At 37.2% G+C, this 72089-nt stretch overlaps 1 protein-coding gene across 10 annotated transcripts; it reads left to right on the top strand.

Moving 5' to 3' along the window:
* The first annotated feature begins 15451 nt into the window (after positions 1 to 15451).
* Positions 15452 to 61988, top strand: DNAJC10 (DnaJ heat shock protein family (Hsp40) member C10). Of its 10 annotated transcripts, none has more exons than XM_042243648.2 (24): positions 15452 to 15562; positions 16242 to 16296; positions 17465 to 17814; positions 19357 to 19519; positions 21009 to 21059; positions 26355 to 26437; positions 26674 to 26805; positions 27316 to 27409; positions 28477 to 28554; positions 33603 to 33646; positions 34295 to 34432; positions 38587 to 38676; positions 39458 to 39571; positions 41010 to 41124; positions 46777 to 46904; positions 47209 to 47325; positions 51164 to 51265; positions 52737 to 52892; positions 53845 to 53978; positions 54955 to 55008; positions 55290 to 55437; positions 58760 to 58879; positions 60561 to 60665; positions 61761 to 61988. In XM_042243648.2, the coding sequence occupies exons 3-24, from the start codon at positions 17611 to 17613 to the stop codon at positions 61770 to 61772; spliced, it is 2382 nt and encodes a 793-aa protein (XP_042099582.1). In that variant the 5' UTR covers positions 15452 to 15562; positions 16242 to 16296; positions 17465 to 17610; the 3' UTR covers positions 61773 to 61988. The 10 variants fall into 10 exon arrangements, with proteins under 10 accessions (XP_042099582.1, XP_042099584.1, XP_004004576.3 ...); XM_042243650.2 differs by having other exon boundaries at positions 15452 to 15589; XM_004004527.6 differs by having other exon boundaries at positions 15452 to 15670.
* The last annotated feature ends 10101 nt before the right edge of the window (positions 61989 to 72089 follow it).

The raw sequence follows: 72089 nt of genomic DNA, 5'->3' as shown, positions 1-72089 counted from the left end.
AGAAACTCTGCAGGCCAGAAGGGAATAGCAGGATATAAAGACCTGAAAGGGAAAAATCTACAACCAAGATCTCTCTACCTAGCAAGGGTTTCATTCAGAATTGATGGAGAAATCAAAAGCTTTTCAGACAAGCAAAAGTTAAGAGAATTCAGTACCACCAAACCAGCTTTACAACAAAAGTTAAAGGGAATTACATAGGCAAGAAATACAAGAGAAGAAAAAGATCTACAAAATCAACCCCAAACAATTAAGAAAATGGCAATAGAGACATAAATATCAATAATTACTCTAAATGTAAGCACATTAAATGTTCCAACCAAAAGACACAGATTGGCTTAATGGATACGAAAAACAAGACCCATATATAAGCTGTCTACAGGAAACCCACTTCAGACCTAAAGACACATATAGGCTGAAAGCAAGAGAATGGAAAAATATATTTCATGCAAATGGAAAGCAAAAGAAAGCTGGAGTAGCAATCCTCATATCAGACAAAATAGACCTTAAAGAATGTTACAAGAGATGAGGAAGGACACTACATAATGATCAAGGGATCAATCCAAGAGGAAGACATAACAATAACAATCTTTGCACCCAACGTAGGAGCACCTCAATACATAAGACAAACACTAACAAACATAAAAGGAGAAATTGACAGTAACACAATAATAGCAGGAGACTTTAACACCCTGCTCACACCAATGGACAGATCATCACAACAGAAAATTAATAAGGAAACACAAGTGTTAAATGATACATTAGATGAAATGGATCTCATTGTTGTCTTCAGGACATGCCATCCAAATGCAGAAGAATACACCTTCTCAAGTGCGCATGGAACATTCTCCAGGATAGACCCCATCTTGGATCACAAATCAAACTGCAGTAAAGTTAAAATCTAAATCATATCAAGTATCTTTTCTGACCATAATGCTATGAGACTAGATATCAACTACAAGAAAAAACCTGTAAAAAACCCAAACACATGGAGATTAAACAGTACATTTCTAAATAACCAACAGGTTACTGAAGAAATCAAAAGGGAAATAAAAAAATTTCTAGAAACAAGTGACAATGAAAAAAATGACAACTCAAAACCTATGGGATGTAGCAAAAGCAGTTCTAAGAAGGACGTTTATAGCAATACAGTCCTACCTCTAGAAATAAGAAAAATATTGAATGGACAACCTAACTTTACACCTAAAACAACTGGAAAAAGAAGAACAAAAATTTGGCAGAATAAAAGAAATCATAAAGATCTGAGCAGAAATAAATGAAAAAGAAATGAAAGAAGATTAGTAAAACTAAAATCTGGTTCTTTGAGAGGATAAACAAAATGGACAAGCCTTTAGCCAGACTCATCAAGAAAAAAAGAGAAAAGAATCAAATAAACAAAATTAGAAATGAAAAAGGAGAGGTTACAACAGACAATGCAGAAATGCAAAGGATTATAAGACACTATCATGAACAACTATACAGCAATAAAATGGATAGCCTGGAAGAAATGGACAGATTATTAGAAAGTTCAATCTTCCAAGACTGAACCAAGAAGAATTAGAAATTATGAACAACACAATTACAAGCACTGAAATCAAAGCTGTGATCCAAAATCATCAAAAAACAAAAGCCTAAGACCAGATGCTTCACAGAAGAATTCTATCAAACATTTAGAGAAGAGCTAATGCCTATCCTTCTAAAACTCTTTAAAAAATTTGCTGAGGAAGGAACACTTCCAAACTCATTCTATGAGGCCACCATCACCCTGATACCAAAACTGGACAAAGACAACACACAAAAAAGAAAACTACAGGCAAATATCATTGATGAACATGGATGCAAAAATCTTCAACAAAATTTTAACAAACAGAATTGAACAACACATTAAAAAGCTCATACACCATCATCAAGTTGGCCTTATTCCAGGGATGCAAGGATTCTTTAATATATGCAAATAAATCAATGTGATATACCATATTAACAAATTGAAAGATAAAAACCATGTGATAATCTCAATAAATGCAGAAAAAGTCTTTGACAAAATTCAGCACCCATATATGATTAAAACTCTTCAAAAAATGGGCATAGAAGGAACCTATCTCAACTTAGTAAAGGCCATATATGATAAGCCTACAGCAAACATTATTCTTGATGGTGAAAAACTGAAAGCATTCCCTCTAAGATCAGGAACAAGACAAGGGTGCCCACTTTCACCACTATTACTCAACATAGTTCTGGAAGTCCTAGCTACAGCAGTTGCAGAAGGAAAAGAAATAAAAGGAATCCAGATTGGAAAGGAAGTAAAGCTCTCACTGTTTGCAGATGACATGATCCTGTACATAGAAATCCCTCAAGATACTATCAGAAAATTACTAGCGCTAATCCATGAATTTAGCAAAGTTGCAGGATCCAAAATCAACAAACAGAAATCATTTGCATTTCTATATACTAACAATGAAAAATCAGAAAAAGAAACTAAAGAAGTAGTCACTTCCAGCATTGCAACAAAAAGAATAAAGTATCTATGAATAAACTTTCCAAAGGAGAAAAAAGAATTGTACACAGAAAATTATAATACACTGATGAAAGAAATCAAAGATGACATAAACAGATGGAGAGATATTCCATGTTCTTGGGTAGGAAAAGTCAATATTGTGAAAATGACTATACTACCAAATGCAATCTACAGATTCAATGAGATCCCTATCAAATTACCAATGGCATTTTTCACAGAGCTAGAATAAAACATTTCACAATTCATATGGAAACACAAAGAACTCGAATAGCCAAAACAATCTTGAAAAAGAAGATGGAGATTGAGAAATCAACCTTCCTGACTTCAGATTACACTACAAAGCTACAGTCATCAAGACAGTATGGTACAGGCACAAAAACAGAAATATAGAACAATGGAACAAGACAGAAAACCCAGAAATAAACCCATGCACCTATGGGTACCTTATTTTGACAAAAGAGGCAAGAATATACAATGGGGCAAAGACAGCCTCTTCAGTAAGTAGTGCTGGGAAAACTGACAGCTATATGTAAAAGAATGAAATTAGAACACTTCCTAACACCGTACACAAAGATAAACTCAAAATGGATTAAAGACCTAAATGTAAGACCAGAAACTATCAAACTCTTAGAGGAAAACATAGGCAGAACACTCGATGACAGAAATTAAAGCAAGATCCTCTATAACCCACCTCCTAGAGTAACGGAAATAAAAACAAAAGTAAACAAGTGGGACCTGATTAAACTTAAATGCTTTTGCACAGCAAAGGAAACTATAAGCAAGGTGAAAAGACAACCCTTAGAATGGGAGAAAATAATAGCAAATGAAACAACTGACAAAGAATTAATTCCAAAATATACAAGCAGCTCATACAGCTCAATACCAGAAAAACAAACAACCCAATCAAAAAGTGGGAGAAAGACCTAAACAGATATTTCTCCAAAGAAGACATACAGATGGCTAACAAACACATGAAAAGATGCTCAACATTTCTCATTATCAGAGAAATGCAAATCAAAACTACAGTGAGATATTACCTCACACTGGTCAGAATGGCCATCATCAAAAAGTCTACAAACAATAAATGCTGGAGAGGATGTGGAGAAAAGAGAACGCTCTTGCACTGTTGGTAGGAATGTAAATTGATACAGCCACTATGGAAGATGGTATGGAGATTCCTTTAAAATCTAGGAATATAATCACCATATGACCCAGCAGTCCCACTCCTAGTCGTGTACCCCAAGGAAACCAAAATTGAAAAAGACACATGTATCCCACTGTTCATAACAGCACTATTTACAACAGATAGAATATGGAAGCAACCTAGATGTCCACTGGCAGATGAATGGATAAAGAAGTTGTGGTGCATATACACCATGGAATATTACTCAGCCATAAAAAGGAATGCATTCAAGTCAGCTCTTATGAGGTGGATGAAACTAGATCCTATTATACAGAGTGAAGTAAGTCAGAAAGAGAAAGATAAGTATTGAATTCTAATGCATATATTCAGAATCTAGAAAACTGGTACTAAAGAATTTATCTACAGGGTATCAGTGGAGAAACAGACTTATGGACATGGGGAGAGGGGAGGAGAGGGTGAGATGTATGGAGAGAGTAACATGGAAACTTACATTGCCATATGTAGAATTGATAGCCAACTGGAATTTGCTGCACGGCTCAGGAAACTCAAACACGGGCTCCATATTAATCTAGAGGGTGAGAAGGGGCAGGAGATGGGAAGGAGTTTCAAAAGGGGGGATATATGTGTACCTATGGCTGATTCATGATGAGGTTTGACAGAAAACAACAAAATTCTCTAAAGCAAGTATCCTTCAATTAAAACATAAATAAATTTTAAAATAAAGAAACAGGAAAAAAGTCAAGTCTCAAAAAAAAAATTAAGAAAAATATAAAAAATTTCTAAGTTTAAAACAAAAAAAAAAAAAAAGGAAAAACTTTCTGGTCCAGTGAGAGCACTTGTTGTTTTGCAACATGATTTGGGTTTAAAAAAAAAACTTCTCTATCATCTCTAAATATTTGGGATGTGCTTTCAATTCAACTTAGCAATTATTGTGCTGAGCAATTAGTGCCAAGAAATATTAATACAAAAAATATATATATACAGTAATGTGTATATACACACGTGTATATTTATGTATTATACATTTCATGTATGCTTTTTTGTAACTTTTTTATTTCATTACCACATAACTTTTTTAACACTAGTGTTAGTCACTCAGTCATGTTTGACTCTTTCTGACCCCATAGCCCATAGACTGTAGCCCACCAGGCTTCCCTGTCCATAGAATTCTCCAGAAGAGAATACTGGAGTGAGTAACTACTTCCTTCTCCAGGGGATCTTCCCAAACCAGGGATCAAACCTGCATCTCCTGCATTATAGGTAGAATCTTTACCACTAAAAAGTGTAAAAAAAAAAAAAAAAAAAAAAAGGTGGGTATAGGAAAATAAGTATAAAAGAAAGATCAGTTACAGCTAAAAGTACACCTGTTTATTGGAGATTAAAATGTGAAATTATAATTACCATAGAAATATAAGCACGTGCAAGTTCAACTGAATTCAACACATATAATGAACTGCTTCTTAAGAAACCTGTATGCAGGTCAGGAAGCAACAGTTAGAACTGGACATGGAACAACAGACTGGTTCCAAAATAGGAAAAGGAGTACGTCAAGGCTGTATATTGTCACTCTGCTTATTTAACTTCTATGCAGAGTACATCATGAGAAGCGCTGGGCTGGAAGAAGCACAAGCTGGAATCAAGATTGCCGGGAGAAATATCAATCACCTCAGATATGCATATGACACCACCCTTATGGCAGAAAGTGAAGAGGAACTAAAAAGCCTCTTGATGAAAGTGAAAGAGGAGAGTAAAAAAGTTGGCTTAAAGCTCAACATTCAGAAAACGAAGATCATGGCATCCGGTCCCATCACTTCATGGGAAATAGATGGGGAAACAGTGGAAACAGTGTCAGACTTTATTTTTGGGGGCTCCAAAATCACTGCAGATGGTGACTGCAGCCATGAAATTAAAAGACACTCCTTGGAAGGAAAGTTATGACCAACCTAGATAGCATGTCAAGAGCAGAGACATTACTTTGCTGACTAAGGTCCGTCTAGTAAAGGCTATGGTTTTTCCTGTGGTCATGTATGGATGTGAGAGTTGGACTATAAAGAAAGTTGAGCGCCTAAGAACTGATGCTTTTGAACTGTGGTGTTGGAGAAGACTCTTGAGAGTCCCTTGGCCTGCAAGGAGATCCAACCAGTCTGTTCTAAAGGAGATCAGTCCTGGGTGTTCATTGGAAGGACTGATGTTGAAGCTGAAACTCCAATACTTTGGCCACCTGATGCGAAGAACTGACTCATTTGAAAAGGCCCTGATGCTGGGAAAGATTGAGGGCAAGAGGAGAAGGGGGACGACAGAGGATGAGATGGTTGGATGGCATCACCAACTCGATGGACATAGGTTTGCGTGGACTCCAGGAGTTGGTGATGGACAGGGAGGCCTGGCGTGCTGTGGTTCATGGGGTTGCAAAGAGTCAGACACGACTGAATGACTGAACTGAACTGAACTGAATGAATGTCAATTCTATCAGCAGGTTCTATAAATGATTTTAAGATGTCAACCAATTGGTCTTTACAAATTAAGTCTGATCTAATAGAGTATTACAATACCCCCAAAATCAACCACTTAGATAGGTTATTATGAAAGAAAAAAACACCTTATTAAATAAATGCTGTCAAAAATATTTCAATTAATTAACAGATTATGGACTCCAAATCAAGTCTGCCCAAGTTGGAATCCAACTTCTATCACTCACTGGACAACACTGGGCAGGGTTGCACCACTCTGTGCAACACTGGGCAAGTAGCTTAACCTCTTTTAGCCTCAGTGTGCTTATCTATAAAACTGACATAATGATTGCACTTACCTCAGAGAGTTATTAGGACAATTAAATGTGTTACTGTAAATAAAGTGCTTGATATAGTGCCTGGGACATAAGATGTATATTAAGTTTCAGTTATTATGATTATGTTTATCATTTCATACTGGCTAGGAAATCAGGAAACACAGATTATAGTCCTATTTCATTCATTCATGCTTGAATAATGGGTCTTTTGACTCATTTGAGTCTTTATGCAAGTCACTCATCAACCTTCCTGGGCCTCTGTTTCCTCCCCTATGAATCTGAGGAATAAACTTCACAACTTCAAAGATTCAACCTGGTTCTAAAATTCCAAATTTATTAAAGAATTTTTCTTTTTAATTTGGAAACACCCATACTGTCCTCTCATTCTACTCTGTACATGTATGTGTGTTCTAAGTCACTTCAGTCGTGTTGGATTCTTTGTGACCCTATGGACTGTATCCCTCCAGGCTCCTCTGTCCATGGGATTCTCCAGGCAAGAATACTGGAGTGGGTTGCATGTCCTCCTCCAGGTAATCTTCCCGACCGAGGGATTGAACTTGAGTCTCTTACGTCTCCTGCATTGGCAGGCAGGTTCTTACCACTAGCGCCACCTGGGAAGCCTGGGAATGTCCTCTCATTCTACTCTGTTCACTTGAGCCCCAAACTGAGTCCCTATGGAATACATTGTTTATATCATTCGTCCAGCCTTCACTGTATTTCTACAAGTAAGTGTGCGTTCTTCATACTGTCCTCCCAGCACAGACAATAATGACTGGAGACAAAGGGCCATTCTTTCCTCTTTGCACATGATAAATATTGATTCTGCATTCCATCGTAATGCATGAATTGAGTAAGTGCCAAGAACTGTTTCAGCTAGACATTGAGGGAAAAAGTAAATATTATCTGATTCTTCATCTCAAAGAATTCATTATGATAGACCAACCAATGAAATGTAATTACAATATGGTGTGACAAATGGAATAAAGGATGGAATAATCAAATATGCTTGAATGGCTCACAAAAAATTAATGTCTAAAAGACACGTGAACTGGATCTTAAAAGATGAATAGCAGTTCCTTAGATGGAACTTAAAATTAAATAAAACAATCCCCTCATTATAATACATTTCATGTATATATGATAGAGTTATTGTATCAAATTTTGATGTAGTAATATACTGAAGCTGGCAAAGCTTTGGTTTCCCTGAAGCAAGTGGGCATCAATTGTCTGAAGTAGAGATCTGTCTTCAGATATCTTTTTCTTTCCCACCATGACCAATTCATCAAAAGCATGTATCATGGTTAGCACCAAGATCTTGCTATCTAATTACCGCTCTCCTAAAGAATCGGGACTTTGTAGAAATGTCTGGTATCGGGGCTGAGGCAGGAAAAGTACTGGATAAGTCTAGAATGTCTTACTGTGCACTAAAATAAGCAAACTCAAAAAATAATGGAGATTAACAAAGAAACATGAAAGTCAGCTTGAAAGAATTCCAAATAGTCAAATCCAGAACAACTTAGGCATCTAAATAATTTATCAGGCATTAAAATCCATAGTAATATATTTTAACCCTTTAAATAAAATATGAATCCATAACATAAATTAATGAATAAACTGAAAGTTTGATGAGGAATAGGGGCATAGAACCATAAAGAAAGCTGAATGCCAAAGAATTGATGCTTTCAAATTTTGGTGCTGGAGAAGACTTTTGAGAGTCCCTTGGACTGCTGGGAGATCAAACCAGTCAATCCTAAAGGAAATCAACCCTGAATATTCACTGGAAGGACTGATGCTGAAGCTGAAGCTCCAATACTTTGGCTACCTGATGCAAAGAACTGACTCATGGGAGAAGACCCTGATGCTGGGAAAGATTGAGAGCAGGAGGAGAAGGATGAGACGGATGGCATCACCAACTCAATGGACATGAGTTTGAGCAAACTGGGAGATAGTGAAGGACAGGGAAGCCTGGCATGCTGCAGTCCATGGGGGTCACAGAGTCAGACATGACTTAGTGACTGAAAAAAAAAAAAAGATATTCAGAGAGTGGCACAACTTAATTACAAAAAGGAAAAATGTAACTTTACAGTGGAAAGGAAAGTCTTCACAGACACCTCTTTTACCAAATGGTCCAGTTTAACCTACCAGCAATGAAACAAATTAAGATTTCAGACCAAATGATAGCATGAAATAAAAACAACGTAATGTTACTTCTATTGTATTCCGATAAAGATGTATAACCTAAAGCTAGTCATGAGGAAACATCAGACAAGCCAAAAAAGAGAGACATCTATAAGATAACTGACTTGTATTCGTCACACGTATCAAAGTATTGAAAGGCAAGAACTATTCCAAACTGAAGGAGTCTAAGGAGTTACGACAACTCAGTTAAACAAGCGGTTCTGTGCTGGATCCTGCAAAGTCACTATTGGAACAACTGGCAAAGCCTACAAGGATATGAGGATTAGGCAGCAGATTAGATGGGGCTAACCAGTGCTGGTGTTAGTTCTCTGACTTTGATGACTGTATTGTGGGTATATAGAACATTGCCCTTGTGTGTAAAAAATACATACCACAGTTTTGGGAAATAACGGGAAAACATCAGCAACTTAATCTCAAATGGTTGAAGAAAACAAAGCTATTTGCATTACATTTTTATTTCCTGGGTGGCTCAGATGGTAAAGCGTCTGCTTACAATGCAGGAGACTGGGGTTCAATCACTGGGTTGGGAAGATCTCCTGGAGAAGGAAATGGCAACCCGCTCCAGTATTCTTGCCTGGAAAATCCCATAGACAGAGGAGCCTGGTAGGCTGCTGTCCATGGGGTGGCAAATAGTTGGACGTGATTGAGCAATTTCACTTTCACTTTGAATTGTTTTGGAAACTTGAGCTTGTTCTGAAATTTTTTTAAGTAAAATAATAACAATAACAATGATGATTATGATGGTATTCTATAGTCTAAAACTTATCTGACTTTTTATTGCTGTTAGGAAAAAAGATAAGAATCCTTAAAGTGAACTACCTATAAGACTTTGCATAATCATCCTGTCACCTGTTGACTCTTCATTAGGCTCACTGCATTCTCTTCTTTTTGTTCCTCAAACAACCCATGGACTTTTGATGTACAAGTTCATGTTCTTGTCTTTCCTCTACCTAAAACATTCTCTAATTCATTGCCCATATACATTAAATTTCATTTTTATCTTATTTATTTTGGTAATACCCTTACAAAACTTTTGCTTCTCCAAGGTCAGTTTTCCGTTATTTATTCTCACAGTGCTGTGTATTTTCCCTTCATAATTACAGATTTCCTTGAATAAAAGATTAATGTGTCCTCCATTATCCTACCTCTCTGGAGCAGAGTTATACCTTTGCTCACCATGTTATCCCAGGGACCTAGCCCAGAAGACAATAAACAATACTAGTGGATAAATGAACTGTTTAAGATAGATCCATTCATTTGGGTCCTTGAATCTCTCCTATGTCTCAGCCTTCCTCTCTTTTTTGGCTCCTAATCAGATTTAAACATGTTCAAGTCTTTTCAGACCTACAGCATTTCCTCTCTTGAATCCACATCCTCCTTGAACTGCAGTAAGTTAACCTGTTTCTCTCTTCACTCAAACTTTCAGTAGATTCCTGCAGACTTAAATTTCCATTTCTTCAGCTCCCATCCAATCTCCAGCCCACTGCAACCTGAATTCCACCCTCTCACCCACTAACATTGTGCTTTCTGTGGTGGCTATAACATCCAAACTACTAGACCCAACTAACAGATTTTAGTCACTATCTTACCTTAATTTTTCTCACTAACTTCCTTGATGTTTAGTTCATTTTGAATATCTCTAATTATCTCATTTTTGACTCTTTGATGAGCTCTTCTTTTTCAGATTACTCCGCAAATTAATTTGTTTATTCAAAAATATATTTATTTAATAACTACCATAGGCCAGGAACAACTGGGGATACCATAGTAATTAAACAAAAATCCGTTTCTTTGTGGAACTACATTCTTCTGTTTTTTTAACTAAGGTAGAATTCACTTGCAATATTATATTAGCTTCAGGTGTACAACATAGGGACTTCCCAGATGGCACAGTGGTAAAAAAAAAAAAAAAGAAAGAAAACCACCTGCTCATGCAGGAGACACAGGAGATGTGGGTTCGTACACTGGTTCAAGGATATCCCCTGAAGGAGAAAATGGCAACCCACTCCACTATTCTTGCCAGAAAAATCCCATGGACAGAGGAGCCTAGCGAGCTGTAGACCATGGGGTTGCAAAGCATCAGGTGCAGCTGAGCACACACACCTGTGCCACATAACATTTGATATTTGTATATACTGTGAAATTATCACCATAATAAGAATTTTATAGAATTTGATCCTTGTGATAAGAACTTTTAAGATCTACTCTTTTAGCAACTTTCAAATATGCAAAACAGTGTTATTCACTATAGTCACCCTGCTGTGTTTAACATCCCTAGAACTTATTTCATAACTGGAGGTTTGTAACCTTTTGTCCCTTTCCCCATTTCACCCTCCTCCCCTCAGCCTCAGGCAACCACACATTTATTCTCTATATCTATGAGCTTGGTCTTTTGCTTTGGGGTTTTTTTTAGAATGCACATATAAGTGAAATGACAGTCTGCAAGCTCATTACTCTTAGCGTTCTGCTGCTGCTGCTGCTAAGTCGCTTCAGTCGTGTCTGACTCTGTGCAACCCCATAGATGGCAGCCCACCAGGCTCCCATGTCCTGAGATTCTCCAGGCAAGAACACTGGAGTGGGTTGCCATTTCCTTCTCCAATGCAGGAAAGTGAAAAGTGAAAGTGAAGTTGCTCAGTCGTGTCCGACTCTTTGCAACCCCATGGACTGCAGCCCACCAGGCTCCTCCATCCATGGGATTTTCCAGGCAAGAGTACTGGAGTGGGGTGCCATTGCCTTCTCCACTCTTAGCATAATTCCCTCAAAGATCATTCATTTGTCTCAAGTGGCAATATCTCATTCTTTTTATGGCTGAATAATATTCCACTACATATATAAATTTTTGTTTCTTATCTATTCACCCTTCAGTGAACATTTAGGCTGTCTCCATATCTTTGCTATGGTAAACAATGTTGTAGTGAACATATTGATGCATATTTTATTTATAATTAGTGTTTTCATCTTCTCCTGATAAATACTCAGAGGCAGACTTGCTAGATTTGTGATAGTTCTATTTCTAGCTTTTTGAGGCACCTCCATACTGATTTCCACAGTGGCTATGCCAATCCAGATTCTCACCAACAGTGCGCGAGGGCTCCCTTTTCTCCATGTCCACTCCAGCATTTATCTCTATAACAACAGCCATTCTAACAGGTGTGAAGTGGTATCTCATTGTGGTTTTGATTTGCATTTCCCTGATGATTATGTAATAGGGAAGAAACTTTGTATTCTATTACAAGTTAATCACTAAAGGGATGGTGCCTATAAGCTTAAATTATTCATAATATCCATCTCTGGGAACCCTGCCTCCCGAGTAATGAGCATTAAGCTACAATTCCTTTGTATAGCTCACAGGTAACATCCTGACCAGGCCCACCTGTGAAAGTCTACAGGCAGGACAAAATTAACACAACCCCTCTGGAGGTTGACCTGAACCAGGAAACATTTGACTTTACTCCTTCCGCTTTTAGTATACAAGAAGCCTAAATTCTAACTCAGGCAAAATGGCTTTTTAGTACACAAATCTGCCATCTTCTTAGTCTGATGGTTTTCTGAATAAAGTTGCTAAAAGCTGGTGTCTCAATTTATTGGCATGCTGTGCAGGAAGCAGTAAGTATGACCCCGGACTCAATAACAATTAGTGAGTCTGAGCAATCTTTTCATGTACCTATTGGACATCTGTACTTAGGAAAAAATGTCTATTCAGATCCTCTGCCCATCTTTTAATTGGATATTTTTAAAATTTGTTTTGTGAGATTTTTGCTATTCAGTGGTATGAGCTTTTCATATATTTTGAATATAAATATTTTATCAAATACATGATTTTCAAACATTTTCTCTCATTCCATGGATTGCCTTATCATTTTGTTGATGTTTCATTGACTGCAAGACATTCTTGATGTTAGAGTTTCCCAAGATTTTATCCTTGGTCCACAACTTTTCTTATTCTGCATACTTTTTCTGAGTAATCTTATTCATGCTCATGTGTCCAACTACCACAGATTAGTTGATAATCTCCTGTTTTTTTCTCTAGTCCAGACACTTTACATGAATTTTATACTCTCTGTTTTTATTTGGACATGATCTACAAAACATGAAATAGATATGTCCACATCAGAAACCTTTATCTTTTCCCTAAATAGATCTTCATTCAGTGAGTGGTACTCATCCACCGAAACCAGAAGTTAACCTTAGATCCTGTCTTTATCTCCCACGTCCAACTATTACCATTTCTCGCCAAATTTACTTTTCTGTTTTCCATTTCTCCAGTCACGGCCCCTTTGTATTCACTCTCCAGTAGCTACCAGAATGATCTAAAATACAACCTCACTCCCTTACTTAAAAGGTTTAAGTAGCTTTCTTATTACCTGAAAGGTAGTCTATGTCTTCATCATGGCATAAAACCCACTGTAATGTGGTCCCTGCTTGATTCTCGTTTTCCTTTTTGCTTTTCAATTTACTCTAAAGATTTTGGTGGCTCACAGTGTGGCATAATGATTAACATTACAGTCTCTGGAGCAAGACTGCTCAGGTATGAACCCCAGCCCTATCATATATTTACCTTGTTTTCCTCAACCGTGAAATGGATATAATAATAGTCCCTATCATATCAGAGAACTTGGAGGACTGAATTACATGTGTTATTAGACCAGTTCATGGCACTCATTAGCTACTATTACACGCTGCTGCTGCTGCTGCTAAGTCGCTTCAGTCGGGTCCAACTCTGTGCGACCCCATGGACCGCAGCCCACCAGGCTCTGCCGTCCCTGGGATTCTCCAGGCAAGAACCCTGGAGTGGGTTACATGAGGCTACTTCTAATATTTCCGCCTTTGCTACTTTCTCTTCTTTCTGGTCAGGTATTAGTTTAGCTATGGATCCTACATGCTCATCATTTTTTAACAAGCTGACATTTGATTTACTACACATGAAATTATTACCACTTACATTAAGGTTACTTATATTAAGTAATCTTATATTGATTACTTATATTAAGTAACTAATATACTTAATATACTTTATTAATTTATTAAGTAATTAATATAAGATTATTTATATTAATTTCTTAAGTAATATAAGTACTTAATCTTATATTAAGTTACTTATATTAAGATTACTTATATTAAGTAATCACTTTCAAAGAGCTTCCCTGGTAGCTCAGATAGTAAAGAAACTGCCTGCAATTCAGGAGACCCAGGTTCAATCCCTGGGTCAGGAAGATCCCCTGGAGAAGGAAATGGCAACCCACTCCAGTATTCTTGCCTGGAGAATCCCATGGACAGAGGAGCCTGGCAGGCTACTGTCCATGGGGTCGCAAAGAGTCGGACACAACTGAGCGACTAACACACACACACACACACACACACACACACACACACATATAAAGGTTGCTGTCATAAGTAAGGCATTCTTTTCATTAGGATGTTTTTTCTTTTGATGGTTGCAAATGCATCTACTTCAACTGTTCTAGTTATATCCTGTGCACGCTCAGTGTTCTCTGTTCAGTTCAGTTCAGTTGCTCAGTCGAGTCCGACTCTTTGCGACCCCATGAATCGCAGCACATCAGGCCTCCCTGTCCATCACCAACTCCCGGAGTTCACTCAGATTCATGTCCATCAAGTCAGCGATGCCATCCAGCCATCTCATCCTCTGTCGTCCCCTTCTCCTCCTGCCCCCAACCCCTCCCAGCATCAAAGTCTTTTCCAATGAGTCAACTCTTCGCATGAGGGGACCAAAGTACTGGAGTTGCAGCTTCACCATCAGTCCTTCCAAAGAAATCTCAGGGCTGATCTCCTTTAGAATGGACTGGTTGGATGTCCTTGCAGTCCAAGGGACTCTCAAGAGTCTTCTCCAACACCACAGTTCAAAAGCATTAATTCTTCGGCGCTCAGCCTTCTTCACAGTCCAACTCTCACATCCATACGTGACTACTGGAAAAACCAGTGTTCTCAGTCATGTCCAATTCTTTGTGACCCCATGAACTAGCTCGCCAGGCTCCCCTGTCCATGGGATTCACCACTCAAGAATACTGGAGTGGGTCGCCATTTTTTACTCCATGGGATCTTCCCCACCCAGGGATTGAACCTGTGTCTGTTACCTCTCCTGCACTGGCAGGCTGATTTACCACTCCGGGAAGCCTAGTTATAATGCTGTAGATCAAAATGCAGTTTCTATATCATATCCTTTAGATGTAACTGTGGGAGAGGAGTATGCACAACTCCCCAGTTTCCAGCTTGAATGACCAGGAAGTCGGGCAAAACAGTCGAACACTCAGGTTTGTCGCCTACACACACATTCATAAATATTTTTATTTCTTCCAAATTTCCTACTATCTCTTCACTCTAGACTGACACTGCTTGCTATCAATGTCACTTCAGTTAAGTTTCCTTTTTCCTTCAAAATTTCACCCTTCTGCCCCACTCACCCACCAAACAGAAAAGTACTGTAATGGGTCTGCCTTTCCCTTTAAGAACAGGGTCAGCGAGAAACTGCACGCCTCAACCAGCCCTCCGAATAGTTGCCGTAACCACAGCAACGGGAGCAGGAAGGGGCGGGCTACGTCGTCCTGCGTCCGGCCCGCGGCGCGCGGCAGCCGCTATGGTGCGGGTGCGGGGGCTTCGTGGTTACAGCGTGTTCTTCAGCTCCGGGTTGATACCGGAGCCGGAGCCGGAGCCGGATTCCGCGCCGAGGGCCACGTCAACCTAAACCTACACCGCCCTCCCCACCCTGTTCGGCCCGCAGGTCCCTAGGCGAATCCTCCCAGGCAGCGGCCTCCACGCCTTTCCCACAATGCCCCGCGCCAGGCCCCGCCCCGCCTCGCCTAGGAGACCGCCGCGCGAGGAGCAGACCGGAGCCGGCCGCGCTGGTAGCTGCCGGTGTGCTGGTCCAACCCCATCACAGGCGCGGCGGCCCAGCGGCCAGAGAGTACGTGCTTCCTTCCGGAACGCATAGGTTGTGATTGGCGGTGTGGGGTCTAACCCCGGGGATTGAGGATGGAGAAGTAGTTGCAGGAGACGACCCCGCAGCACCGAGGTGGGCTTGGATCCGGGGCCGGGGCTTTGCTGGAGCTGGTGGCGGCCTGGGCTCTCCGGAAAGGGAGAGGTGAAATGGCCTGTGCGCTGGAATCCTTCGCCACGCTCCTCGCTCTTGTGGCTGCATTTTTGTGTTCTCTCTCCCAGTCGTCTTTCCCCTTGCTAGCTACACCATCCTTTCTTCAGCGGTTCCTGCTCAGCTGTTGCCGGTTTTTTGCTCCAGTTTCTCCCTTTAGCTTCAGTTATCCAGATTCCTGTCTCACTAACCCGGTCTGAGGTCTCACACACCAGCAACCCTTGACTCCCAATGTCTCCATCTTTTCTCACTCGCCGCAACCCATTCTGGAGTGGTGGCAGCAAGGAGTTCGTGTTGCGTTTACCTGCAGCCTCCACCTGTCCCCGCACCTCGGCGCGGAGCAAGCCAGGCACGCCCACGCCGACTTTGAGAACCACCGCTGGGCAGGGAACAAATAGCACTTGCCAAGTGGTCTTTGCTAATATGATCTGTTTTATTTTAAATGTAGTTTTCTAGTCTGGATGTTTATTAATCTGCATCGCTCTATTTTACAAAGGTTTTTAGGTGACATGAGAAGGAAGGATTAGAAATGAATCGAAAACCGTTCACAGGTGAGAAAAAAGTTAAAATAGGCATTTAGAATTAAATGACGAAAGGAGGAACTGAGAATGTTTAGGAAAGTTAGGTTTTTCGAAACATTATGAGATCTTTGGAACTAAAATATATACAAATTTGCATGTGATTTGATTTTATTTTTATCTTGCCCAGGTTAGCGTGTCTGAATGACTGATGGCTCTGCTTCTTTTCTTGTTTTCTTTTTTTATTTATGCCAAATGTAAACTTTGTAATGAAATTACACTTAACTTGCCATTATTATTCTGCTCGTTATATAAAATAGTAACTGCTTAGATAGAACAAACAGAGAAGGCGATGGCAACCCACTCCAGTGCTCTTGCCTGGAAAATCCCATGGACGGAGGAGCCTGGTGGGCTGCAGTTCATGGGGTCGCAAAGAGTCGGACACGACTGAGCAACTTCACTTTCACTTTTCACTTTCCTGCATTGGAGAAGGAAATGGCAACCCACTCCAGTGTTCTTGCCTGGAGTATCCCAGGGACAGGGGACCTGGTGGGCTGCTGTCTGTGGGGTCGCACAGAGTCGGACACGACTGAAGCGACTTAGCAGCAGCAGCAAGTAGAACAAAAGTACCTTCAGAGAAAATTCAGAAGAAAAAACGGGCGACTTTGTACGTTGTCTGTTACAGTGATAGACATTCACTGCCGTTCTTGCATCGTTTTATGAAAAATATAGACTGTTTGGAAGGATCTGGTGCTTCTTTCTTGTACCCCCCAAAGGATGTTTCCTACAAGTGAAATTTGATTGAAATGAAAACTGGATAGGCGTAAATGGGTGGAGAAATAACCCAAAAGGAAGCAGATCAAAAGGGCCAGTCTTAAGCTGGGTAGAAGAAGGAAGGAAGTAGCTCCTCACCTCCTGTTCACCACCACCCCTCCCCTGTTGTGATGCTGAGAGAGCAGACTGCTGCATTTGTTTGTTTGTAAAACGTTCTGCAGCCACACTAGCTCTCTTTTTTTTTAACCTTTATCTGCTCTCGACACGAATGATCGCATGAATCTGGCTACCTAGAAATGGAAGGAAGGTAGCAGGGCCCCCAAAGAATAGAGCCTGAGGCACTCACCCTGATTTGCTATTTACTGGAGATTATATTACTGGTTTTTTGTTTGTTTTTAATGTATTTTACCTGATTTTTTCTCTTTAGATTAACATTTGGGGAGACAATTTATGATGGCTGTTTCGCTTTTGGAGTAATGTGGACAGAAGTTCTCAAATTTGCATATTACATCAACTGGAACCAGTGGCATTATCTTAATGTTTATTTAAATCAGAACTTGTACAAGAAAAGCAATGGGAGTCTGGTTAAATAAAGATGACTATGTCAGAGACTTGAAAAGGTTCATGCTCTTTTTTCTAATAATGTATATGGCCATTTTAGTGGGTACAGATCAGGACTTTTACAGTTTACTTGGAGTATCCAAAACTGCAAGCAGTAGAGAAATAAGACAAGCTTTCAAGAAATTGGCATTGAAGCTACATCCTGATAAAAACCCGGTAGGTAAAAATTTCTTTTTAAACATATCTGATTAATGTTTTAAATTAGTGCTCAGAATTCTTAAGAGCAACCACTACTAGTCAAGAATCATAATTCAGCATCTGTACTAAAAACAGAGGAAGCTAAATATTCCAAGTTTAGAGGAGTTAAAGGAATGTCAGTATCAAAATGCAGTTCTCTCAATTTGAAAACTAATTTCCAGCGGTTCTATTACAGATGTTAATCACAAAGCAGAAGTAGTTTTCTTTGCAAAGCAGGTTAAAATCAAGTATTTTAGAACAGTAAGAAAAATTATTTGCTTAGAACATATAGAGGGTATGTCTTGCTAAAAACAGCAGCAATAGCTATTAATAGCATGCTTCCACTTTTTTCTCCTATGTACAAATCTAAAACCAGAGTCGGAAAGTATTACAAATTAAAACTTGGCAGCCAAATCCAGTTAATGCCAATCATAAATATTTGGTTATGTATTCCATAATGTAATCTTTCAAAACTTTTAATTCTTAAGATATTTTTATAATTTATCTCATTTCATTTTTTCTTAATGAGATTTGATATTCATCAAGAAGAAAGATTTCATTATAATTTTCTAGATCGTTTTTATTGTTAACTTCAGTAACTATTTTTAAAATTATTTATTTTTATTTTTGGCCACACCACTCTGCTTGCAGGATCTTCCCTGACCAGGGATTGAACCCAGACCACCACAATGAAAGGAATCCTAACAAAGGAATCCTAACCGCTAGGCCGTCAGGGAAGTCCCTAGATAGAATTTTAAGTAGCATTATTTTATTTCCATCACATAAAGCCAAGCAATAGAATTGGTATTTCTCTAAAACTCTTGTTAATTGGTAATCTTTTCCTGAGATCAACATTCTGTCGTGTTTAGGATTTTCATTTTTTCAAAATTTTTTTAAAATTTTCAAATGTCATTTCTTTTAAGTTTCCGTGTGAAAGATGGTAGACCCACCTAAGTGTTTAATTCAGCAGTTCCCAGTCTCCCAGTTCCCAATGCCTGAAAAAGTGGAGCTGATGTAATAATAATAGAAATAAATACACAATAAATGTAATGTGCATAAGTCATTGTGAAACCACACCCCATGCCCCACCCATCCGTGGAAAAATTGTCTTCCTTGAGAAGGGTCCCTGGTGCCAAAATGGTTGGGGCTTGCTGATTTAAATGAAAGCATTCTTCAAAAAGCAATTCTGTGAAACACTGACAAATGAAACATATCAATCCAGTTTAGAGTTATTACTCTGGTATTAGTTCTTATGTCATTATATGATAGATTGGGTTACATACTCTTTTTTAGATTTTGCCTCAATAGGTAACCTAAAATTTTCTTTGTGATTGTTTTAAAGGTCACACATCATATTTACAATTTTGTTTCCAATACTTTTTTACTTTTTTATTTCAATGTGTGATGCCCATTTCATATTGTACTACTCCTCCTTATCTTGATATCTACTCTCAAAGAATTCTCAGAATTAAATCAGTTGATTGTGTATCTGAAACAAATATTATCTAATATTTTTAATAGAATAACCCAAATGCACATAGTGATTTTTTGAAAATAAATAGAGCATATGAAGTACTCAAAGATGAAGATCTGCGGAAAAAATATGACAAATACGGAGAAAAGGGACTTGCAGAGAATCAAGGAGGCCAGTATGAAAGCTGGAATTACTACCGTTATGATTTTGGTAAGATGATAGCTATTCCTTATGAAGTTATTGTTTATTCAAGTAAATTTAGAAAATTAATTTTGTTTCACCAGTTAGCTTATTTATGGAATTAATATGCATCCCCTAGACCCTCTTTAATGCAGCATGGGAGTGGAATTCAAGAGGAAAGTCAAGGAGTGTGTAGATACCTGAGTAAATATGGAGGTGTTTTGGTCATAATATTGTTAAATACTTACAACGATTGTATTTAATTTTTTAAAGTATTTGTATTAGAAGTTAAATATTGAAGCCTTCTAGTATTTTTAGAGCATCATATTTTCCAGGAAAGATTGAAATTTCCTTTAATAGAGGTCACGTCAGTAGAAATACCATCCTTCTTAATTGGTAATGAATAATGTCTTGAGGTGTGACAGGAATGAGAAGGCAAGAGCAGAGAGAGTAAACAAGTAAGAGAGGGAGGGCGGGGAAAGTAAACACAGGGGTCAAGCGAAGAGGGAGTGTTCTGATACGCAGTGGTCGTTTATTGGCTTCAAATGCAGGCTGAGAGCTGAAGTATGCTTTTATTTTAGACTCAATAAAATATTTCCAGTTTACATCCGGAGTATTTATTTCTCGAGACTGACTTTTCAACATAGTATTTTCAGGTATATTCACTACCGTTTGATAGTCTATAACAAGTGTTGGTAGTCAGTGTTTCACAGGCTAAGTCTGGCCTGCCAGCTGGTTTTGTAAAGTTTTATTGGAATGCAGTTTTGCTCATCTATGCACCTATTATTATTCACACTTCAGGGCAGGGTTGCAGGGTTGTGACAGAAATCATATGTCTCAGAAAATCAAATATTAACCTCTGTATATATCCATCACTTAATATTTATTCATTGATATTTTATATAGTAATGATAAACTTGGTGTTATTATAATAAATTTATATTTGTTTGCTTCTATCTCTGCAAATAGTCTTAAGTATATAAGACATTTAGTGATATAAAACATTTTTAAATGATAGCACATTAAAAGAAAAAAATGGAATCTGAAGGCGAATGAGGTCTGAAAGTAATGTACTGCTGCCAGCTTCCTGGTTTGGATATTGTACTAAAATTATATGGTATGTCACCATTAGGGGAAGCTGGGTACATGGGAGTCTGAACTGTTTTTACAACTTAATAAAAGTCTATTTTCAAATAAAAGCTTTTTCAAAAAAAACATTATAAAAATTTTCTGTGGAGATGAAATTGTGTGACTGTTAGGAGCCACACCCCCCAACACACACAATTGTGACAGTACATATCAGGAAGTGTCTTTTGATCACTCTAATGAGTGTATCACCACTGTTACTATATATTCTTTCCTTTACTCCTAGAAAAATAGAATAGATTCTTAGTGTTCCATATTCTTCAACTTGAGATTTAGAATAATTGATTTTTGATGATTGAAAGAAAATGACATTTTTAATGTGCTTATTTTTATGATGTTTTAATTTTATAATTTTATTTACTTCTAAAATTAGGTATTTATGATGATGATCCTGAAATCATAACATTGGATAGAAGAGAATTTGGTAAGTTTGTGCATTTATGATTTTCCAAAAGTAGTTTAAGACCAATCTCTTTAACTAAAATTCCCTCAAAGACAAATGTATTTAGAATTTAGAAATTTTTCTAATTTTAGCAAGGTAAATGGTATATATTATATTTTAAATAATTTTTATAATCATCGTCAAGATTTTAACATAGTTTCTTTTATTGTAGATTTTAGCATATCATCAACTTTCCTTCTATTATGTTAATGAACGTTTCGAACATTCCTATCTATTAGCTACAGTTATTCCTCTTATTTGGCAGTTGAGGAAACCATAGAAGTGCTAGCAACATCCTCAACAGTCTATACTTGTGTTTGTATATAATTGACATATTTGAGATAATGAACCAATATCTATTCTATTTTTCTATATTTTTTCACATTATTAAAAATTGTAGAAATACTTCTGGTTTTGTGTTTCAGAGTTTTAACTAAGTATGTGGTCACTTTTGCAAGTAGATTTACTTTGATCTGTGATTTGTGTGAAAATGGATATAAAAATATACTTCTGTACTTTGCAGTGTACTTTAGAAAACGTTCAGTATTCTTATACTTTCAAACTAGTACACTTTAAAATATTCTACTTTAAAACTATATTTTACCTTATATCATATTTCAGTTTTATTTTGCTTTGTTACAGTTTCATTAATTAAAATAACTTACTAGGTGCAAAATGTATATATAATGTCTCATTTTAATAAACAATATGTTAAAACCAGTGAGTTTTGTACAGTTCCTTCTAAGCAAAAGTTGCATCATATTCGTATTTTCTACAATATAGTGAGTTCAGGTCTACAAGGTAGCTATAACATTATTTTGTTTAAAGTCTAGTAGTGAATACCTGAATAAGTTCTAAGAAACATTAATTAATATATTCTCTATAAAAAAAGGAAGAAAATTTTATTTGTTTGTATTATTGGTAGACAGAATTGATACTCATGTCACAGGCTGGCAGAATCATAACTTACTGGCAGGTAGTTGTATGAACCTATTGCGTTCTATGTCGTTATTATCTCATCTGGTAGTCTATCAGTATCTTGTGGTCCTATGGAACAGAAAATTTTGGAATTAGAGAGAGAGGAACTGAACAAAACCTGCAAGCTGATTAATCCATGAATCTACCCAGAATGAAAGACTTTCCTGATGGCTGTATTGCACGGGGGTTCAGACTTTTTAGATTAGTCATTACAGAGAAAAGGTTAAATTAAGAATTGCTAATAGTTCATGTAGAACTCCAAATAGTAGTTAAAAATAGATTACAGTCACAAAATCTTAGAGACGGTTATTCAGAAAAAATTAAATGACGTCGACAGGTTCAGTGCGCGGTGGCCAGTGTTCCATTTGAACTCTAATGCTACCCTGTGTGTGACTAGCCTAAGACAGGGTGATCCCAGCGTTTCAGTTGAAGAAGCCAAGGGAGGAGGATAAGGAGGGATAGTCCTTATCAGTCTGTGCTTATGTAGATAGCACAGTAGCCTACTTGGTGTGGGTCTCTTCCTATTACCAGTAGTTTCTATCGGTTTGGATTACTTAATTTGTCTTTTGTGTAACTAATAAGTAATTATGAAGTTATTTTTAAGGTATTTTATGTTCTTTTGCTCTAGAGAGAAATTATGTTTTCTTTTGACTAGAGTCACTAACAACCTTAGATCAGTTTTTTCCAGGGATTGAAATGATTGAAAAGCTGAGCTTTAGACTTATGCAAGACCAGTCTCTTTTCAGTTCACCTTTATATATAGAACCCTCTCTACGTGTGTCCTGAACTTCATTTTTCTGTCTCTTGTCTCATGAATCTATTGAAAGCTCCGCTTAGTTTCTTGCCTATCAAGAGGTGGCAAGCATTGGCCCCCTGATTTCTACCTCCTCCCGTTCCTAGGGGTCCTGTAATTCTTCAGCCGCATTGGTAACTCTGATGCTTTCAACAGAACTCTTCTGTATTTTGTCCAATTCTGCAATTGTGGGAGAGTTAATCCAGATTACGTCAGTTCAGTTCAGTTGCTCAATCGTGTCTGACTCTTTGCGACCCCATGGACTGCAGCACACCAGGCCTCCCTGTCCATCACTAACTCCTGGAGTTTACTCAAACTCATGTCCATTGAGTTGGTAATGCCATCCAACCATCTCATCCTCTGTTGTCCCCTTCTCCTCCCGCCTTCCATCTTTCCCAGCATCAGGGTCTTTTCAAATGAGTCAGTTCTTCACATCAGGTAGCCAAAGTATTGGAGTTTCAGCTTCAGCCCTTTCAGTGAATATTCAGGACTGATTTCCTTTAGGATGGACTGGTTGGATCTCCTTGCAGTCCAAGGGACTCGCAAGAGTCTTCTCCAACACCACAGTTCAAAAGCATCAATTCTTCGAATTACATAGTTCACTTTTATCAGGAGTAAAATTCAGCTGTAATACAGAAGAGAAAATGTGATTAATACACTTCAGTTTGAAGTTCTTATCCTTCCCATTAAACATGATTTGTATATCTTTTTATAAGTCACAGAAAAGTATTACATCGTTACTAAAAACAAGTTCTAGATAGTATCTGTGAAAACAGAACATCCTGCACTTAACACTAGTCATTACCCACACAATATGTGCATTCTTTTGAAGACAAACTCAAGAAATGAAAGAGGAACTCAAAGCACTTCAGCTTTTTTAAAAAACATTTTTCTGGGGCTAACAGAAGCTGTTAGCTATAGTTGTATAAATATTAACAAACATTAGCTGTATAGTTTAGAAATTGAAAATCACATTTTGAAATATACCTGTTCTTTCCTGGGTCACTGAGTTGTACAAAAACATCGCATTGAGCTTTGATAATAAAGTTTTACAAATATTGTCAACAATAGTGGGAACTGGGCAGATTAGAAGTACTCTATGAAAACAGAGTACCAAGGTGGAAAACAATTTTCTTGTAATGAGAAGTCTCAGGATTTTCTTTAAACAACTTTTGTATATAATATACAGCATTGTTGATTATGTTGTTGTACATTATATCCCAAGTAGTTATTTGTCTTGTAACTAAAAGTTTGTTTCTTTTGCCCACCTTCATCCAGTCACCCCTTTCCCCCACCTCTGCCTCTACTAACCACAAATCTGATCTCTCTTTCTGTGAGGTTGTTTTTGAGGTGTAATGCCCTACAACACTATATTAGTTCCTGTTACACAGCACAGAGATTTGTCATTTCTATGCATTTCAAAAATGATCGCTACAGTAAGTCTAATTACAATATGTCACCATACACAGAAACTGTATAGTTACTGAGGATACTCCTCACACTGCATAGCAGTCTGTATATGTGTGTAGGGTTATACTAAGTTTCTGATCTCATAGGTTCAAACCCGTCATAACAGCCCTGCATTTTACTCCCCCCACCACCACATTCACAGATTTTCATATCATATTTTATGTATTTTTGTATGTTTCTTACTTACTTACTGTGGATAGAGATGATTTTTCTGTTTTGTCCTTTAACCTTCCTACTAGCTTTATACATGACAGATGTACTGCCTTTATTGTATGGTTGGCTTTAACCGTGAGATTTTTTCCTTCCATAATTTTCATGTTTGTAGTTGGGGTCTTTTCTTTTTTCAATCTCTCCTTCAAATCTTAGTGACAGCCTTGCTGGGTATTCTTAGCTGTAGGTTTTCCTTTTCATCACTTTAGAGATGTTCAAAGAACTTAGAAGATTGAATGAACAGAGTGAGAAGTTACAAGTTTTTGAATAAAGAGTTAGAAAAAGAGCAACTAAAACAGAGGTAAGGAATGCAATAAGTAAAAAACACACTGGAAGAAGTTAACAAATAGATTATATGATACAGGGGAAGACAGTGGAAATCACTGAAACTGAACAGGAAAATGAACACAGAATAGAAATGAGGACAGTGTAAGAAACCTCTGGGACATCATCGTCCATACTAACACTCGCATTATAGAGATCCCAGAAGAATGGGGCTGAGAACATGTACGATTTTACCTCCGTTCCTACCAGTTGGTGGTCCAAGGCAGCATGGCAGTTATTTTGACAACCTAGATATAGTCCATTCATCAGACTTTCTACACTTTGCCAAAGAACAGCCAATAAAATCCTAATGTACACACTTTGCCTGTAATTTTTCCCACAGATCCATGTGTCTTGGCATTGAAATGTAGGTGAACATTACTGCACTCATTACTAATTCAACTGAATCAGTTATATGTATTTCGAATAGTGTGCATGTTTTGATGTCTTACTATAATTTATTATGACTTTTGGAATTTTCTTTAAAATTGCTGATTTTAGTGTAGAATTATATAGAAACTCTTTAGCCAAAAGCAAATTGTCTTAAACTTTTTGTGTTGAATGTTAGAGCACATCCTTACAATCATAAAATTTTTAAATGAATGGATTTTGTTTGTATCAGGTCCTTTATAGGTTAGATTATAACGTGTAATGTAATTGTGGGGTAGATATTATGTAGTGTTTGGTCTATTATTTTAGGAAATATGTATTCATGTTTTGAATTGTTAAAAACCTTGATCTAATACTTCAGATAACGCAGTTTTCCAAGGAAAATGTCCTGTTAAGAGCAAAAAGTGAGAGTGAAGGTTGCTGAGTCATATCTGACTCTTTGCAACCCCATGGACTATACAGTGCATGGAATTCTCCAGGCCAGAATACTGGAGTGGGTAGCCTTTCACTTCTCCAGGGGATCTTCCCAACCGGGAGATTGAACCCAGGTCTCTTGCATTGCAGGCTGATTCTTTATCAGCTGAGTCACGAGGGAAGCCCCTGTTAAGAGCAAAGGTTAATCTCCACGGTCCTTACTGTCATGTAGGTCCCTTACCGCATTTTTTGGTAATTGGCGTAGCTGTCGGAATTTGACTGTGTGCTTAACCGGTGCTGCGGATAGTAGAAGAGCCTTACGCCACAGGCTCTGTGGCCGTTTCTCCCTTTCCGCCGTCCACACAGCCGCTCGTGTGCGGTTTGACTGTGGCTTCCTTACGTCGCTCCCTTTATCTTTACAGCTTCTTGGTGGCATAGGTCATGTAGTTCAAGACTGCATCTTATTGAAGTAGAGCTTGGAAGAGATTTTTTGTTGTTTTTTTGTTTAAAGGGATTGTTTGACAGTTGAAATAGTATGTTTTCTTCTAATAGAAAAAAAATGTATAGAAAATGATAAAGGCAATATGAAAGATATATGACTATTTTTTTTTCATTTTGATCTCAAGGAAAATTTTGAACTAAAACATGTTCAAACCTTTAGTAAATAATCATACGTTGTTTGGTTTATGTATTTTTAGATGCTGCTGTTAATTCTGGAGAACTGTGGTTTGTGAACTTTTACTCCCCAGGGTGTTCACATTGCCATGATTTAGCTCCCACAGTAAGTATTTTTTACGTCCTGATTATTAATTACAGTTTTACTGTTTTACAGTGTATCTATTATTTGAGTGTTTTTAAAAATAGGTTAGGATTTAACGATCAGAAATAGCTATCATATTTTTTCACATTTATGGTTTTATTTCACGAATATATTCTCCTTTAAGGAAGTATAGTTTGAAGAATGTTCAAGGAAGCGTAAATTATTTTATCAGAGAACTACTTTTTTTTCCCTCATAGTGGAGAGACTTTGCAAAAGAAGTAGATGGATTGCTTCGAATTGGAGCAGTTAACTGTGGCGATGATAGAATGCTTTGCCGAATGAAAGGAGTCAACAGTTATCCCAGCCTTTTCATTTTTAGGTCTGGAATGGTAAGATAAAATTGACATTTCTGTTTTTTATTTGATGGAACATTATAACAAAAGAAATGCTAGAGAAAACACAATATGTGAATTTGTAGAATCTTTTGGTTTTTCTTATAATAAACATTTTTGATTATACTATGAATACTTTTAGATGCCGTTACTTTAACAAAATGAAATGTTTGCCAATTTCAGTTTCCATCTTAAGGAATATAATGATAACCGATACGCATGTTGTACTTTATAATTTACAAAGTATTTTACAGGTGTTTTCTCTCATTGAATATAAAGTTCTAATTTCCCTTTCTTTCCCCAGTGTTAGTCTGAAACTAAAACAATTATAAATAATACTATTCAAATATCTGATAGGGAAGCAATCAAAATTCTTAGCATGTCATTTAGAAAAACACTTTACCATTGAAAGACATATCTTAGTTATTCACAATAATGGAGAATCAAGGTATTTGTTTGAGTCTTAAAAAGTAAAAGATGTTTCTCTTTTTATAAATGAAAATGTAGGCTGCAGTGAAATACTATGGCGACAGATCAAAGGAAAGTTTGATGAATTTCACCATGCAGCATGTTAGAAGCACAGTGACAGAATTATGGACAGGTAATTTTGTCCTCATAATTTGCTTAATTTTCAAGGATACTTTGAATTGGTATTTCAGATTTTTCAGTAGTAATATTAATGTTCTGATCATATTATCTTTTCCATGCTTCTTAGAAGGGAATTATGTCATTTGTTCTGAGCTCTGCTAAATAATAGGCCTTTCATAAATTTAATTTATACAGAAATGAAAACAAGTTTGATGTAGGATATAAATATGAGATGGGGCTAGGTGAAAAGGCAACTTTGAAAGTGCAACTGAATATTTAGTAAAACAAGTGTTGTATTGCTTTCGTAAGTATACTATATCAAGTGTAAATTTATGCCTATTCAATTAAATTTTGAAGTTTAAGAACTCTTCTAATCTCAGGCATTTAATTCATCAAGTGGCTTTAGAGGAGTTAATGTAATTACTCTGTACTACCCATGAAATGATCGTATTTACTTCTAAAGGGATGCTCATATCATTCAATGAATCCAGTTATGTCTCCAAAGCTGTTAAGTACGAGGGCTGCAGCCATAAACTGTATAATCTTTGCCTTCGGGACCCCATTATTAACCATTAAAATACAGAATAGTGACTATTATGATAGAGGTAAGCTTAGGGAAGCATAAAGGATATGAAAGAATTCAGGTGGGGAAAGGAGGAAGGGTTAGGAAATTCTTCCTGAATGAAATCAGATCCAATCTGTCTTGAAAGTGAAGCGGAATTGTTAAAAGGTCACTGTATTTGGAAGCTGGCAATATTTCATGTATCTGACAAAAGATGGGTAAAAAGTAGAGTGGTTTGGGGAAGGAATGACCAACTGAATGGGTAGACAAAGCTCAGATCACAAGGGGCCTAACTTGTCAATTGGAGTTTCTTTCTTAATAATGAATTTAGATTTTATATGATTGGAAAAAAAAAAAAGGGTAGGAATTTGACATGCTCAAGAGGATTTTTAGGAATCCTGAAAACTACTCAAGAGTAGATTGGAAATGGGTGAGATTAGATGGGAAATCCCATTTAGAAAATGGTTTCCATTGTGGAGTAGTAAGTGATCAGAAATTTTCTTTATTTTTCTCTTAAGGAAATTTTGTTAACTCCATACAAACTGCATTTGCTGCTGGTATTGGCTGGCTGATCACTTTTTGTTCCAAAGGAAGCGGTAATATTATTTGTTATTTTGTTATGATGAAGAGACCATGACATTTGATTTTTAGGTGACAGCGTTTTTTTTCCCATAGCTTTATTGAGATATAATTGACATAGAACATTGTGTAACTTTAAGGTGTACAATTTGTTGATCTGAAACACTTAATATGTTAGAAGATGATGACCACCATAATATTAGCTAACACCTCTATCCTGTCACATAATTACCACTTCCTTCTTGCCGTGAGAACATTTAGGATCTGCTCTTTGAGCAAGTTTCAAGGATTTAATACAGTATTATTAGATATAATCACTATATGCTGTATATTAGGTCCCCAGAAGCTACTAGTCTTATAACTAGAAGTATGTACTCTTAGACTAGGTGAAAATCTTAAGTATGCTACTATAATTGATTATCGTCTATTTTCAAAGTACAGTTTATACTTTTTAATGTTATAATTTTTATTTAATGAATATTTCTTTTTATTTTTTACACATAAGGCTATAAAATTATTAATTGCTTTTTTTAAGTTGAAGTATATATTTACAATATTGTGTTGGTTTCAGGTATACAGCATTCAGTTTGATTTTTTGTGGGATACCTTCCATTATAGGTTATTACAAGATACTGGGTAAAATTCCCTGTACTGAACAGTACATCCTTTGTATCAACTTTATGTATAGTAGTTTGTATCTGTTAATCCCACATTCCTAATTTGTCCCGTCCCTCATCTCTCTCCCTTCTGGTGACCATTAGTTTGTTTTCTGTGTCTAAGTTTGGTTCTGTTTTGTGTATAGATTGATTTGTATTATTTTTTAGATTTCACATATAAATATCATATATTTGTCTGACTTCACAAAGTATAATATTCTCTAGGTCCATTCATGTTTCTGCAGATGGCAACATTTCATTCTTTTTATGGCCAAGTACTACTCCTTGTATCCATCCACATCTTCTTAAGCTGGTTGTCTGTTGACGGACGCTTGGGTTATTTCCGTGTCTTGGCTGTGGTAAATAGCTCTGCTTGAACACACAGGTGCATATGTCTTTTCAAATTAAGAGTGTTTTTTGTTTCTGGATATACCCAGGAGTGGAATCATACAGTAGATCTATTTTTTGTTTTTTTGAGGAACTGCCATACTATTTTCCATTATGGCTGTACCAGTTTATATTCCCACCAACAGTTTGGTGGGGTTCCTTTTCTCCATACTTTCCAGCATTTATTTGTAGACTTTTTGATAATAGCCATACTTACTGGTGTCAGATGATACCTCATTGTGGTTTTGATTTGCATTTCTGTAATAAGTAGCCATGTTTAGCATCTTTTCATGTGGTTTGTTGGCTATCTGTATATGTCTTCTTTGGAGAAATGTCTGTTTAGGTCTTATGCCTTTTTTTCTCTTTTTTGGCTGCATGACACAACATGTGGGATCTTAGTTCCCCAACCAGGGATCGAACTCGTGACCCCTGCATTCTAAGTGTGGATTCTTAATCACTAGACAGTCAGGGAAGTCCCTGCCCATTCTTTGATTGGGTTGTCTGTTTTTTCATTATTTCTGTCATGTGAGCTATTTACTATTTTAGTTATTAACCCCTTTCGGGCACATCATTTGCAGATATTTTCTCCTGTTTCTTAAGTTGTCTTTTCATTTTATTGATGACTTCTTTGCTGTGCATACTTATAAAACCAAGCTTGTAAGTTTGGTTAGGCCCAAGTTCTTCACTTCTGCTTTTTTATTGTATTTGCCCTGGGAGACTGATCTAAGAAAATATTGCTACAGTTTATGTCTGAGAATGTTTTGCCTGTGTTTTATTCTAGGAGTTTTATGATGTCATGTCTTATATTTAGGTCTTTAAAGCTTTTTCTTAATTGAAGTATAGTTGTTTTACACTGTTGTGTTAGCTACTGCTGTAATTAAGTGACTAAGTTATACGTGTGTATGCATTCTTTTTTTCTATTCCTTTCCATTATGGTTTATGATAGGATACTGAATCTAGTTCTGTGTGCTGTACAGTAGCACCTTGCTGTTTATTCATTCTGTGGAACCCCAGCCTCCTCCTCTGTCCCTCCTCCAAACCCTCTCCTCCGTGGCGGCCACCAGTATGCTCTCTACATCCGTGACCCTGTTTCATAGATAGGCTCATTTGTGTCATATCTTAGATTTCATGTAAAAGCCGTACTGTATGCTGTCTTCCTCTTTCTTCTGACTGTCTTCACTTGGGATGATGATCTGATTGCATCCATGTCACTGCACATGGCAGTATGTCGCTCTTTTTATGGCTGAATGGTATTCCATTGTGTATATGTGCATCTTTATCCATTCATCTGCTTATGGGCGTTGCGGTTGATTCCATTTCTTGGCTATTGTGACTAGTGCTGTTCTGAACATAGGGCTGCATGTATCTTTGGGGATTGGAGTTTTGTCTGGATATATGCCTAGGGATGGGATTACTGGATCGTATGGTAATACTAGTTCTCGTTTCTGAGGAAGCTCCATAATGTTCTCTATAATGGCAGTACCAACTGACGTTCCACCAGTAATGTCAGAGGTTCCCTTTAATCCACACCCTTTCCAGCATTTGCTATTTGTAGACTTTTTAATGACGTGCTACCTCACTGTAGTTATCATTTCCATTTCTCTAATAGTTAACAATATTGAGCATCTTTTCACGTGTCTATTGGCCGTCGGTATTTCTTCTTCGAAGAAATGTCTATTTTATGTCTTCTGGTCATTTGTTGATTGGGTTGACTTTTTGCTGTTGGATTTTATGAACTATTTGTACATTTTGGAAATTAAGCCCTGGTTGGCTGCGCTGTTTGTGGATATTTTCTCCCATTCTGTAGGTTGTCTTTTTGTTTTGTTTGTAGTTTCTTTTACTATGCAAAAGCTTTTAAGTTTGATTAGGTCCTATTTGTTTACTTTTGTTTTTATTCTTATAAAAAAGAATAATTATGTGACAGGATAGAGGTCTTCTTGGGAGACTGACCTAAGGAAACATTGGTATGATTTATGTCAGAAAATGTTTTGCCTGTGATTTCTTCTAGGAGTTTTATGGTGTTACATCTTCTGTTTAAGTCTTGAAGCCATTTGGAGTTTATTTCCGTATATGGTGACAGGCTGTGTTCCAGCTTCATTGATTTACCTGTGGCTCTAACAGCATTTCCAACACCACTTGCTGAAGAGATCATCTTTTCCCCATTGTATATTCTTGCCTCCTTTGTTGAAAGTTAATTGACCATAGGTGTTTGAGTTTATTTCTGAGCTCTCTATTTTGTCCCATTGATCCATATATCTGTTTTTGTGCCAGTACCACACTCTTGATTTCTGTAGCTTTGTAGCATTGTCTGAAGTTTGGTAGAATGATGCCTCCTGCTTTATTTTTCTTTAGGATTGCTCTGAACAATTCCTTGTCTGGTAGCTGTGGCTAGGACCTCCAATACTTGAATAGAAGCAATGAGAGTGGGGCATCCTCATCTTGTTCCCAAATTTAGAGGGAAGGCTTTCAGTTTTTCACTGTTGAGTATCATGTTTTTGCCTGTGGCTTTGTGGTAAATGACCTTTGTTATGTTGTAATATGTTCCCTGTACACCCACTTTTATGAAGGTTTTTATCATGAATGGCTGTTGAATTTTGTTATATGATTTTTCTGCATCTATTGAGATGATCATGTGGTTTTTGTCTTTTTTGTTAATATCATATTGATTGATTTGCATATGTGAAAACATTCTTGTGACCCTGAAATGAATCCAACTTGATCATGGTATATGATGTTTTTTCAGTATTGTTGGATTCAGTTTGCTAATCTTTTGTTGAGGGTTTTTGCACCTATATTCAGCAAAGATTAGTTCAGTTCAGTTCAGTTGCTCAGTCGCGTCCAGCTCTTTGCAACCCCATGAACCATAGCATGCCAGGCCTCCCTGTCCATCACCAACTCCTGGAGTTCACTCAAACTCATGTCTATCGAGGTGGTGATGCCATCCAACCATCTCATCCTCTGTCGTCCCCTTCTCCTCCTGCCCTCAATCCCTCCCAGCATCAGAGTCTTTTCTAATGAGTCAACTCTTCGGTGGCCAAAGTACTGGAGTTTCAGCTTCAACATCAGTCCTTCCAAACAACACCCAGGACTGATCTCCTTTGGGATGGACTGGTTGGATCTCCTTACAGTCCAAGGGACTCTCAAGAGTCTTCTCCAACACCACAGTTCAAAAGCATCAATTCTTCAGCACTCAGCTTTCTTTATAGTCCAGCTCTCACATCCATTAATGACTATTGGAAAAACCATAGCTTTGACTAGACGGACCTTTGTTGGCAAAGTAATGTCTCTGCTTTTTAATATACTATCTAGGTTGGTCATAGCTTTTCTTCCAAGGAGCAAGCGTCTTTTAATTTTGTGGCTGCAGTCACCATCTGCAGTGATTTTGGAGCGCAAAAAATAAAGTCTCTCACTGTTGCAGTTGTTTCCCCATCTATTTGCCATGAAGTGATGGGATTGGATGCCATGATCTTAGTTTTCTGAATGTTGAGTTTTAAGCCAGCTTTTTCACTCTCCTCTTTCACTTTTATCAAGAAGGCTCTTCAGTTCCTCTTTGCTTTTTGCCATAAGGGTGAAGAAAGAGTGAAGAAGCTATTTAAGAGTGTACTGTATTTTAAGAATTTGCTGTATATGTTAATCAGATAGGTCCATTACATTTTATTAACCCAAATTATGAGATCCCTTGGTTCAAAGGGGCTGTTGATAGGAGGAGCTATTTTAGAATAAGATCTTGAGGTGTTTGAGAGGGAGTGCCTTCTTTCTTCCTTGCCTAGAAATCCTGAGAAACTAAGGGGAGAGAAGAGGAGAGGGAGGAAAGGGAAGGGAAAGAAAGAGAGGGAGAAAAGTTCAGGAGGGAGAATGAGGCATTGACCCCTGTGTCTACCTAGTAAATAAAGGTCTCAGTATTTACCAGCACAGCCCAATTAATTGCCTTAGAATCAACATCATGGTTTGCAGCAAATGAAAGTATAGATTTCATACTTAATAGCTGAAAGTTCCTCATAAGTTTCTTTTCCCCCCCTCAGATTGTTTGACCTCACAGACACGTCTCAGGTTAAGTGGTATGTTGGTAAGCATCAATTATTTTGCTAAACTGTATCACTATGTTAAGAGACACATTTAAAAACTGATTCCAGGTATTTTCTTTGCTGGTTTCTTGAACATTTAACTCCCTTGTCTGTAATCTTCCTTGTTTTCTGATCAATATATTCACAGTTATAAGCGTCTTTCTGATTGGCTGTGTTCAATATATTTTAACATGTAGTGCTTTTATTCACTCCTAAATATTCCATGATTTAATTATGAGTTCCTCTTTAACCAGAGAGTTAATGTTTTTGTCATTTCCAAACCTTAATTTTTTGTTGTTTTGTTATTTTACTTACTTAGCTCTCATCATTATGGTCAGGGAGTACAGTCTGTGTGTTGAAACTTTAACACTATTAAAACTGTCCTTGTGGGTTGGGCATTTGCCAAGATTTTGTTTGTTTGTTTTACAAAGATTGTTAGTGTTCTATGTATGCTTTAAAATGTTTCCTATGTGAGGTATAATTTTTATATCTTTGATCAAATTTATTAATCATGTTATTCAAATCTGCCTCATTTTTTGTGTTCTTTTTAAAAGTTTAATTTTTATGGTAGTGCAGTTGTATTTTTGTGAACTATAAATCCTTTTTAACTTTTTTCAACTTACAGTATTATTTTTTTCTTTTCATTTTAGGATGGTCTTGTTAATGTGGGATGGGTGGACTGTGCCACCCAGGATAACCTTTGTAAAAGTTTGGATATTACAACAAGTACGACTGCCTATTTTCCTCCTGGAGCCACTTTAAATAACAAAGAGAAAAACGGTATTTTGGTATGAATCCCTTTAATTTCTTTACATATAAATACATAACACATGTATTCAAATATATCATTTAATAAACTGAGCAAAAAAAAAAAAAGAACCAGTTTATATCATCTGATTATGGAACACTTAATTTATTTAGAACAAATACTTAATATTTGGGATTCTGTTTAATACTTCAGTTTAAAAAGTTAAACTGTAAGGATTATTTCTAAACTGCACTTTTAACAATCCCAAAGGTAAAGAATGTATTCTTAGGTTAAATGAATATTTACTGGTTTCCATTTACTTCCATATGTTCTCATGTTAAAATATAGATTATTGATAGGTTTAGCTGGAATCTGGTATCGGTTTTTTTTTTAAGCCTCCTGTTTGACTCTGATAGAAGCTTAGTTTGATGATCTACTGGTCTGGTTCACCTTCCTAATTTTATGAAGAAGCTGAGGTTCAAGATAGCTGTCAAGGAGCTGAAACAAATACTGGGATATCAGATAGGTCTCTAGAGAACCCATCCACAAAAAAAGATTCTAATGTAAGACAAACTACCTGTAGTTTTCTGTTTTTACTTTTCTTTTTTTGATATTGATACAGATTACATGCATTCATTATAGAAATTCATATTTGATATATAAATGTGTAAAGAAAGATTTAAAATTCATTAAAAGCAAATCACCCATAGGCAAGCACCATCAAGTCTTGGGACATACCCTTCCAGCTCTCTGCTTATATGTGTATGAAATTATGACTTCATGCAGGCAACTCACTAGTTTTGCCTTTGGCCCACACCTCTGCCCTCCACTACAGATGTGGTTATTCTCCAGCCTGTTTATTGTCTCCCCTGGGATATTAATTGACGTTCCAAACTTAGATGTCTGTAACTATACTCCTGATATTTCCCCATACGTCTGTTCTACCTAGTTTTTTCCCCATCTCAGTTAATGAAAGCTTCATCTTTTATGATTAAGGCCAAATACCTTGGAGTCATTCTTGACCCCTCTTTTTCTCATGTCTTATAACCTATACTCTATTCATCAGGAAAATAGTTGGATCTCTTTAAAATCTTTCATTATCCACCTCATTGTACTTATCACCTTATATACTATATTTGTTCTTTCATTATTTTTCTCTTGCAGTAAATTTTAAGTTTGAATTTTTCACTGACAAATCCTAAGGGCCTAGAAGAATATCTGGCACATAAGTAAGTACTGTATATAGTGCCAGAATCCTAGAGCGAGGAGCCTTTCCATTCTCCCAGGGATCTTCCCAACCCAGGGATTGAACCCAGGTCTCCCACATTGCAGGCGGATTCTTTACCAGCTGAGCCACAAGAGAAGCCCATTTAGTGCCTGCTTAAGTGCTTTATACTGTGTGTGTATGTGTGTGTGTCCCTGAATAGTAGTATATACAATAATTCCTGTGAATATGTGTATCAACAATTCCTAGAAACTAATTCATTGACTAAATGTAACATTATGAGTTTAACCAGTCCTCTCGGGATAGATACTTAAATTTCTACTTTTTCATGATCACAAGCAGTGTTATAATGTACTGTCTTGCTCACCTTTGTGCAGTTCTTCCATTATCTATTTAGAATGAGATGGCTGTAGCAATGGCAAGTTCAATTCACGTTGCCAAATTCCCCAGAAAACCTGGGTGTATTTTACACTTTGCCGTTAGCTCATGAAGATTACCTGGACTCTGGTTAATGCTGAACGTAGGTTCTTACCTTCAGTACAACAATCCCATTTTTCAGTGAGATCTTGGGACTTCTTGGTTAAAACAGCAAGCTCAGATATGATCTCAGGAAACATGAATAAGTGATATTAGAAGTGTGATAACACAGGCTGATGAATTAAAGTCCTTGTCCCTCCTAAAAGCATTCAAGTTTTTAAAAAATGTAAAACTCTATGCTAGCTAAATATGTTTGGCAGGTGGAATTTAGAGGCTGCACAATACCCTTGGTAAATAAAACTACCAAATTTTACTCTAAAACTGATTTATAATTTATAAATTTAAAAATTTATAAATTATATAAAATTTTTGATGAATGTGAGTAAAGTGAATGAGCTTTATAGTACTGAAACATGAAAGCTTTCTGTTTTGACCTGTTAAGCCCTTTGGTAATAAATTATTTCAGGTTTTTGAGAGTATGCTACAGATTTTTTTATTTTTAAGCAGAAAAACCAAGTTTTCTATTCTTAGAGACATTGTTTCTATCCATTTGATTGTGTTCTCATGTTGAACATAGTTAAACTGAATACAGTAATAGTTTCTACAGGTTTTTAATAGTTTTATATCTTTGAGGTAATATTTGAATTGTCAAGAAAATAGTTTAAAGATAGACAGTAAACTGATCAACCCCTGTATACATTTTCTTGGTGTAACTATTGCTACACTTTTGGTAATAGCAGCTGCTTTGATGAGAATTAGACTAGCAAAGAGAGTTCCATGAAAAAAATATGCTGAGGATAAAATATGGACAGAAATAGACAGTTGTTAGAATTGAGATGTGTCTATTTCAGTTGTTTGTGTTTTAAATAAGAGACCTAGATCTAAAGTGTATTTAATTTTAAATACGTATTTTACATATATACATTTTACCCTGCAAAACTCCTCATTGGTTTGATTCAGGGACGTTATTTCTAAAAACCTCTATAATAAACAAGGTCCATTCCAGTTTTCCTGTAAGTTTTTCTTAATTCCTTCAATTCAGTTCAGTTGTCACCAGTCCTGTCCGACTCTTTGCAACCCCATGGACCACAGCACATCAGGCCTCCCTATCCATCACGAACTCCTGGAGTCCACCCAAACCCATGTCCATCAAGTCGGTGATGCCATCCAACCATCTCATCCTCTGTTGTCCCCTTCTCCTCCTGCCCTCAATCTTTCCCAGCATCTGGGTCTTTTCTAATGAGTCAGCTCTTCTCATCAGGTGGCCAAAGTATTGGAGTTTCAGCTTCAACATCATTCCTTCCAGTGAACACTCAGGACTGATCTCCTTAAGGATGGACTGGTTGGATCTCCTTGCCGTCCAAGGGACTCTCAAGAGTCTTCTCCAACACCGCAGTTCAAAAGCATCAATTCTTTGGTGCTCAGCTTTCTTTATACTCCAACTCTCACATCCATACATGACACTGGAAAAACCATAGCCTTGACTAGATGGACCTTTGTTGGCAAAGTAATGTCTCTGCTTTTCAACATGCTATCTAGGTTGGTCATAACTTTCCTTCCAAGGAGTAAGCGTCTTTTAATTTCATGGCTACAGTCACCATCTGCAGTGATTTCAGAGCCCAGAAAAAGTCAGCCACTGTTTCCCCATCTATTTGCCGTGAAGTGATGGGATTGGATGCCATGATCTTTGTTTTCTGAATGTTGAGCTTTAAGCCAACTTTTTCACTCTCCTCTTTCACTTTCATCAAGAGGCTCTTTAGTTCTTCTGCACTTTCTGCCATTATTAATTGGGATATGAAGCACCTTACTGCTACTGCTGCTGCTGCTTTCTTGCTGCAGTCATGTCCAACTCTGTGCAACGCTACAGACTGTAGCCTGGCAGGCTCCTCTGTCCATGCAATTCTCCGGGCAAGAGTACTGGAGTGGGTTGCTTTGCCCTCCTCCAGGGGATCTTCCCAACCCAGGGATCAAACCCTGGTCTCCTGCATTGCAGGCAGATTCTTTACCACTGAGCCACCAGGGAAGCCCATAAAGCATCTTGTTAGATCATCAAATATTCTACTGTTTTAACAATGTTTAGACAATCTATAAAGCACTGGCATCCTGTAAACATGGTTAGCATTAAAATTAGATCGAATATGATGCAGCTTTTCCTGCCAGTGAGCCAGAGGTCACTCAAGGTTATTTTGAGGATTATTGTAGAATACCCAACACAGTTAACAGAAAATTCCAGGTAATAAAACACCTCATAATGAAATTTATTTTGCATCACTATTTTTAAAGAAACAACCCAGTTATATAACTGTTTAATAATTGTCAAAATATACTGTCTTTTTTTGAAAAGGAAAACATTTAGGATAAATGTAGCTTGAAAACTATGTTACTTCTGTGTTTTTTTCTTAAAATTTCTTTCTCTGAAAACTGAAAAACTAAGACACTGAAATACTCAAATGTTGATTTTAAAAAATAACAATATGATTCTCTTGTTTTAGTTTCTTAATTCACTGGATGCTAAAGAAATTTATTTGGAAATAATGCATAGTCTTCCAGATTTTGAACTCCTTTCGGCAAATACACTGCAGGTAATTTTTTCTTTAATAATAAATAATAACAGATATTGATAACATTTCAGATCTGAACATTTTAAAAGTCAGCATTTGTTTTATTCATTTCAGAGGAAAAGTAGCCATTTCAGAGGATCTTATTTATATATATTTTATCAGTTGATTCCAGGTCAAACTCTAATGCCAGGTTTGCTGGGATTGCAACTTGAGGGTGGATCTATAGCTTTGTGTAACTAGTCCTATAGGCAGGTTCAGGAAGAGCACCAGGAAAGGCAAGATACTGATCACAAAGCAACTTTGAATCTGTCTGGAGCTCTGTGTTCCTCCCTACAGAAGAGATTATGTTGTTCAGTGAGAATTACAGACCAGCTTTAGAAACATTCAGTTTGTAGAAGAATCAATTGATTTCTTCTACTTATTGATCCCAGGGTTTTCTAAGTCTATATCCCTACGAAACTTTATGTTAAACCTGAAAACAATCTGCTGGCTTCTCTACCTTTCAGCTTTTTAGTTCTGTGTCGTTAAAACTGCGTTTTTTTCTTAGCACAGTCATCCACCTTAAGATTTCATGATTTAGTGGCTCTTTTCTTTCTGTAATACTGTATGTTTGGTTTATATAGCATTATTCCAAATAAACTACAACATAAGAATATGACTGGGTCTGAATTTTAGACAGTATTTTGAAGTAATGGTTAAAATAGTTAAAATTAAGTCAAAGAAATAAAGATTAGCACTCTTAGGATTTCTCATCTCTGATGTTTCTTTCCCTTTATCACTTTCTTTTTTAATCACTTCTAAGGATCGTTTAGCTCATCATCGGTGGCTCTTATTTTTTCACTTTGGACAAAATGAAAATTCAAATGATCCTGAGTTGAAGAAACTAAAAACTCTGCTTAAAAATGAACATATTCAAGTAAGAAAAATGTATTCTGCCTACCCTTCTGCTTTTGTGCTGTCTTGTTAATTTAGTACATAAAGTTATGTTTTAAATAACATTAAGATGTTTAGTCGAATTCTAAATTTAGAAATCCCTAAATGCTTTTGTTCTATTTTTTTCCTACTGAAAATTAAAATGAAATCTGAAAAAGTTTAACCTTCATTTTTCTTGAGAGCAGTTGTTATCTGATAAATCTATATGATATAGTTTTTCTGGAATGCAGAAAACTATAGCTTTTTTTTAAGTACTTGTTTCTTTATATAAGTAATTCATGTTCATTATTTTAAATTATGATATTGTAAATAAGTGCAAAAATGAGTTAGAGATTTCTAATAATTATCTGTATTTTCACCATTGTTAAGAATTTACTGTTACAACTGTTGAGGCTTTTTAAACGTGGGTATGTGTTAGCACATATGTGTACATGTGCACCTCTGTGCATATCGTAATGGCCATGGTAATAGACATAGACATGTAAATTTATATGTATGCTCTTATTCTCTTCCGTAAAATTTTCCATCTAGTGATTAAAAACCTCTACATACCAGTATAATATATATTGATATGTGTATTTTTGTGTAGGTATATGTATCAGTCGTCATCTCACTGTATGGCTACACTATGATTGTTTAACCTCGTCTCTCTTACTGGTGACTTTAAGTTGTTTCCATTTTTATATCAAAAAAGATGCCCTGGAAAAATGCACTATGAGGAATTTTTTGAACCAAGGTTATATTTTCTTAAAAGTTTTTTATCCTCATTATCAGAGCCTTCCTTCTTACTGACAGCATGGGAGTGACCCATTTCTTCTCTGCACCAGAGCCAGCCCTGGTATTACCATTCTTTATAATCAGCACTGTTTGGATAGACCAAAAGTGATATGTTAATAATACTCATTGTTATATATTTGCTTTCTATTTTATTTTCTATGTATGTCTCTGCCCCATTTTCTTTCTCCTGATGGGATGTTTATCCTTTATTTCTTAATAGAAATCCTCTATCTTAAATGCTGCAAATATTTTTCTTGGTTTATCATTTGCATACTAGGTTTGTTCCCACACTGTATGAAATATTTCTGCTTCTACGGTCTTAAGACGTTCTTTCTCTCCCCCTTGTCAAGATAATATAAATATCCTCTAAGTTTTTAGAAGGATGGGCTTCATAAACAACTTAATATTTTCTTGGTAATTTCCTCTCAGGTTTTTGAGATCTCCAAGAGGCATTATCTATCCTAAATGTAGTTTCAGTGTTAAATGTAAACTAATGATTCCTGTTTCTTATTTTCATGGTCCATTAACTTATTTAGAAGCTGTGTTGTTTTTATAGAAATGTCATTTTTGGATTATCCTTACGAATATTTAATTGAATGGATAAGATTTTCTTTTCTACATATTGAACTTTCTCTTTCCTTTAGGTTGGCAAGTTTGACTGTTCCTCTGCACCAGACGTCTGTAGTAACTTCTATGTTTTTCAGCCATGTCTAGCAGTATTTAAAGGACAGGGAACCAAAGAATTTGAAATTCATCATGGTAAGAAGGGGAAAAAATGATTTAAAAATTTCTTCATTTTTTAATTTTACCGTTTACCTTGTTTTATATGGACATGATTATTTTAAAATAACTTTGCTTTCATTTATTAGTAAATGTTGCTTGAAGGGAAAGATATTTTGAATTATATATAGTTATTTTATCTTCTTTATTCTTTTTAAAATCCTTTTTTCTACCTAATATTTTGATCAGTGTTTCAGTAAGAACTCTAGTGACTTGTCAGGCTAGTAAAGAATTTAAGGGTCTTGCTGGTTGACAAAAATAAGCAATACCTATCATTTCCATTTCAGTGTACCTAATATAGCATCTCAACCATTATGGGCAATTTCTAGGTAGTCTATTAGATGTTTTTCCAACACTTGATGACCAAACATCTCTGTTAAGTGCGTTGTTAGTATTCTTGAATTTTGAATTTGTATTTCTGCATTTCAGCTTGTTCAGGACGTTAGCCCTGCATCATGCAGTTCCAATTCCTGAAGTTTGGTTTACATCATTGTCTCTGTCCTGAAAAAGGTCAAGTGTAGCAAAAGATAGACACAAACTACTAACAGTTAGTAAATAACAGATACTGAGACTATGCCTGTAACGTGACAAGCATTCTTATAGGTGTTAGGAATGCAAAATGGTAAGATAGGACTCTGCTCTCAGGAAGTTTAAAATATCTAGTGCGGGGATAGTGAGAAAAGGGAGATTTTTAAGAAAATATGAAGGACATTGTAATAGCCATTATAAATAGAAGATCAAATAAAGAGACATTTGCATCAGGAGGTGATATTTGAATTAAGGTGACATTTGAATACTCAGTTTCCCCAGGCAAATACAAGAAAACAAGTGAGGTTCCCTAGACTGAAGGAACTATGTGAGCAAAGATGACAAGATAAATTTAACAGTAACTACTGTTCACTCAGTGTTTTTTATAAATGAGATGTTTTCCTAAAGGTAATTGCATATTGTGCATATCCATGTGTATCTTCACAACAAGGCAGAAAACTCAGGCTCAGAAAGATAAAATAACTGGCGAAGGTAGATTTTGTATCCAAATATGTCTGACTCCGAAGCCTAGACTTAGAGCTGCACTAAACTATGCCACCTCGTGAAAGTGCTGGAAATGACCTAAGGTTTCTTACTGTTCTGTTCTTTTCTGCCTCTGACATAATTCTTAGATTCCTTCTCTAGTCTGTGCTTACTGCCTTATTCCAGGTCCATCATCTCCATCTTGTCTAATATCCTCCAGTATAATTATCTGCCTCGTAGCATTTTTTCTTTGCAATTAACTGTTTTCTTTGCAAATTTATTACCATAGAATACGTGGAGCCTTCGTATGTCTCTTTTCTGCCTTGAGTCTGCTGATCTCGTTAGGAATAAACTTCAGATGCCCTAGTGTAGGAGCAATGACTTTGTCTCGGTCCCCACTGTATTTCCAGCACCTAGAATGGCTGTGCATAACAGGAATTCAGTAAATAGTTGTTAAGTTAAAAGTTAACCTGCCTCTGCCTGGTTTTCCAGCCTCATCTCCCACCTCTGCCCCTGCAAATAATTTTAGCTCTAGCTACTTGTGAATCATTGAAAATAGCATGTTCTTTCACTCCTGTGCCTTACACAGATTTTTCTTCCTCTTGCATTGTAATCATTACTTCTTGACCCTCAAGATATTTAGCAAACTCCAAGTCACCCTTCGAAACTTCACTTAAAGCATCTCCTCCCATGGAATATACCATGAATACCCAAGTGCTTCCTTTTGTGTGTTGTCACTAACTTCACAGCATTACTTGTATTATTTCTTTGGATTTATGTGCCAGGTACAGTATTAGAGAGTAGGCAAAGAATAGGTACTAACCTTAATCTCTCTCTTAAAGAACATTATGAGGTAGAGAAAGCAGACAAGTAGCTGGGCAACTTTTTAAATGTCTGACATGAGGAGCATTAATCTACTTCCGAGTAGTAAATTACCCCCAAAACTTAGCAGTTGATTTACTTGTTTTTTTGTTCATACTAGAAAATGCAAAACATTTTTTAATTATTTATTTTAATTGGAGGCTAATTACTTTACAATATTGTGTTGGTTTTTGCCATACATCAACATGAATCAGCCATGGGCGCACATGTGTTGCCCATCCAGAACCCACCTCCCCCCTCATCCCATCCCATCCCTCAGGGTCATCCCAGTGCACCAGCCCTGAGCACCCTGTCTCATGCCTTGAACCTGGACCAGCAGTCCACTTCACATATGATAATATACACATTTCAGTGCTACCCTCTCAAATCATCCCACCCTCGCCCTCTCCCACAGAGTCCAAAAGACTGTTCTGTACATCTGTGTCCCTTTTGCTGTCTCGCATATAGAGCCATCATTAACCATCTTATAAAATTCCGTATATATGCATTAGTATACTGTATTGGTGTTTTTCTTTCTGGCTTACTTCACTCTGTATAATAGGCTCCAGTTTCATCCACTTCATTAGAACTGATTCACATGTATTCTTTTTAATGCCTGAGTAATACTCCATTGTGTATATGTACCACAGCTTTCTTATCCATTCATCTGCTGATGGACATCTGGGTTGTTTCCATGTCCTGGGTATTATAAACAGTGCTGCGATGAACATTGGGGTACACATGCCTCTTTCAATTCTGGTTTCCTCAGCGTGTATGCCCAGCAGTGGGATTACTGGGTCATAAGGCAGTTCTATTTCCAGTTTTTTCAGGAATCTCGACACTGTTCTCCATAGTGGCTGTACTAGTTTGCATTCCCACCAACAGTGTAAGAGGGTTCCCTTTTCTCCACACCCTCTCCAGCATTTATTGCTTATAGACTTTTGGATAGCCGCCATTCTGACCAGTACCTCATTGTGGTTTTGATTTGCATTTTGCTGATAAATAGTGATGTTGACCATCTTTTCATGTTTGTTAGCCATCTGTATGTCTTCTTTGGAGAAATGTCTCTTTAGTTCCTTGGCCCATTTTTTGATTGGTTGTTTATTTTTCTGGAATTGAACTGCAGGAGCTGCTTGTATATTTTTGAGATTAGTTCTTTGTCAGTTGCTTCATTTGCTATTATCTTCTCCCATTCTGAAGGCTGTCTTTTCACCTTGCTTATAGTTTCCTTTGTTGTGCAAAACTTTTAAGTTTAATTAGGTCCTTTTGTTTATTTTTGCTTTTATTTCCATTACTCTGGGAGGTGGGTCATAGAAGGTCCTGCTGTGATTTATGTCAGAGTGTTTTGCCTATGTTCTCTAGGAGTTTCATAGTTTCTGGTCTTACGTTTAGATCTTTAATCCATTTTGAGTTTATTTTTGTGTATGGTGTTACAAAGTGTTCTAGTTTCATTCTTTTACAAGTGGTTGACCAGTTTGCCCAACACCACTTGTTAAAGAGATTGTCTTTTCTCCATTGATAAACTGAGCAGTTTAAAACAATGAACATTTATTAACTCAACACAGTTTCTAGTGTTCAGGAAGCTGAGAACAGCTTAGCTGAGTGGTTCTGGCTTGGGTTTACTCATGAGGTTGCAGCCCCAGTGGGTAAGGACTATAGTCATCTGAAGATTGGACTGTGGCTGGCAGATGTGGCTCCAGACTGACTCATGGCATAGCCAGGAGGCCTCGGCTCCCCACCAGGTGGGCCTCTCTGAGGGGCTGCTTACTTATCCCAGAATGAATGATCAGAGAGACACACATACACAGAAGCAATGATATCTCTTATAATCTGATCTCAGGCAGTATAAACCAGCACACTCACCATATTCTATTGATTATATACACCAACTCTGGTACAACAGTGGTATGGGTCATTAACGGCGATCTTGGAGATACCTACCCTAAAATGAGTATGGGTTACACTTAGGAAGAATACATAGATGGAATAATTTTCTGAGGTTAGAGAAAGCAGTCTCTTCATCGAGATCTAAGTAGAAATAATGGTTATACAAAGAGGTGTTAAATATGTTCCAAGCACAGGAACCAGTAAGTGTATTCTTAGACTCTGAAATAAGAGAGCCTTATTTATTCTTAGAAGGCAAGAATTTTTAGGATAACTGGAATGTGGAGTGTGAAAAGGAATGAGACTTAAGGCTGGAAATGGCACTGGGGTCCCAACTGTGTGTTTCATCTGTCAGGTAATAAAGTAGTTTGGACTCTGTCCTGGAGGCAGAGCAATGGCTTTCATGGATTTAAGCAGAGATGTGACTTAACTGTTCTACGTTTTAGAAAGTTAACTGGCTGCCTAGAATTGGAGGGAGAGAAAGCAAGTAGAAGTCTGATGTAGTCATTACCAAGACAAGATTGGTAATGTAGATGAAGAGAAGTAGACAGTTTTTAAATGAATGTAAAATCAGTATAACTTGATGATTGTGTTTAAATGTAGGGAGATAAGAAAAGGAAACTCAAGTTTCTGACTTGGTGACTGAGTGACTGATGGCACCATTCTGTAAGAAAGAACACTGGGGGAGGAGGTGACATGAAGTGCACACCCCTCGTTCACAGTTGAATATAGGCCTGGTCTCAGGAGAAGAGTCTGGGCTAAAATTCTTTCGTTGGTAACTGAAGCCTTAGGTGAGGATGACCTTGTCCAAAAGTGAATAATTTATGAAGCAATTCAAGCAGCAGTAGCTAAAGAGTGAGGAAAAAGCAGGACAATGTGGTTTCATTTATCACTGTTCACATATTTATGAAATGTTTCTTTTCTGTTGGCCTACGAACTCCCTAAGGAGAAAGTATGTATCTTTTCTTTTGCGTGTGCTACGACATTTAAAACAGGACCTGACACATAGTAGGTGCTTTACTTAACTATTGAATGAATAAATCAGAGTACACATGAGAAGATGGATTATGTCCTGGTCCTAAGAAAGCTAGTATTTGCGAAGCCACGGAGTATATTCTTTAAGCAAGGGGACCACACGATCAGATTAACGTTTTTGTAACTTGCCTCTGGTAGCAATGTAGAAAGTGAATTAGTTAAGGAAGGCAGAATAGAAAGACCAGCTTGCTTATTTCAGTAGGCTAGACTACATTTAGGCAGTAGCCTAAATCGGGGTTGGAGATGGTAAGAGATAGAATGGTTGGAGCTGTGACAGACAGGCAAAGAGAGAAGGCAAGAACCACTCTAGGAAATCTTATTGAGCACCTAGTGGGTGATTACACTATTGTCAAGGTAGGAACGGTGAGAAAAGGAGCGAGTTTAGGGGAGAATAACTCAACTTTGATTTGTGATATTTTGTTTGAAATGTTCATATGACATCCAGGTAAATATTTCCACTGGGTAACTCAGGTCTTGAATTCATAAGAGAAGTCTAGGTTGAAGAAACAGACTTCAAAGTTAGGCCATAACAGTAGTTCAGGCAAGCAAAAAGCACTCCAAGAACGTTGGCAGGAAATAATTCTCCCTCCGAGGATGAAGGAACTTTTCGAAGAGGTCTTGACGTTATATCTGATCCTGCAAGAAGCAGAGTGTAAAGCAAAGGTTTCTCTGGCAGAGCAAACTTACATAGTATACAGAACACCAAAACCTCCACCAAATCAACTGGTTCATAAGTTTATCTTCTCTTCAGTATTTCAAGTATAAAAGCTTTGAAGTGTTTCTGTGGATAAAAAGACAAAATGTAGATTTTAACTTTTCTCTTCTTTCTCTGTTTCAAAGGAAAGAAGATTCTATATGACATACTTGCCTTTGCCAAGGAAAGTGTCAACTCTCATGTTACCACACTTGGACCTCAAAATTTTCCTGCCAATGAAAAAGAACCATGGCTAGTTGATTTTTTTGCCCCTGTAAGTTATGTTTATCTGTCATTTCCACATTTTCAGGCTTTCTGTTGTTGTGACAAAAGAAAAACCATTTTCTCGGTAACCTTGAAGAATGTGTGTTAGAATCATGTTGCTCAGTTTGGCCACTGTCACATACTGTTTTTAAGGAAGGCTGACATACTCGCCCTTCCAAGGACTGAGTGTATAAATGCTTAAGATTTGTCACTGTAATAAATATTGTTTATCTTAGCATATTGCTTGTTGCAAAAAATACGTGGTTTTTCGGTTTCATTTGGCTTGGTGCTTATGGATATTTTTTCTTCAATAGTGGTGTCCACCATGTCGAGCTTTATTGCCAGAGCTGCGAAAAGCATCAAAGCATCTTTATGGTCAGCTTAAGTTTGGTACATTAGATTGTACAGTTCACGAAGGACTCTGTAACATGGTAAGGCAAAGTACAAATATTTATTCTAATGTTTTTGTAAAATGTTTCAGCAGCCTCACCTTAAACCAATAAAATAACTTTCAAAAGTACATCTAACATTTAGAGTAGTAACATATTAGTTAAATAATTTCATCAAAATGATATAAAATTATGATTGAATTAAACATAAATACTTAAGGTGTTTTTTTTTTGTTGTTGTTGTTGTTTAATATTACCTTTTTGCAACCTATGGGCGTGTCTGGTCGCTCAGATGGTAAAGAATCTGCCTGCAATGCAGGAGACCCGGGTTTGAACCCTGGGTCGGGAAGATGCCCTAGAGAAGGGAGTGGCTACCCACTCCAATATTCTTGTCTGTGGACAGAGGAGCCTGGCGGACTATAGTCCATGGGGTTGCAAAGAGTCAGACAGCACCAAGCAACTAACACTTATATTATGCTTTCTTTTTGGCAACCTATAGTTTTTATTCTTTGTCTTCTAAGTGTAGTTAATAGAAATTAAACAGGGTTTTTTAAACCTTTATTTACACAATGTACTTTCTTAGGTTAATAAAAATTTACTCTTCAGTTTAGGAAGAAATAAAAATTGTAAAATATTCTTGGGGGGAATCCTAAATCAGATCAAGCCTACAGATATTAGTGTATAGGAAATTCAGTGACGGGACATATTAAGTGATACGGGGGCATGCATACAATCTTCAAATCCCAGCATGTAGAGAACTTTTTAGGACAAATGGCAGTTTACTGGACATACACATTGAAAGAAGGAAAAAAGATATTAAAAAGACTGATAAGACTATTGTTCAGATACAGTGTTCAGGCCTTGTATTCAAACAGACCAACTCAAAAAAAGATAATTGGAGAAACTTGAACACTGAATTTCTGATGATTTTCAGTAATTATTATTATGAAGACATACAGATAGCCAACAGGCCTATAGAAAGTTGTTCAACTCTGGTAATTAGAGAAATATAAATTACGACAGTGAGTATCACCTCACATTAGTTAGAATGGCTGTCACCCAAACGTCTACAGACAGTAAACCCTGAAGACGGTATAGAGAAAAATGAGCCCTCCTATACTGTTGATGGGAATATAAATTGGTACAGCCACTATGGAGCATATGAAGGTTCTTTAAAAAACTAAAAATAGAGCTACCATATGATCCAGCAATCCTAACCCTGGGTACATATCCAAAAAAAACAAATTCTAATTTGAAGAGATACAGTTCATAGAAGCACTGTTTACAATAGCCATGATATGAAAACAACCCAAGTGGCTATCAGCAGACAGTTGGCTTAAGATGTGGGGGTTGTGTTTGTATGCACAATGGGATATTACTTGGCCAGAGAATATTATACTTGGGGAAGTCAGTCAGACAGAGAAAGCCAAATATGATATGATATCACTTATATGTGGAATGTTAAAAATTATACAAATCAGCCTGTATACAAAATAGAGACATGCTCACAAAGAAAGAAAACATTGTTACCAAAGCCTGAGGTGACAAGTTACAATTATGAGATTAACAGATACACACTACTACACATAAAATAAGCAGCAAAGACAGTGTACAGCACAGGGAATTATATTCAGTATGTGGTAATAACCCATAATGGAAAATCATCTGAAATACATATATATATAACGAAATCATTTTGCTGTAGAACTGAAGCCTACCCAATGTTGTAAATCAACTATACTTCAGTTTTTCAAGAAAGCACTGTGTTTTAAAAGCATAATATAAGTAAATGTAGGGTGAAATCTTTATGCATCTATGTGAAGAAGAATTTCATTCCACAGAGATCCTCATGCCTGTCAGTGCACATACACACTGAGGAAAAAAGTTATGAATGATTTTTAGTTTCATTGAATGTTAAAACTGTTGCCAAAGAAAAAGACATTATAAAGTCGAAACAAACAGACTGAGGAAGCATTTGCGGCGCATACAGCTGACAAAGCCTTACTGTCCAGAGTGTTTAAAGACTACAGATCAGTTTTTTAAAATAACAAAAGAATGAGGAGGTTTATTATAAAGGCAGAAATTTCTACCTTTTATAAAGGCAGAAATTCGATAAATGTAAAAAACGTTCAACTTCACTGGTCCCCAAGAAAGTACACACCATTGCAGTGATCATATACCCTCCCTCCATCAAATTTAAAAATTTTAGCTGACAAGTAGTAGGAAGTACATAAATAAATAAAGTATCCAGTCACACAATAGAATAATCATAGGGGATTTAAAACTAGATCTGTCTTTACCAGAATGTTTGGTAAATCTCAAGACTATAATGAAAAAAGCAGACTGTAGACTAGTATACAGAGTATGATAGAATTATGGAAAGTTTATAAGTGCTCAGACATCGCAGTGTACTGTTTAGGAATACACATGCCTGTAGAAAAAGTGTAAAACATCAGTGGATTGCAGACATGCGTATTTCAGAATATTGGTTACTCCTAGCATCAGGAAGGGAAGGAAATGGGATCATAAAGGAGAACCTCCAAAAATCTGCCAGAACAGCAGAAAAGTTAATCATCCTTAAATGTAGTGGTAGAGATATGTATTTGTTAAATGAATCTCTCTATATCATGTTTGAAATTTCATTAAAATAAGTTTAAAAAATGAAATAAATAAGGCCTTTGGTTTTAAATGTCTTGTATGGGACTTTGAAAAGTTGCTAAGCAAAAATGAAGAATTGTATTCAACAGTAATTTGAATTCCTATAGTTTTTCTACTTTTCATCTCAGTTTTTAATTGTCTGTAGATAATTAAGCAGAGTGTAGATAGTTAAACCTGTTGTATCAAATTCACCTGGAATAGAGGCCAGGATTCCTTACTCACTGATTGGTTAACCTTCATCAAATCACTGAGCCTCTCAGTACCTCAGTTTCCTCGTCTATAAAGTTGATTCAGTAATTTTAACTTCCAAATAGAATTGTTGTGAGGAACAGATGAGAAACTACATTTCAGTGCTAAAAGGGTGCTTAACACATAGTAAGGACTTGTCAAATGTTAGATAAATGGTTTTTTCCATCTAACGGGTTATTTGTGCTCATTTACAGAAGTTTGGTAAATATTTGCATTGCTTTTTCTAAAACTATTTTTGAAGTTCAGTTTGCTAATGAGTGCTTGTCAGCATTGAGGATGCAGAGTTCAGCTACAGCAAATTTAGAGATAGGGATCTGTTTATAACCTTCTAAAAAATAAAAAGCTTGAGAAGTGCTTCCTGAATTAGTGCTCATGTTAATTCTGAGGAAGGAAATTATAGTGGTTTATATATATATATACATATATACACACATACCATAAAAGCTGTTCTGAGCAAAGAATAAAAAGTGACCTCATTTTTAGCACATGATTCATAATTCTCTAAAAATGGCTGTGTACACATGGATTATTATTTTCCTTATTCTGCTATTTTTATGTCCTTGATTTTCTTCTACTTCTGAACAAATTGGAGTGTTTATTTTGGTTTAAAAAAAAAAAAAAACACTCAAACTAGAGCCATCTGCTCATATCCCCATCCACCCACCCACCCTGGTTCAGGCAAGTAGGAGGGGACTGCACTCACAAATGCCCATGCTCACTTCTCAGTGTTTCAGTGCCTATGGATTTTATGACGAATTGAGTAACTGTTCATAAGAATCAGCTGCTCAGGATACAGCAGTAAATCTATTTCCTTTGTTAAATTTGGCTAGGCTAAAATTTTTCAGTCATCAGTTAGGCATTGAGTCTTTAAAAATCGTGTTGTTGTTGCTTAAAGCAAACTGGTTATAAATTTGAAGCAAATAGGTGAAATATATAGAACCTTATGTTTAATTTGTATTTTCATTCCAAACAGTATAACATTCAGGCTTATCCAACAACAGTGGTATTCAACCAGTCCAACATTCATGAATATGAAGGACATCACTCTGCTGAACAGATCTTGGAGTTCGTAGAGGTATTTTAACTTACAGCCTATATAGTTATAAATCCTTCCATGTATGTATATACTTTATATGAGTATTTAGTAATGCAAGGAGATCCAACCAGTCCATCCTAAAGGAGACCAGTCCTGGGTGTCATTGGAAGGACTGATGCTAAGGCTGAAACTCCAATACTTTGGCCACCTCATGCGAAGAGTTGACTCACTGGAAAAGACTCTGATGCTGGGAGGGGTTGGGGGCAGGAGGAAAAGGGGACGACAGAGGATGAGATGGCTGGATGGCATCACTGACCTGATGCACATGAGTTTGGGTGAACTCCAGGAGTTGGTGATGGACAGGGGGGCCTGGCGTGCTGCGATTTTTATGCCAAAAACATCTTCTGACAAAATTATTTTTTAAATTTTCTACTCTTTTATTAATAGACTTATTCTCAGAGTTCTTAGCCAGTGTGTGTTTTGTTTGTTACCTAGTATGGTGCCTTGTACTTGGTGGACACAATTATTTATTGAATACGTGAAATTAAAAATTTTACATAAAGCCTTGTCACCCCTCTCCCCGCCCCTGTTTTCTCTAATCTACCACAGATTATTTCTTTTTGGTCCCATATAGATTAGATAGCACTGAATCCCATTCTTGGATAATTCCAAGAAATACGTGGCTAAGGACAGTCTTACCTCAGCCACCAATGGAAGGCTTCTGCATGCCTCAACAGCTTAGGCCAAGCCTGCTGTGTTATTAGCCCAGAAGTATTCTACTAGAGCATCCCCCTTTTTTTTAAATCGCTCCTAATCTTAATTGACTAAAATAGTTAACAGCGGACTCCTAACAAAAAATGAACAATTATAGCTTATTATCTAAGCAGTTGCCCTCCCAGCCTCTGTCCTACTCTTTTCCTCCTCCTGAAAAATAATAGCTTTTTGTGTTGTTTGTCTCCCCAGGGACGCTAACATGATTAGTATTACCCAGTCATGATAGAGTGAAGCTCGTTATTAACAAGACGACATTTGGAGCAAGTGATCTGAGATTGTGCAGTATCTCAAGTGGGAATGTCAGAAAAATAGGATAGTAGACTTTCCACTAATAATTAAAGGGTCCTTTCCAAACCAATTATTGGTTCCAAAAAGAACTATGTGGCCTATGTAGACATCTGGGCAGCTCTTGAAACTCTTGGCTCATCTACCCACAACCTTAATTAATGTTGCCACTTTTCTCTGCCTAAGATGGTTTTAGTGATACATAGAAATAAGAAAATGTTCCTTGATTTAATAAGACTGACGAGCAGAATCCAAACTTAAAAAGTAAATGAAGGATCATTTCTTCCTTTTTTAAGATAATCCACTATAGATTCTCTTTAAATATTCTAATGTATCCTTTGATTATTCAAAAGCAGAAACTTTTCCAAGTGACATATACCAACAATTTGCCCAAGAATACGTGAACTAGTCTTTTTTATATCTGTTACAATGAACGGTGTATTCTCTTTAGGATCTTATGAATCCTTCAGTGATCTCTTTGACACCTACCACTTTCAACGAACTGGTTAAACAAAGAAAGCATGATGAAGTCTGGATGGTTGATTTCTATTCTCCATGGTGTCATCCATGTCAAGTCTTAATGCCAGAATGGAAAAGAATGGCCCGGGTATAGTAAAATAATTTACTTTAAGTTTTAACATTTACTAAGAATGTTTATTTAAATTATTACTTTGAAACTGCAGTGAATGAACCTACCTCTAGATTGTCACTTAATAAGAGTTTTGATCATTTTTTTTTATAAAACAATTAGATTTCAACTCTACTTCTGTCTGGAACTGAATAGTATACAATAATGACCCTTTTTTCTGTGTCACTGGGTTTGACCAAATTTCTGCCAACATCAACACAAAGATCCTCTTTGTTTCCTATGAATATTTTTTCTACTTCTTCATTTTTAGAGCTTAGAAATACAGTTTCTTCACAGTATTATAAGATGATAAAGAAAAAAAAATGGCCTTGATCAATGAAATAGTTAGATTTTAAAATTTCCTACAGAGCATTATAAATCATGAAAGATTGGAAACAAATTATTTAAATACCAGAATGGAAAATGCAATTATTATTTTATTTATTTATAAGGTAAAAAATGAATAAACCTAAGAGTTAACATTCTTTCTAGTATTTAAATTCATACTAATTTTCTGCTCTTTTCAATAAAATTTTCAAATTTGGGCATGACTCAGTGTGCTATCTGCAATCCACATTTCCATTTTAAAAAGTAATTTTGAAGTACTGTTGCAAAGAAATTCATTAGTTCTTGGTTTCTGACACATCAGATTTTAGATATACATAATTTTCCCCATGTAATAGATGAATGAAATCAATTATTTAGTCTACAATAATTCTAGTAAGTTTTTGACTACAAAATTAGATTTCCAATTCATTAATGTAAATGTTCTATTATGTTTTAAGCCCTTAACCATTTGTATTTGGCAAAAATCACTGATAAATAATATAATAACCATCTCACAGTAACTACTTCTCTATTGTAAACATAAAAAATTGTCATGAGGTAATTTAATTACTTTGATCTAGTCATATTTTTTTTTCTTTTATAGACATTAATTGGACTGATCAATGTGGGCAGTATAGACTGCCAACAGTACCATTCTTTTTGTGCCCAAGAAAATGTTCGGAGATATCCTGAGATAAGATTTTTTCCCCCAAAATCAAATAAAGCTTATGAATATCAGTAAGTATTCTCTAAAATTTGAAGGCATTTATATAATCATTTATTTTTATACAGTTAAAATTTTAAAGTTATCCTAACTAAATAAAAGTTAAACTACCCAGTGCTTTAGGAGAGCCCACACCTTCTTTAAAATAGTGTGGGAATGAGGAATTTACAAAGCGCAAAGTGAACTAACTGAATGGGCCCCCCGATTGTGAGGCTGACAGTCTAGGAAAGAAGATGAGGGGAGGAACATTTATTAAGCCCCTCTTTGGATTCAGGTACTGTACTAGAGACTTTTTGCTCACATTATTTCCACTTGTCTTCACACATACTCTTGAGAAGTAAGAATTATTACCCTTCCTACTATTACAGAGAAGTAAACTGTTTCACAGACCTGGGATAACTTTCCCAAGTCACACAGCTGCGAAGGTTTGAGGTTGGGCTTTGAGCTCAGATGGGCATCACCCATGCTGTTTCAACAGCACCATATGACATTTCAAGTAGGAAACTCAAATACAAGACAGAATAGAATAAATATTATTAAAAAGTAAAAATGAACCATGGATTTCAGAGAAAGGTATTACAGCCATGAGGAAATCATGAGGCTGCATTTATGCTGTCCCTTTTGACATGTGTCTTAAAAAGTGGATAGGAGTTTGACAGACTGTAATAACCAAGGTATAGGTTTCAGAACCAAAGCCTTGGAGGTTTTGAGTTTTGCCATTACTGTAGGTCTGTGGGAGATGTCCAGCAGACATCTAAACATTTAGGTCTGTTTTGAGCACATGCACACACACAAAAACGTCGATACTAGAGAAAAATACGTTTGGAGAGCCATGTACACCTTGTAAGCTTAGTATTTGCGGCTAAGGTATAAGAGGTGCCAGATAAAGTCAGTCAACTAAACTTTTAAATTGCTACAAAAGGATGGTTTTCTGAACATACCCAACAATAGAAATAACTGTTTACAACTTACATATTTTTCTTCTTTCAGTAGTTACAATGGTTGGAATAGAGATGCTTATTCCCTAAGAATCTGGGGTCTAGGGTGAGTAATTATGTATAATTGTATAAATTATATTCAGTGTTCTTTACCTTCCTCTTATGTCTGTGGCTAAATTTACTCAGTTAAGGTTCTAGCACTTTAAAGTAACACTTACTTAGGAAAGTTCTAGCACTTAGGAAAGACTGTAATTTACCAAGATAAGGTTATGCTTTATTATATTGTCATTCTTTGAAGTCTATTTTTAACTTATAAAGATTTGCAATAGTCTCTTCTAGATGTTTGCTTTGACTTGTATAATAAATAATTTTGATCCCTTGTCACAGATTTTTACCTCAAGCATCTATAGATCTAACACCTCAGACTTTCAATGAAAAGGTTTTACAAGGGAAAAACCATTGGGTGGTTGATTTCTATGCTCCTTGGTGTGGACCTTGCCAGAACTTTGCTCCAGAGTTTGAGCTCTTGGCTAGGGTAAGTCTTATCTTTCTAGTTAAATAAGTTGTAGTCACACTCATGCTTTAATAATAAGAATTTGTAAATAATAATTTTTCCTTAAGAGTTTCCTCTGAATTTAAAAACTCTGTTCCATTTCTGTGATTTTAATCTTTGCAGTAGATTGCTTCTTCTCTCAAGCTTGTAACTACCTACCTATCTTGATTGAAAACATCTGCTTAACCGAACTAGCCAGAAACCTCGCTTCTTCACTTGTTCTTTATTTTTTTCCTGCTGCCCTCAAGGCAGTCACTAGATCCTGTTAGTTCAGTCTCCTACACTTCTTTGAAATCTGTTATCCCTCTGCTAGCCTTTTGGTCATGCCTTCATCATCTAGACTTTGTTATATGCGCCTCTTAACTAGTCTCATATTGCCAGTCTTCCTTCTTCAGTTCCACCCTAATGATCTTTCTGAAATATTGCCTTCTCTAGCTTTCTGTTAACCACATTTCTTGACATGCGTTCTTGATTACAACTCTGTAATCTGACCCTTCTGACCTCTTTAGCTTTTTCCTTCTCCCTGACCTTATACTCCAGGCAGAACAAGGTACTCCATGTTCTCTGAACAAGTGCTTTTACGGACATGCTATTCCCTCTCTAAAATGCATTTTTCTTACTTTACTCATCTGGATTGTTTTTTGTTCCTAATCTACAAAACCCAGCTCCAGTGGGATTTCTGTATCCCTCCAGTGGGATTTCCCCTTCCTAGTATCCCCTTCAGTATGCTTATACATTGTATGTTAACTATATCTGTCTCCTCCATAAAGTGTGAGCTTCTTGAAAGCAGTATATGCCTTACCTATCTGTATATCCCCAGTGTCTAAACTCGATAAACACTTACAAAATGAAAGTAAATGCAGTTTATTTTGGTGTTTCTGTCATAAGTCCTAAATGGTTAGCTTCCCCAACTCAAGGGGAATTTTGGAATTCTCAAGGAATTTTGCCTTTGGCTACAAAACGTTCATTAGAATGAGAAAGCCAGCACTAGTTCCACCAGTCTGAAACAAAAGCTGAGCATCCAAAGAGATTTCAAACATCCTATGGAATCACAAGAGATTGTTTTAGTTATTGACTGGTTTTTGAAATAAAAGGTTCTTCATTTTTTTTTCCTACTTATATCTTTTTTCCTCTTATGCTGCTTTTTCTCCGATAATCCTAACAAAAATGTTTTATTCCCTTATCTCAAGTACTGAAAAACTTAATTTAGCTATTTTGTAATGCAGATGTATCTTGAATATAGCAGAAAATTATTTAAACGGTCATTCAGCAAATCCTGAGCACCAAGTAAAAAACACTATGTGAAACATTAGGGCTGAAAAAATGGAAAGATGAACATTGCATGTTTTTTAAATGAGATTTTAATCTAGTGGGAAGGTAAAATGCAAATATATGTAAATCAGTAGGATCTTTACTATAGTGAAATTAGAGCAAAACAAGAGTATGGGGAGCAGATCAGAGTCACGCCAGGAGACAGAAGGCTCCACAGAAAAGGTAGTATTTGAGATGAGAATTGCAGTATGGCTAGGACTGTGGCACTTGGAAGGGTTGACTCAAGGGTACTCTAAAGAGAAGACAGAATTTGCAGAGATGCAGGACACACAGACAGTGGAGCAAGTTCAGGCTTTTCTTCTGTTGGTCCAGTGTCACCAGAGGATAAAGACAAAAGGGGCGTGGCCAGAACTGAGGCTCTTAGGCAAGGAGAAGATGGTTTGGTCAGCTTGCCTGCACTCTTCACACTGCACACTTTTCCTCACTGCTCTCATACTGTTCAGAAAGTATTCTACAGAAGCATGGGAGGAGAACTGTTGGATATGTCAGGATCCATTTTATGTTGTAGAAGGATCACATTGAACGGACTGAACCTGGGCCGTCAAGACGAGAGAAAGATCAGAGCACCAAAAACAGTATAGTGTCCTCCTGTACCTGGGAGTACAAGCCGGCTAGATTGCTCTGACCTTCACTGAGTGTGTGTGTGTGTGTGTGCACGCACGCATGCTTCTGCACACAGCCTTGCTGGTGCCCTAGCACAAGTTAGTGTGCCTTTAGTACCCCAGCCTTGGGGGCAAAATTAGAGGTGGCCGGGATATTTTAATTGTCCTGAAGTGAGAGGTGATAACCTGAACCAGGATTATGGCAGTGGTCATACAAAGAATGGAACAAATGGAGAGAGAAGAATGACGAGGATTTAGTTAGTGTTTATTTGTGATAAGTGTAGGAGAAAAAGGAGTCTAGCGTGGCCCTAGTTTCTGGCCTGAATTAAGTGAATAGTAGGACAGAAGGGATAGCAGGTTAAGGGGGAAAGGAGTCATTTTAGAAATGGTATCTTTAAGGTGCTTTAGGTGAGACAGGCCAGTACATAGTTGACTGCAGTCAAGGGAACGTTGGGGTTCAGCAGCATATAGACATATAAAAATCTCCCTGGGAGATTGTTCACAGTGGAAAAAATTGCTGATGAGATACGGAACTGTGGTTGGACATTTCGAGGGGCAGGTGTAGGAAGAGTGCCCCTTGCTGGAAATGGAGAACAGTAACCAGAGGAATCGGGTAGCCAAGAGACTAGTGATAAGTGCCAGGAAAGAAAAGAGGAGAGAAAGGAGTGGTCAGTCGTGTCAGACACTCACTGAGAAGACTGACAGTGTTCACTGAGTTTGGTCATTGGTGAACTGACAGCAGTTTCAGCAGAGGGAGCAGTGAGAACAGAAGCTAGCTAAAATGTGTTGATAATAAGTAAATGATGGGGAAGTGGTCAAGGAATAAATTTTTTTTAAAAAAAGCAGCATGGTGGCAGTTAGAGGAATCAGTGCCATTAAGGAAGGGATTCTTTAATCGTATGTATATATGCTAAACAACAACAGTATATGCTCAAAAGTGAGTAAGAGCTCTGATGGGGAGGGAGAATGTTGAGATAGTCAGCCTTCCATGGGAGGAAGTTGCCCGCCTCAGCAGATGAGACCAGAGATAGGAGGAACAGAAAGACAGAATCTCAGACATTTGTGGGTGACAGGAAGAAGGTGAGGTTCTTCAGGGTAAAGCGTCTCAATTTTCTTGATAAGGCAAAAGAGTTTATTTGCTATTGGAGGGGCCATACTAGGTAAATAAGAGTTCAGAGCTAGTAAGAATTTGGAAGCAGTCTTGTTTAAATTGAAAAGATTAAAACTATGTTGTTTTGGTTTGGGGTTTTTAAAGTAACAAATCCTTGCATTTATAAATATTTAGAATTTTTAGTATCATATTGCTCTGTGGTTGCCAGAGTAGTAGATACCAAAGAGAATAATAGCAAAGCATATTATTCTTTTTTCAGACGATTAAAGGAAAAGTGAAAGCTGGAAAAGTAGACTGTCAGGCTTATGCTCAGACCTGCCAGAAAGCTGGGATCAGAGCCTATCCGACTGTGAGACTGTACCCTTATGAAAGGGCAAAGGTAAGTACACGCTTCCGCTGTGTCCCTTTTCTTTAGCAGGTAACACTTTTTTCCTAGTTTCTTTCCTTTTGTCGTTTCCCACTGTGTTGCATGCCACTGAAACAGCTGCTTTTCACATACACACGAAGTGATTTTAAAATTTTTTTCTGCCTCACCATTGAGATGATGGTCTCCAGTGCCTTAAAGTTTCTGTACTCATGAATAGGGAACTACTAAATAGACATACCAAAACACTAATAGTGGTTTTGTGTGGGTGGTAGAATTCAAGGTAATTGTTTTCTGGGAAGTTTTGTGTTTCCTATTTTTATAGAATTAGCATATATTACCTTTATGATTAGTTCTTCCAGGAAAGAAAAAGAAAAAAAGAGAATGATGTCCTAACTGAAATAGCCTTAGTACCTGAAAATTTATCTTGAGGAATATGCATTAATGGTTTAGACTATTAAAGTTAGGATTTTGTGATTCATTAATTTCCTTTTTGGGGCCACTGATACTGTGGTTTTTTTTAAAGACAGTCTAACCCATTAGACCTGGGTCTTTATGGTCATTGATATAAAAGTGTATACCCTTCAGCCAGTGTAACTGCTGACCGAAAGGATTCATGACCTGTGCTATCTTCCCAAGTAAAAGACTAAGACACTTTGACAATAAAGCTGTGATAGACAAGTATTTGTTATGCATACATTTTCTGGTAAAACACTGAGATAAATAATTTCAAATGTTTTGATACATACCTTTTGAGAAAGTATATAAGATTAAGATCTTGTGTAATTTATTTGTGATTATAATACATTTTGAAATAGAGCTAAAGAAACTAGATGATAAATTTCAGAATTCTAGACTTGTCAGACACCTACATGTTTCAATCAAGGATTCTGATTTATGAGGAAGGACTCTTAACAGTCTGGGGTAAGCAGAACTCAGAATAAAGGACTTTATACCAGAGCCTGAATCTTCATTCCTCTGGCTTCCGAGTTCTCAGAACACCTTGAGAATTAGATACATAAATAGGCGTCTTATTAATGAGCAGTCACAGAATTAACCAGGCCATACAGGGAACTGTTTGAAAACATGATGTCACCATATGTCCGAATGGAAAGGCAGGGGTAGAATCCAGAAGTCTAGCAGACAAGGCCACAGCAGAATAAAGATCAAAGTGAGAAGTACCAACTAGGTGAGCAGCTATTCACAGAAACAGAATGCTAGCATACAGTTTGAAGTTCGACCAGGAAGAAGGAAACTGGTGGCTCCAGATCCAGAATAAACAGACCTGGATGTACCGACCTGACCCTTTGCCCTGCTTTTCAGCCACCTTCCTGCCATAGGCGGAGGAGACCCAGGAAATACATGGCTTTGCATTGTTGTAGTTGGTTAAAGTTTTGTCTGCCAACCAGTGACTTTAGAATGTTTTGAGTCCTCTGGGGACATCTTTTCTTACACAGTTTAGATGTTTTGAGGCATTTGGAGTTAGCAATGCATTTTAACCAATTAGTTAATTTACATGTTTCCATAACAGTATTGTTAGTGTTTATTTCTGGTAAGTTATTGGTTGATTGCTTTTGCCAGCAGCATTTCCTTGAAGAAGTTTAAGTTTTAAACATTTAATCAAGTTTCTTAGGTGGAAATGTCATGTTTTGATAAGATACTTAAAAGGTTATAAGAAGAGTATTTTCAATTTTAGAGAAATACTTGGGGAGAGCAAATAGATTCCAGAGATGCAAAAGAGATTGCTACCTTAATATTTGAAAAATTGGAAAAGCTCCAAAATCATGAAAAAAGAGATAAGGTAAGGACTAAATCTAGAACTGACTTTGACAACATTATTTAAATGTGTTCTTACTGTACATTATATGTATCAAACAGTAAAACGAAGCTTCAAAAAACAGTAAGGTTAGAAACTTTTTCTTCGGAAACTATGACAATCAGAATGTAGCTTCTGAAATGCTTAGAAATTTGGACAAGTAAAACCATTTAACAGAAAAACAGTAACTATGGTCATAAATTTTGTTCAAATGTAAAAGCATTGATTTGAGCCTTAAAACACCTTTTGGAGAGCAAGTTTTGTTTTGTTCTTGGTATAGTCAGGATATATTAGAATCCATATTCATCTTGACCTGCCCCACCCCCTTGAATTACTAATCTGTCAGCCTCTTTCTTGCTCTTCTGAAGAGGGCTATTCATGTTTTCCTTTTTTAAAATCAGTATCATTGTAAAACACACTTAGAAACAGATCGGCAAGTTTACAAATGCTAGAATGCTTTCTGAGTAGAATTTAATACATTCACATATTAGGTTTCTTGGATTCTTTCCCCTATAAGGTGAAAGGACAAAAGAATAACACAGCTGCTAGAAGGCTAGAGTCTGCCTTTATAAAGCCATATCAGAATGATAGACCGTCACATATGAAGCTTTACAGCCTACTTCAAGAATTCTATTTTATCTAAAATTTCTATCTTTTCTATCTAAAAGATAGAAATGAAAGTATTTTTTTCCATTTTCATGAACAAAAATTTCTGACATTTTGGCTATGTTAGTTTTCTCACAATGTTTTATCTTTAGAATTCTGACTTTTAGCTCAAGTTAGACATTTGAAATCAAACATTATTAGTCAAAAGTAGAATAACTGAAGTTAAAGAGCATGCCAAAGGATGACTTTGAAAGTGTGGTAAGTTACAGTAATGGTATTACATGCCATGGGCAAGTGAGAATTGTGAGATACCCTTTTCCCACTGTTAGACAAGGTATACTTCCACGTGATCTATAAAATAAGAATATTAAGTAATTATTTTTGAAAAAGTAAAATTTAGGTCAATTATTTTTACCTTTTAACATTAGATGTTTAAGAGAGAGGAATTCAATCACTTTTACATTGTTATTGTAGGACGAACTGTAATGTTGAAAATGGAGAAAAAATTGAAGAGAAATCGACAGATGACATCAGAAGATACCTTTTCAGAAAGTTACTTATATTCATGATGGGAATAAATGAACCTTATCTTGGACTTGTAATTGCACTGCCTGAATTCTGTACAACATTGATATAAATGAAAGGTCTGCAGACTTTTCTATAAACGGCCAGATCATAAATATAAATATTTTAGGCTCTGTAGACCATCTATGGTTTTTTGTTACATATTCTCTGGTTTGGTTTTGTTTACAACCCCTTAAAAAATGTAAAAACCATTCTCAACTCAGGGCTGTGTACAAATAGGCCACAAGCCACATTCAGCCTGTGGGCCACACATTGCTGACTCCCAGAAAGATGTTTAGGCTGGCTGGCCTGAGTGCTAAAAGTGTATTTTATCACTTAACATTTTGGAGCTGGCCTATAAAGAGAACTTGGTTTTCAGTCACCTGTTCTAAAAAATATTGATGCCCTGACCGTGTATCACTTCATTTAAAAAAACATTCTAAATGTGGGGAAACCATCTTTCTAAAGGTTGAATAATTGGTTGTAATTTTTCACATATGAGAAATTTTTCTAACAGTAAGTCAACAAATCCTATTGACTTATACAGTATTCATAAATACCTGAAGGGGGAATATATATATATATATATATATAGTAGTTAACTGGGCGTTGTAAAGTATCTCAAGTATTTCTGTGTTTTAAAGATAAGTGTTCCATTTATTTTTTGAGCTACTTTCATAGTAGTTTTTCCATGTGATGGTAATTGATTTTTTGAAGCGTCTTGCTAATAATTCATTTTTAGCTCCGGGGCTTTGATGTGCGTCCTTCATTTACATCTGCCTTTTTTCCTTCATAGTTGTGGTTTTTCACTCTTCCAAACTTTATTAGTCAAGAAGGAAAAATTTTGTTTGTTTCACTATAACTCATAATGATACTATGGTTATTTCAAATATTTACTGTTGGAGGCTGCCATTTTCAGGTAAATATTGGCATAACTGAAGTTATTTCTATAAGAACATCAAGTATAAACATCTAAGAATGCGATCTTTTCATTTCTTGGTTGTTCATACTCAAAGAATCCAATTACTTTTTCCTTACACGTTAACAAAACATTGTAACATGTAATTATTTAGTTATATTGCAGAGTATATGAAATGGTAAAAATCCCAGTTAATCCAGAGGTCAACAAATTATTTAAAAACTTAAAATTTCCCCATAAACCTATTTGAATTATGCTTTATTATATTGGGAGAGTTTTTGGTGTTTTTTTTAATAGCACTTTACCCCATTCCCCAAAATGTCCTCATAAAGGTTTAATTTACAACTGCAACTTATCCAAAAAGTGATCAGTTTTTTTTTCATTGTCAAGTCTAACCTTATTCTTCATATACTCTCCCATATTATTTCTTGTGTATCTTTTAACTCCTTTTGAATTCCACTTTATGCATGTAAGCACATACCAGTCACCACTTCTAACCTTAATCTTAACTCAGCTTTTTTTTTTAAACTTATGATTAGTAATGGCAAGTGCATTTCATTTATTAAATTTACAAACACTAGAAGGTTTTCAAAAATTGACTTGTTTCTACAAGAATTCCAAAGTGGAATGGCTAGAGAGGTTTTGTTAATATTTACTGAACTTGTAAAAGTACCATGCTGGACACTGAGGAGTGTGCAAAAGTAAACTAAACACAAGACTTAGCCGTGTCTCCTTACTGTCTGTCTGTTCACAGTTCTGACAGAATCCATAAACAAGCTTATAGGCACCTATACTATTATCTATATAAAGAATTACAGACTTACTTGTTGAAAAACATCTTATAGGTAGTAACTGCTACTGCTAAGTCGATTCAGTCATGTCCGACTCTGTGGGGCCCCATAGACGGCAGCCCACCAGGCTCCCCCGTCCCTGGGATTCTCAGGCAAGAATACTGGAGTGGGTTGCCATTTCCCTCTCCAGTGCATGAAAGTGAAAAGTGAAAGTGAAGATGCTCAGTCGTGTCCAACTCTTAGCGACCCCATGGACTGCAGCCTACCTGGCTCCTCCGTCCATGGGATTTTCCAGGCAAGAGTACTGGAGTAAATGAAATAGTAAATATTATCTATCTTATAATTAGGTCTAAGTAAGTGCCTGTGGAATTAGCTCAAAAACCAGGGCTACCTGGGAGACATATTAAGTAATATGTATGATAAAAGTAACATACATCAGAACTGTCTGCAATCATATCAGTATCATTGGGTATTTAAAGACAGCGGGGAGAATTAAAGATTTTAATGGCAACTGCACAACAATGACATGCAAATTCATTAAGTGTTCCATATTTTCAGGCTTCCCAGGTGGCGCTAGTGGTAAAGAACCCACCTGCCAATGCAGGAGATGTAAGAGAGACAGGTCCGATGCCCAGGTTGGGAAGGTCCCCTGGAGAAGGAAATGATAACCCGCTCCAGTATTCTTGCTTGGAGAATCCCGTGGAAGAGGAACCTGGTGGGCTGTTACAGTCCGTAGGGTCACACGAGCGCCACTGAAGTGACTTAGTACGAAGTCACTTCAGTGCTTGTACATCAGTGCAACATTTGTAGGTCAGCTACCATGCTGAGTATAAATTATTGATCATATGTAAAAAATACTAGTGATTTACTGACTTGAGTCTTTTATATATATATATTTAACATTCGACTTGCATTTAGGTCGCAAAGAATCAGACATGACTGAGTGACTCAACAACAATTGACCTTTCAAAACCACAGGTTCAGTCACATACAGATCTTTTTCAATAAATAGGTTCTACAGTACGTAATCCATGGTTGGCTGAATCCAGAAATGCAGAATTTCAGATACATAGTGCCAACTCTATGAAGTTATACATGAGTTTTTGACTGCTGGAGGTTGGCACTCCTCACCCCCACATTATTCAAGGGACAGCTGTCTCCTTGATGGGTATATTTTATGAGCAGTAACTCACCAGAATAATGGATGGAGGCTGATGTCAAACAGGGCCATTTCAATAATAAATCCCGAAATGTGGTGTCTTGATCATTTGGTTGTATTATCTTGTCACTGGAGTGGATGATTTAGCAGCCTGCTCTGAAAATTTGTAATCATATTTGAAAAGTTCTGTTCTGCTCTAAATTAGTTTGTTTGCCTAAGATTCAAAAGTGGATAAGTAAAATAGCTCAGTAGGAAAAATAGTAGGTTCCAGTACAAGATGACTCCCAAATTCACCTCCTCCCATGGACAAATTAAATAATAGCTGCATACAGAACAGTGCTCTCTGAAAGAAGTCCAGAATTTAGCTGAGTAACTTTTTACACATCAGGTGGATGAGAAAAAGCCCACATTGGAATGGGTAGGAGAGGCTGAAGACACAGTCTCACCATAAACCCCACCTGACACAGTGACCCAACCAGGGGGGAATCTCAGACTACAAGTTTCTCCTAAGGATCAAAAGGTTTGGACCCCACAGCTTGTGCTGCAGCTTTTAAGACTTGGAGAGATGGACCCCTAAAACATGTAGCTTTGAAAGCCAGCAAGGGATTGCATCTCTCAGACCTGCGAGCTAGTGCAATCTGAGAAGCAGTTCCTCACAAGCTTGTATGGACTTACTGTGGCTAATCCCCCAAGGCTTAGCCCACAGGGAATATCCTGAAGCTGCCCAGTCTTAATGTAAAACAGGCCTGTTTGCTTATCTTAAATGCTTTAACCTGAAGAACAGACTTCCTTACTCTCCAGAGACCCTGGAGGTGTGCAGGCGTGTGCTGTCCCTCTACCTCACTCCAGATCACCAGAACTTCCTGGGAAGGCGCTTGTGCAAACGTCTGGTGCCCCAGCTATTGTGGTTGCCACCCATGGGACTGATCACCTGGCTCTGGTGGCAGCAGTGCTTGTGATCCTGTAGGACTGTAGCAAATAGTCCATAATGCGCTGTCCCTGCAAGCCTCAGTGCAGAGAGCAACGACCATCTCCCAGTCTCCCCCTAAAAGTGGTCTGTTTGTGTACTCTACAATCCACTGCCTGAGAATACAGTTTCCAATCAGCCTGCATCCAAGTGCTGAATAATATCCTCCTCTTTGGGACACTGACACGTCTTGGTACACTTCCACTACTGAGAGCCTCTGAGAAAAAAAAGTCTGCTTGATCACAAAGGTATTAGAGCCAAGGGCTAGGGCATGGTTAAACGATAAGGTTAATCTACACAAAAGTACTCCTTATAGAAACCAACAAAAGAGTCAAGGAAAATGAAACAAAGGACTATGTTCCAAACAAAAGGACACAAGAAAACTTTAGAAAGAGATCTTGATTAAATAAATGCTAACTATTGCCATAAAGGTATTTCCTGACGCTACCCCGCGTCCGAGGCCAGGGGCGGTGACCCTGAGGAACGACCCCGAGCCCGAGGCCAGGGGCGGTGACCCTGAGGAACAACCCCGAGCCCGAGGCCAGGGGCAGCAGCTGAGAGGAGCCACCCCAGGAGCGGTGGCTGCGCAGGCGCAGGAGGGCCTAGAGCAGCTATCCCACATTGAACGTCAGGAACAGCGGCGGTAAGGAGATACCCCTCGTCCAAGGTAAGGAGCAGTGGCTGTGCTTTGCTGGAGCAGTAGTGAAGAGATACCCCACGCCCAAGGTAAGAGAAACCCAAGTAAGGTGGTAGGTGTTGCAAGAGGGCAACAAAGGGCAGACACACTGGAACCATACTCACAGAAAACTAGTCATTCTAATCACACTAGGACCACAGCCTTGTCTTACTCAATGAAACCAAGCCATGCCTGTGGGGCAACCCAAGACGGTAGGGTCATGGTGGAGAGGTCTGACAGAATGTGGTCCACTGGACAAGGGAATGGCAAGCCACTTCAGTATTCTTGCCTTGAGAACCCCATGAACAGTATGAAAAGGCGAGATGATAGGATACCAAAAGAGGAACTCCCCAGGTCATTAGGTGCCCAATATGCAACTGGAGATCAGTGGAGAAATAACTATAGAAAGAACGAAGGGATGGAGCCAAAGCAAAAACAATACCCAGTTGTGGATGTGACTGGTGATAGATGCAAGATCTGATGCTGTAAAGAGCAATATTGCAAAGGAACCTGGAATGTCAGGTCCATGAATAAAGGCCAATTGGAAGTGGTCAAACAAGAGATGGCAAGGGTGAATGTTGACATTCTAGGAATCAGCGAACTAAAATGGACTGGAATGGGTGAATTTAACTCAGATGACCATTATATCTACTATTGTGGGCAGGAATCTCTCACAAGAAATGGAGTAGCCATCATGGTCAACAAAGAGTCCGAAATGCAGATGCAATCTCAAAAATGACAGAATGATCTCTGTTCGTCTCCAACGCAAACCATTCAATATCACCATAATCCAAGTCTATGCCCCAGCCAGTAACGCTGAAGAAACTGAACTTGAACAGTTTTATGAACCTACAAGACCTTTTAGAACTAACACCCAAAAAAGATGTCCTTTTCATTATAGGGGACTGGAATGCAAAAGTAGGAAATCAAGAAACACTTGGAGTAACAGGCAAATTTGGCCTTGGAATGCAGAATGACACAGGGCAAAGACTAATAAGAGTTTTGCTAAGAAAATGCACTGGTCATAGCAAACATCCTCTTCCAACAACACGAGAAGACTCTACACATGGATATCACCACATGGTCAACACCGAATCAGATTGATTATATTCTTTGAGGCAAAAATGGAGAAGCTCTATACAGTCAACAAAAACAAGACCAGGAGCTGACTGTGGCTCAGATCATGAACTCCTTATTACCAAATTCAGACTGAAATTGAAGAAAGTAGAGAAAACCACTAGACCATTCAGGTATGACCTAAATCAAATCCTTCATGATTGTACAGTGGAAGTGAGAAATAGATTTAAGGGCCCAGATCTGATAGACCTGAGTGCCTGATGAACTATGGAATGAGGTTTGTGACACTGTACAGGAGACAGGGATCAAGACTATCCCCATGGAAAAGAAATGCAAAAAAGCAAAATGGCTGTCTAGGGAGGCCTTACAAATAGCTGTGAAAAGAAGAGAGGCAAAAAGCAAAGAGAAAAGGAAAGATATAAGCATCTGAATGCAGAGTTCCAGAGAATAGCAAGAAGAGATAAGAAAGCCTTCTTCAGCGATCAATGCAAAGAAATAGAGGAAAAGAACAGAATGGGAAAGACTAGAGATCTCTTCAAGATTATTAGAGATACCAAGGGAACATTTCATGCAAAGATGGGCTCGATAAAAGGACAAGAATGGTCTGGACCTAACAGAAGCAGAAGATATTAAGAAGAGGTGGCAAGAATACATGGAAGAACTGTACAAAAAAGATCTTCACGACCCAGATAATCATGATGATGTGATCACTCATCTAGAGCCAGACATCTTGAAATGTGAAGTCAAGTGGGCCTTAGAAAGCATCACTATGAACAAAGCTAGTGGAGGTGATGGAATTCCAGTTGAGCAATGTCAAATCCTAAAGGATGATGCTGTGAAAGTGCTGCATTCAATATGCCAGCAAATTTGGAATAGTCAGCAGTGGCCACAAGACTGGAAAAGGTCAGTTTTCATTCCAATTCCAAAGAAAGGAAATGCCAAAGAATGCTCAAACTACCGCACAATTGCACTCATCTCACATGCTAGTAAAGTAATGCTCAAAATTCTCCAAGCCAGGCTTCAGCAATACGTGAACCATGAACTCCCTGATGTCCAAGCTGGTTTTAGAAAAAGCAGGGGAACCAGAGATCAAATTGCCAACATCCGCTGGATCATGGAAAACCCAAGAGAGTTCCAGAAAAACATCTATTTCTGCTTTAATGACTATGCTAAAGCCTTTGACTGTGTGGATCACAATAAACTGTGGAAAATTCTTCAAGAGATGGGAATACCAGACCACCTGACCTGCCTCTTGAGAAATCTGTATGCAGGTCAGGAAGCAACAGTCAGAAAGAACTGGACATGGAACAACAGACTGGTTCCAAATAGGAAAAGGAGTACGTCAAGTCTGTATATTGTCACCCTGCTTATTTAACTTCCATGCAGAGTGCATCATGAGAAACGCTGGACTGGAAGAAACACAAGCTGGAATCAAGATTGCCAGGAGAAATATCAATAACCTCAGATAGCAGATGACACCACCCTTATGGCAGAAAGTGGAGAGGAGCTAAAAAGCCTCTTGATGAAAGTGAAAGAGGAGAGTGAAAAAGTTGGCTTAAAGCTCAACATTCAGAAAACGAAGATCATGGCATCTGGTCCCATCACTTCATGGGAAATAGATGGGGAAACAGTAGAAACAATGTCAGACTTTATTTTGGGGGGCTCCAAAATCACTGCAGATGGTGACTGCAGCCATGAAATTAAAAGACGCTTACTCCTTAGAAGAAAAGTTATGACCAACCTAGATAGTATATTCAAAAGCAGAGACATTACTTTGCTGAATAAGGTCTGTCTAGTCAAGGCTATGGTTTTTCCTGTGGTCACGTATGGATGTGAGAGTTGGACTGTGAAGAAGGCTGAGCGCCGAAGAATTGATGCTTTTGAACTGTGGTCTTGGAGAAGACTCTTGAGAGTCCCTTGGACTGCAAGGAGTTCCAACCAGTCCATTCTGAAGGAGATCAACCCTGGGATTTCTTTGGAAGGAATGATGCTAAAGCTGAAGCTCCAGTACTTTGGCCACCTCATGCAAAGAGTTGACTCATTGGAAAAGACTCTGATGCTGGGAGGGATTGGGGGCAGGAGGAGAAGGGGACGACCGAGGATGAGATGGCTGGATGGCATCACGGACTCGATGGACTTGAGTCTGAGTGAACTCCGGGAGATGGTGATGGACAGGGATGCCTGGCATGCTGCGATTCATGGAGTCGCAAAGAGTCGGACACAACTGAACGACTGAACTGAACTGAACTCCCTGACACATGAGCAAAGTGAGAATGTCAGCACAGAAATAGAAAATGTAGCAAATAAAAATAACACAGTTGAGGAATACAATAACTGAAAAATTCAATACAGGGATCAAGAGTAGACTAAGAAAAATCATTATGTGAAGTCAAAGACCAGATGGTAGAATTCAATCAGAGCGACAAAAAGCAAAAAAATCAAGACTGAAGATAGCTTATAGGACACCATCAAGCAACCCAGAGGTTGCACTACCAGGGTCCCAGAAAGGAAAGGGAGAAGGGACAGAAAATTTTGGAAAGATAATGGGTGTAAGCTTTACTAACCTGGGGAAAAAAAAAGACACCCAGATCCAGGAAGCTCAAAGTTCTAAATACGATCTAAAGAGACCCGTACTAAGACAACTTATTATAAATTGCCAAAGACAGAATCTTAAAAACAGCAAGATGAAAAACAAACAAACAAACAAACTTGTTCCATAGAAGGGAACTCCAGTAAAACTATAAATGGGTTTTTCAGCAGAAACTGTGCAGGCCAGGTGGGAGTGACATGGTGTATTCAACATGCTGAAAGGAAATAAACTGGCAAAAGTTGTCCTTCAGAATTGAAGAGTTTTCTTGAAAAGCAAAAGCTAAGGACATCATCACCACTAGACAGGCCTCATAACAAATGTTAAAGGGGGCTCTTCAAGCTGAACTAAAATGGAAGTAGGGCTTCCTAGGTGGCACAGTGGAAAGAATCTGCCTGCTAATGCAAGAGATGCAAGATCAATACCTGGGTCAGGAAGATCCCCTGCAAAAGGAAATGTCAACCCACTGTAATATTCTCACCTGGAAAATCCTACGGACAGAGGAGCCTGGTGGGCTATAATCCATGGGGTCACAAAGAGTCAGACATGACTCAGCATGCACAAAATGGCATTAATTAGTAAGAGGAAAAATGAAAATATAAATCTCACTGGTAAAGGTAAATATATAATTAATTTGGAATACTGTAATGCTGGTGAGTTTATCATTTACAAATCTAGTTGTGAAGGTTAAAAGACAAAAGTAACCATAATGAATTACAATAATTTCCTAATGGATATACAAGATAAAAAGATGTAAATTGTAATAAGACCCAACTGTATGCTACTGATGACTCACTTCAGCCTTAAGGACACAGGTAGTCTCAAACTTAAGGAATAGGAAAACATTGTAATCACAGGGCTTTTAAACACGTTAGGGCAGATGGACTTAACATTCCATCCAAAAGCAGAAAAATACACGTTTTTTTCAAATGTACATAGAACATTATCCAGGGTAGATCATATGTTGGGCCATGAAAAAAAGGCTCCATAAATTTAAGAAGTTTGAAATCATATCAAGCATTTTCTCTGACCAAAATGGTAGGAAACTAGAGCCCAAGTATAAAAGGAAGACTCTCAAATGTGTGGAGATTAACAACAGTCTCCTGAACAGCAAATGGGTCAAAGAAGAAATCAAAAGGAAAATTAAAAACAAAACTTGAGACAAATGGAAATGCAAAATACCAAAAGTCATGGGACACTGCACGTCTAAGAAGCAAACAGTGATAAGTCTACAGTAAAAGAAAACAGGAAACAAAATTCTCAAACAGCCTAATTACCCCTAAAGGAACTAGAAAAACAAGAACAAAGTCCAAGAGTAGTAGGAAGAAAGCAAATATCAGAGCAGAAATAAATGGAGACTAAAAAGACAACAGAAATTGAGACGGTTTGTTGGAAAGATAGAATTGATAAAACTTTAAATTGAATAAATGAGAAGAAAGGATAATTCCTAGAACATACAATTTAGTAAGATACAGGAAATCTGAACAGACCCATTACAAATAAGGAGGTTGCATCTGTAATCTGAAACTTTTCAGCAAACGCAAGTCTAAGACCAGATGACAACCTTTCTGAAACTCGTCCAAAACATAGAAAAGAGAAACTTCTAAACTCAGTTTAGGAGTTTAGCGTTACTCCAATACAAAAACCAGTCAAGGAAAGGCAGGTTACAAGCCAATGTAAGAAAGGAAAATTACAGGCCAATATCCCTAATGAACAGAAATACAAAAATCCTCAACAGAAGATTATCAAACCTAATTCAAAAATACAGTAAAATGAGCAAACACCATGATCAAGTGGGATATATTCCAGAGATGCAAGGATGGCTCAACATCTGCTAATCATCTACAAATCACATTTTAAAACATGAAATATAAAAATCATATGATCAAATTCAACATCTATTCTTAATTTAAAAACTCTCAAAGTAGGTATCAAAGGAATTGTACCTCAACATAACAAAGGCTATGTATGACAAGCTAACAGCATACTCAATGGTGAAAAGTTTAAAGCTTTTGCTCTAAGATCAAGATCATGATAAGGATGCTCACCCTTTCCATTTTTAT

The sequence above is a fragment of the Ovis aries genome, chromosome 2, assembly GCF_016772045.2.
Source record: "Ovis aries strain OAR_USU_Benz2616 breed Rambouillet chromosome 2, ARS-UI_Ramb_v3.0, whole genome shotgun sequence".
NCBI lineage: Eukaryota > Metazoa > Chordata > Mammalia > Artiodactyla > Bovidae > Ovis > Ovis aries.
This window is presented reverse-complemented; position numbering and strand designations above follow the sequence as displayed.

Excerpts from the sequence above, each read along its gene's own strand:
- DNAJC10 (XM_060409670.1), top strand. The coding sequence starts at position 17,611 with ATGGGAGTCTGGTTAAATAAAGATGACTATGTCAGAGACTTGAAAAGG. Across the intron at positions 46,905-47,208 it reads TAGTTGATTTTTTTGCCCCT|TGGTGTCCACCATGTCGAGC; the intron begins GTAAGTTATGTT and ends TTTCTTCAATAG. Across the intron at positions 58,880-60,560 it reads ACCCTTATGAAAGGGCAAAG|AGAAATACTTGGGGAGAGCA; the intron begins GTAAGTACACGC and ends TTTCAATTTTAG.